General features: G+C 34.6%; 1 protein-coding gene across 1 annotated transcript; it reads left to right on the top strand.

Annotated features, from left to right (window-relative positions):
- The first annotated feature begins 1871 nt into the window (after positions 1–1871).
- LOC106143297 (furin-like protease 2) lies at positions 1872–33884 on the top strand. The gene is made up of 12 exons (XM_013345345.2): positions 1872–2065; positions 13710–13814; positions 17445–17576; positions 23022–23156; positions 23972–24279; positions 24347–26104; positions 26178–26293; positions 26366–26483; positions 26557–27111; positions 28931–29028; positions 31783–31970; positions 33177–33884. Exons 1-12 carry the CDS (start codon positions 1919–1921, stop codon positions 33339–33341), a joined length of 3825 nt encoding a protein of 1274 aa, XP_013200799.2. The 5' UTR covers positions 1872–1918; the 3' UTR covers positions 33342–33884.
- The last annotated feature ends 38205 nt before the right edge of the window (positions 33885–72089 follow it).

A 72089-nucleotide genomic window follows, 5' to 3' on the forward strand; every position in this document is an offset into this window, starting at 1 on the left:
AAACTTTGGAGTCTATGAAACCTTTCGATTCAAAAGCCGAGAATTCAAATGCTTTGCTTGTTTTAGAACTTCCAAACTTGAATATGCAGATCCAGTGTAGGTGCAGAAATAAAGATATTCTCGTATTTTATATTATTTACTAGTTTTTCGCAAATAAGACGGGAGCTTTAATTCTTAGCAGGTTTAAAAAGTAAATTAAGTTTCTCTCCAGACACTTAAATGTACGCAAAATTTCAAGAAGATCAGTTCAGTAGATAACTCGTGAAGAGAAAACAAACAAACATACTTCCGTATTTTTAACATTATTTTACATACATAAGTATGATCACGTCTTTATCCCGTTTGGTGTAGATAGAGCCAGAAGTCTTGAAAAGACTGAAAAGCCAAGCTTTGAGATTCAAATAGTGACAGGTTGCTAGTTCATCGCCTAAAAAAAATAATGTTTTTCATCGCTATCAGACCAGCGAGCGAGATTTTTACTTGATGAATGTACCTATACCCTTAATCGCCTTTTACGACATAGAGTGAGAGAGAGATGGAGTGGTCCAATTCTAATATGGCCTTTCCCTTGATTGCCTTATTAAAACAAGTATTAACTAATATATTTGCCTTTATCACGAAGTAATCATTATCGTACTGATAAACTATATAACTATTTGAATAATAAGAATTCTGTAGACTTAATATCTTTGCAGTCTGTAAACTACTGTGAAGCTTAACAAAGACCCTCGTAATAGCTTGTTCGAATGAAAATCTCATTTATATGAGTATAAGTTAAAAATTGTGCCTTATTATGAAGATCTATTTTTTTGTTTAAAAGAAATTAAAAATAATGTTTACTAATAGATGATGCCCAGGACTTTGTTCGCGTTGCTGAATAATAACTGTGAAGGTGTATTTGTTAATATTTCTTACAGTTACTTGGGGTCATTATGGTGCTGTATCAAGTATAACTAATCATTATCATTTATAGCCTTATTTACTTAGACATGGGCGCATGTAATACCTGCATTGTATGTATGTTACATGTACACCGATGAAGCCTATCATTTATGACATTATCTAATATACAACACTTTTAATTTTTCTTCGCGGCTAAGAATATTTAGCATGGATTGCAATTTTACTAGAATATTCGTTTCATAGATAAAACGAGGTTTTCAATTCAAACGAAGCGTTACTCGACCTTTTGTTGGAGTTCTAGAGCGACCTATAGAGAGGTGTTGCTAGACTCTCGCTCGCGACTTCGTATGTAAAATATATTTTTTATTATAAATTTATTTCGTAAAAATCACTAGTGATGCGCCCTGGCTTTGCACGGGTATCATTTATGTATGTAAACCTTCCTCTTCAAACACTCTATCTATTAAAAAACTGCATCAAAATCCGTCGTGTAGTTTTAAAGATCTAAGCATACATACAGATGGACGGCGGAAGCGACTTCGCTTTATACAATGTAGTGATATTGATGCTACTTATAATGCATCTGTCAGTTATCGAATCATACGTTTGTTAAAAATTGTATATAGATTATCAATAGCATTAACCTTTGTATCTGTCAATTCAACAACTCAATATTGGGATAACTTGATGCCACGTTATTACGAGATCATAGAAAAATAACAATAAGTAACGGACACGAGCCTTGATCCAATTAAGCATGCGAGTCAATTGACGCCTGACAATACTTTGATGGCAAAGTGGACAAGAAAGGGCGCGAAATTCCGCGCATGCGCGACTGAAAACAGTTGAAAGCACCAGTCACGAGGATTCAGTCTTCGCGTGTACCTCACACGGGCAGGACGCGCCACCTGCTCTACGAAATACGTAATACGATATTTGAAGAGAATATCGACGCGAGTGATTTTCGTATCAACCGACTGATGGTCCGGTCAGTTAGGGATGCAAGGTTTACGTGATGATACCTTTGGGTTTCATCGTGTTATTGACAGTGTTGGACTCCTGTGTTCCGTTCTATCATCACCAGTTCGCGGTACATGTGCCTGGTGGGACGTTGAAGGCGGACGAACTTGCTCACAGGCATGGCTTCGTCAACCATGGACAGGTAATGATGGAACCCACGCATATATAACCTACACACACATACAAATTTTGTACACTAGTTATGCGACACATTAAATTACAACTTCAATTATACGTGATGAATGATCACCTTTTTGTTCGTGTGAATCTTAGTACGATTTGGTTTCTGGTTGGAACATACATACATACATACATATGATCACGTCTTTATCCCTTACGGGGTAGACAGAGCCAACAGTCTTGAAAAGTACTGATAGGCCACGTTCAGCTGTTTGGCTTAATGATAGAATTGAGATTCAAATAGTGACGGGTTGCTAGCCCATCGCCTAAAAGAAGAATCCCAAGTTTATAAGCCTATCCCTTAGTCGCCTTTTACGACATCCATGGGAACGAGATGGAGTGGTCCTATTCTTTTTTTTTTTTTAGTGGTGCCGGGAACCACACTGTTGGAAGGCAGGCATTTTTGCAAGGTCGTATGATCGTTTGGACTTCACATCTACTTAATTGGTTGAGTGGTAACTAAAGTGGTCAATTAAGAATCAACTAATTTTTAAAACGACTAAGGGCGTGTGAATTTATAAGTACCTATTATATAATTACAAACAAAGAATTTGTAAAAATCGGTAACGTTATCGAATTGAACCTTAAATTTCGTATACAAATAGCATTTGAAATTAATTTCGGTATTAAAAATACATGTCAAAATCACACAAATCACAGCTAGCCCCAAATTTTGTGACCGATATAATGGGACAATCTTTTCCTCCTGGCTTTACTCCGGATTACATCCTCAACACTCTAGAGAGGAGCCCTGGATATGCCTTTGACCATGGATCCTGTATTAGGTGAGTTAGGTTTTTACACGATTCCCCTTTGACCTCCGCAACCTTTGCAGGCGAACCTAATCCGTATTGGATGGATCATGGCTATCCTTCCATTCCAGTTTCCTGAATGTGCAGGGTTCCTCGCGATGTTTTCTCTCTCCGAAGAGCATCGGTCTCGGTCGGAGTTGTGACATAATAACTTAATGATATTACCTATATTTTACAATAAAAACCTACAAAATCCATGCTAATCAGAAAAAAAGTATTTATAGGTCTTTGTAGGTCTTTTTCTATTCAGAGAAGAAAAATAGGTTTCTAATAAAATTAATGAGAGCAATTACTTAGTTGGCTTAGCAGTCAGCTGACCACAAAAAAAAAAATTCGGAAATTTCAAAACTGTTGTTTCTGCCTACCGTGTAAAGAGTAAAGACATGATCAGATCATAATACATATGTAATGTATGTATGACTAAAAAATCATTTTACAACAAAGCATCACTTAAATGTCTTAGGACTTTGAAACGAAAACTGATAAATTTAAAAAAAAGTAAGACATATAGAATACAAACATACATATAATCACGTCTATATTCCTTGCGGTAACAAAAACAACAGTACTGAAAAGACTGGTAGGCCACTTTCGAATGTATGGCGTTATGATGGAATTGAGATTCAAATAGTGACAGGCTGCTAACTTCTCGCCCACAAGAAGAATCCCAAGTTAATAGGCATATCCTTTAGTCATTTTAAACCGCTGAAAAATATATTTTTTTTATTTAAAACGTTGTTGAGTCATAAATATAGAACATGTAAACTTACATAACATAACATAAAATCACGCCTTTTTTCCGGAGGGGTAGGCAGAGATCCCCTTTTTTCTCTTGCCACGATCTTTGCATACTTCCTTCGCTTCATCCACATTCATAACTCTCTTCATGTAAACTTGATGCTAAAAAAGTTACAAAGTGGTAAATAATTAAGAAATCTCACATTTGGGATGTGAAAACAGAACAATCACAAAAAAAAACAATTAGAAAGTAAACGAACATTAAAATATTTTAAGGAATATCAATAATTATTATAAACAGAAACTTATTATAAATTTTCAATACAAAACGTAATTTCCATAAGTACTTAATTATAATTCCAATAACACAATATAATTACGGGGGAAAAAAATTAATTACAACGGTTTAAAAGAAATATTAATGCGTTAAAAATATCGTTCCGGGAAATTCGATAGAATCTTTAAAACTCCCAACGACATTATCATAATTGGTACAAGAAAATGTTTTCAGTGGAACAAGTTATGAAATTTGATTGCATCTTTCTTATAATCACGTGTTTATCCCTTACGGAGTGGACAGAGCCAACAGAGAAGTTTAATACCTATTGATTGTGATTCACGACAGGTTGCTAGTTTATTTGCCTAAAAATATTATCACAATTTTATTAGCTTTTCCCTTGGTAGACCCTTACGATCACGTCGAAAAGAGAAGTCATACACTATGTGTTTTTTTTTCTCTACGAGAACAGCTTCAAAGCTTGCACTAAATGTTTGTGCCTATTCTAGTCGCCATTTTTTGACATACATACATATAGTCACGTCTATATCCCTTGCGGGGTAGGCAGAATAAACAGACTCGAAAAGACTGAAAGGCGTTATTGTTTGTCTTTATGATGAAATTGAGATTCAAATAGTGACTTTATAAGTGAAATTTTTAATTTTGAAATTTATAAGTTTACCCCTAAGTCGCCTTTCACTACACCCATGGGAAAGACATGGAGTGGTTCTATTAGGTATATAGAAGGTAAAATCTAGTCATATTAGAAACTTGAAAATATATTTACTTGTCTGTCAAAACTATTAAACCAATTTTCATGAAATTTTTTCATTTATATTATTTCAAGAGTACGAAGTAGGGCACAGGGTATTTTATCAAGAAATTCCCACAAAAGCGATGCCCAAGGGCGCAGTTAGTATATTTATATAAGTGTGTGTGTGTGTGTGTATTAATGAAACTTCATACTAAGTTATTTAGTATAACTCCTAAGAGGCAATCTCAGCCCGAACTCACGCCAACAATATATGTAGGATATTTTGACCCACAAATTGCCTAGTCATAATTAGGATGGATAGGTTCCCTTAATGAAAGTAAGCGACTTAGGGTCCCCTCAATTTATCTTGGGAAATAAACTTACTTAGAACTTACAGGGTAAATAAGATAAGAATATCTTTTTTTGTAGTTTCTGGGTAAAAGAACGTTCATTGTAATTATTCATACTTTACTGGATCTTCAATATTGACATTTTATAAATCAAAGATGTGTCCATTTGTAACGCTATCACGGCTTAATCGTTGGACCTACATATTTTTAAGATTTTTTTTTTGGAAACTCGTGTCATTGCCTTCTGGTTCCTGGTACTTTAGAATAGGATCATTCCATCTCTTTTTCATGAATGTCGTTAAAGGCTAAGACTAAGGAATAGGATAATAAAGTTGGGATTCTAGCTTTAAGCTTTACTGCTGAACGTGGCCTTTCAGTGTTTGTGAGACCGTTGGCTCTGTCTATCCCGTAAGATATAAAGGTGGGATAACAATTTTGTGTAGGAAAAACTAAAGTTTAATCATTTACTAACTTTTGCACGGGATTTCAACTAGCGTTAAAATTTCGAAAAGTATAACAATTGAAAGTTTCAGCGCCAATTTTTATGACATGGTTAAAATATTATTTGATTATTGGTGATACAAGTCTTGTCCATTAATATAACTAAATGCTTATTAACTATCTGTATGCTAAATTTTAGCTCGATCGATTCAGTAATTTGGGATATCCGTTGCTAGTCAGTTAGTCATCTTTGCGTTACATATTAAATAAAAACTTCATACAATTCATTGTTTAGTTTTTACACCATGAGCTAGTCAGAAATCGAACCTGGGACAAAAGAGACTCTCAAATCCCTACTCTCTATTAATATTAAAAAATGAGAAAGAAACTCTGTTCTTCTGTCTATTACGTTTTCATGCCTAAACCATTGACCAGATTTTCATGAAATATATAGTACAGATAGAGTTTACCCTCAGGAAGAACATAGGCTTTTTATTGGGTAAAAAGAAACACGTGCAAAAGATAATAAAGCTTATATATACAATTATCGTGTCACAATGTTCGTTCCAAAACGGCTAGACCGATTCTCATGGAATTTTGTGAGCATATTGTAGGTCTGAGAATTGGCCAACATCTATTTTTCATGCCCCTTAGTCATAAGGGTTGTACACCCTTGAATTTTTTTTAGCTAGAAATTACTTAAAAAAATATTTATATGGCAAAAAAACGTTTGCCGGGATAGCTAGTAATAAATATAATAACATCAGAATTCTGTAAAAAAATTCAAGGAACAATCCCACACCCCAGCAGTTGGTATCGGAAAAGGCGAATTATATGTCGCTTTGAAACGGATTCGTGGTCTCATAATAAACAGGATAAAACCCGGATAAAAATATATTTTATAAGGAAAAAGACATTTCAAGAAAACTTGAAAGAGAAAATGATAAGATGAGCATCAAGCACTTTTCCTGATTAGATCTGCCTTACGAGATGTTTTTATAAAGATGTTTCTTAATATTCAGGATTAGCTTTATATATTTAATATCTTTTTATTTATTTTTGTAAAAAAAAATGTTCTTGCTAACCCATGTACTACAAGAATAATGCCAAGTTTGTTAGCCTATCCCTTAGTTGCCTGGGTTCGAATCCCGGTCAGAGTATGATGAGGAACGAACTTTCTCTGATTAGTCTGATTGATTAACTGATGAGATTATCTAAGTATTTATTATAAAATACGATATCGTTGAGTTAATATCTCGTAACACACGTTTCGAACTTACTTCGAGGCTAACTCAATCTGTGTAATTTGTCCCGTATATATTTATTTATTTTACGACGTCTATGGGAAAGTTCTGGTATGGGCTTATTCTAAAGTGCCACACGGTAACTACACGGCACAAAAAAAAGACATAGATATACTTCGAACGCATAAACCCAAAACGCGTTATTTAAAGGAAAACCCTTGCAATAGCTTCCATAAACGTTTAGAAGAATGCATTATAGCGTTACATTAAGACCTTATTCCGTTAGAATAGAATTCTTTATAGTGTGAAACTATATAGAGTTTCACTTGATGTGTTTCCCCTTCCTTAAACTTATTGATAGACCGTTAATACTGACTTACGATGGGTTGCAGTGACCTAATGTTATTGAACATACCCTTGCTAAGTTATAAATAATTTTTGAATAATAAGTATTTATAACATACATACATACATATCGTCACGTCTATATCCCTTGCGGGGTAGACAGAGCCTACAGTCTTGAAAGGACTCAAAAGCCACGTTCAGCTATTTGGCTTAATGATAGAATTGAGATTCAAATAGTGACAGGTTACTAGCCCATCGCCTAAAATAGAATCCCAAGTTTGTAAGCCTATCCCTTAGTCGCCTTTTACGACATCCATGGGAAAGAGATGGAGCGGTCCTATTCTTTTTAGGGGTGGTATTGGTGCCGGGAACCACACGGCACTACAAATAAGTAGTATTTATAAGAATACAAAAATTTAAGCAGTATTTATAAGAATACAAAAATTTACATAGGCACGTACTTATAATTTCTATAAGACTTGAAAAACACGTTCAGATTAAGATTCAGATAGTGACAGGTTGCTAACCTAACGCCTAATAGAATAATTCCAAGTTAATATACTTGATTGATTACATTTTTTTTTTACATCAAAAACTACATGACAAAAAAAAATACTTCAACTACATACAATTACAGTAGCCTGTCAAAAATAATCGTAAATTATTCTTCATAACTCGGATCTTTGATGGTCAGAACAGGATAGCAACGTTTTTGCTCGACAGTTAAAATAGGTTATATTAAAAAAAATTAAAATAATCTTACAGATACTTTGCACTAAGAAAACGAACCAATAAAAATGACTAAGTATGTCCATAAACATAGTCTGATTCTCTTCTTCATGACTTTAGTCCCGGTTGCATCCTCTGGAGAGGAGCTGGGGTAAGACCTTGAATTACACGAGCGACTACAATAATAAATAATAAATATATACGGGACAAATTACACTGATTGAGTTAGCCTCGAAGTAAGTTCGAAACTTGTGTTACGAGATACTAACTCAACGATACTATATTTTATAATAAATACTTATATAGATAAACATCCAAGACCCAGGACAATCAGAAAAAGTTCTTTTCTCATCATGCCTTGACCGGGATTCGAACCCGGGACCTCCGGTGTCACAGACAAGCGTACTACCGCTGAGCCACAGAGGCCGTCAGTCTGACCTCCGCAACCTTTGCAAGAGAACCTACCCCGTATTGGATCATATGGATGGTTACAAATCCACTTGTCTAAATGTAAGGTTTCTATACTATATTTTTCTTCACCGTTAGAGCATCGGTTAGTAATCAAACTAATGTACGTAACTTCAATAATAGTCATTGGGACATGGACGCGGTGGGATTCGAACCGGTGCCATTATGCGCAACACGCATTTCAACCGGGCACCTTACCTATTCGACCACCGACGCTTTCTCCTCTGCGTCTGATTTTAGGTATGCTTATTGATTTTTTAATAGTTATTACAGTCATTATATTACGTCCAGTACATGCCTGTTATATTAAATTAATGAAGTACTTATAATGGAAGAAATCAATAACAAAGATGGCATCGGTTTTGTTTCAAACAGTTATTAGCGTCTTTAATTAGGTACGGCTATTAGGATAAAATTTTCACAACCTTCTTTTGTTTATCCATAATTTGTAGATCTAATTAAGACTCATTATCAGTGGAAGTACAAATAAAATAATAAATTACATTCTTTTAATTAGTTCCGCATGTCTCTGTGAGTTATAGAATCTTGCACATCACTAGTATACAGTCAACAGCACGTGAAGTTACTCAAATTCAATGTAAACTAGCCTATATAACTACGCCATAAAGTTTATGAAGTAGATACTCTTTTTGTCTACTCAGCAATTTATTTACACTACATTATAAATACAAATAAACGAATATGATCACTATTACGTCTCTAAGAACCAACAATCTCTTAATGACCACATTAAACTGTATGACTTAATGATGAAATTGTGATTCAAATATTATAGTGACAGGTGGCTAGCCTATCCCAAGTTTTCAACTCACTATATACATATATATATATATGTAAAAAAATAGTTTTTTATCGTCGAACTCAGGTCTTTCTGATCAAGAGACAAGCATGTAACCACTACGCTTGTACGCCAGATATCTCAAGTCAATCAATAAAACCCTTCCACCACTAAGTGTCTGACGGTCAGACCACGCAATTCCAAAAATCCTTCGGGAACAGAAATTGAAGGTATTTTTCATTTTACGCGGACGCTCTTTAGTTGTTATGTAAATACATAATTCCCTTTTAAGAGAATAAACATTAAATTAGTTAAACATACCATTTTCTTAAAATTTCACAAGTATTTTTAAGATAAAAAGGTGGATGAGGAAAACTCGGTAATTTCGTCAAAGTGAGCAGGACTCTCGTGAATTGGGCAAGGAGTGAAAGAGATATAAAGAGCCAATATTTAACGTTACTTAGAAGGATGTGAAAGGGACAAACGAATGATGATTCGATTTAATTCGATGTCAATAGTGTGACACTCACAGTTTTCAGAACAGATAAGAAAGCGTAATGGATACAAAAATATGTATATGACTTTTATTTACTGTATTTAATTTTTTTTCCTCATTATGAATCTCAATTCCGTCATTAAAAAAATATAATAACCTGGCGAATTTCGCTCTTTAACTAAAAAATTAATAAATTTATTTCTACATATAAAAATTTATTAAATTTATGTATGTTAATACCTAATATGTGTGATTATATGTATGTATGTTTTTTGGGGAAAAAAATGCAAACTGTCATTTCCAGCATTTTCTCCCAGCCAGACGCCCTTAAGGTAGCCTTTTCAGACTGGAGTAGGCACTAGAAACTCTATGCCCTCAGTGTCACTATTCATCCACAGAATTGGCACTTAAACCCAGAAAAAAAAAAGGTTTATTTTCGAGATAAATATTAACCCGACACTCTTTTCAAGGTAATTTCAATCCCTGACTGTAGCATTCCGGTTGCATCCTCATCAGTCAGGAGAGGAGCCCGGGGTAAGCCTTTGACCATGGATCGGGTGAGGTCAGTTCAGGTTTTTACACGAAGCGACTCTCATCAGATCTCAGCAACCATTGCAGGGGAACCCAACCCGTATTGGATCATACGGTTACACATCCAGTTGCTTGAATGTGCAGGTTTCCTCACGATGTTTTTCCTCATGTCTGTAGCGTTTAATATCTTTTATAAGTAGATACTAACAAGAAATCACTTGACATATGGTGTAGGACAAGCGCGGAACAAACTTCACTACGGCATTTTCTACTACTTCTAAAGATAAAGATAATGCATACATAATACATATATCTATAAAGTTACGTTCATATCCCTTGCGGGGAAAATAAATGTAATCGGAGTAAAATCACGCCTCTTTCCCGGAGGCGTTAGCAGAAATCCACCTTCGAATCTGACCATAGAAATCGGAATTAACTTAGATATAACTTGTCTACCCCGTAACGGTATATGTTTTTCGAACATTAACATTTTCGGTTGCGTAAGACTCGAGCCCCCGCCCCGATCCGATTGTTTACGAAAACATTGTATTGCAATACAGAACGCCATTTTCCTTTTGACCAGCGCTCTTGACATTTTCCCCTACATCAATCTTCTTCGTCTATACTTTTTCTATATACGATGCTACTTTGAAGAACATTTATTGATGGATCGGAACGCTATATAGGCCCACGGGGAAAAAAGTGTTACTGTGTTATTTTAGCGAATAAACTGTATTTTATGACTTTTTGGTTTTATTTAGTGTTACCGATACATACATACAGTCACGTCTATATCCCATGCGGGGAAGACAGAGCCAATAGTCTTGAAAAGACTGAATGGCCACGTTCAATTATTTGGCTTAATGATAGAATTGAGATTCAAATAGGGACCTGTTGCTAGCCCATCGCCTAAAAAAGAATCCCAAGCTTATAAGCCTATCCCTTAGTCGCCTTTTACGACATCTGTGGGAAAGAGATGGAGTGGTCCTATTCATTATTTATTGTTACCGATACAATACTGATAATACTTTTAACCTTTGCGTTGCACGGGTTTTACAATGGATACAAACGGGAATCAACTTAAACATGCCGTGTGGTTCCCGGCACAATTTAAAAATAGATTAGGACCACTCAATTTCCTTCCAAAGGATGTCGTAAAAGGCGACTAAGGGATAGGCTTATAAACTTGGATTTATTCTTTTGAGCAATGGGCTAGCAACCTGTTATTATTTGGATCTCAATTCTATCATTGAGCTTAACAGCTGAGCGTGGGCTGTCAGTCTTACAAGACTGCTGGCTCTGCCTATCCCGCAAGGGACAAAGAGGCGACTGCTGCAGTGAACAAAACATAACGCAACAAAAAGAACGAAAGTTTATTCCGTCTCCATAATTTCGAGGGACAAGTCCGATGAAATAACCAGTAATATACTGTATTACAACCCAAATGAAAATTGGAGGGACCGAATTGGGCCCGCAAACTTCTAACCGAGTAGACTTAACTTACGACTTGGACGCCATCTGTGGGACTACTGTGCAACTACACTTCAATGAAGGGCAATTCAAATTTAAACGTATTTTTTTTGTTTTCGTCCGTTTACCAGCATTTTAGATAAATATATACGGGACAAATTACACTGATTGAGTTAGCCTCGAAGTAAGTTCGAAACTTGTGTTACGAGATACTAACTCAACGATACAATATTTTATAATAAATACTTATATAGATAAACATCCAAGACCCAGGACAATCAGAAAAAGTTCTTTTCTCATCATGCCTTGACCGGGATTCGAACCCGGGACTTCCGGTGTCACAGACAAGCGTACTACCGCTGAGCCACAGAGGCCGTCAACCGTCTTAGAATGGAACCACTCCATATTTTTACCTTGGATATCGTAAAAAGCGACTTGGGCTTATAAATTCGGGATTTCTCTTGTAGGCTACGGGCACTATTTGAATCTCAATTCCATCTTTAAGCCATAAGGCTAAACGTGGCCTTTCAGTCTTTATGGGACTGTTGGCTCTGTCTACCTCGTAAGGAATAAATACGTGATTATATGGATATCGTGAAAGCGACTTAGGCTTATAAACTTGGGATTTCTCTTGTAGGCGATGGGCAGTATTTGAATCTCAATTCCATCTTTTAGGCTAAACGTGGCCTTTTAGTCTTTATGAGACTGTTGGCTCTGTCTACCCGGTAAGGGATAAAGACGTGATTATATGTATGTATGTGTTACTAGTTCCGGGAATTGTCGTATACAAACAGACAGGTTATAAGGCAGGCGTGCTCTAGTGTAGGTATAAATACAGGAAATTCGTTCACTTTTGACATCGACCGACCCACGTAACCTACATACGATATCTCCATTTTTCCATATTAATTAAGAAGTCAACAGGGTTTTTAATTATCCATAGCCTTTGTTCCGCCCATTTCATCACTCTCATTGTTTATAGCTCCATGCGGTATATTTTTATCTGAGTATTATATAATCATCTTTTTCTTTTAACAACCAATTTGAACCTATGATTGTTTGAAAAATTATGTATACTTTATTGCACAGCTACAAGTTTAAATTTTAAGTATATAACTTATATTTATGATTAAGATTAAATCAATTATTATCGTGACAGAAGTAGCACTTCGGGATAAAGTTGGACAACTTGGGTAAAGTTTCTTAAATATTGTCAACATTGACGGAATAATCTAGAAGTTCTGAGCGCAGATCATGAAGCAGTAATTATAAGCATTGTTTATCGATAAGCGATTCTTCTTCCTCCTGGCTTTAGTCCCGGTTTCATCCTCACCTTTCTGGAGAGGAGCCCGGGGTATGCCTTTGACCATGGATACTGCATTTTGTGAGTCAGGTTTTTACACGAAGCGACTCCCACTTCCGCAACCTTTGCAGGTAAACTCTTACCCTAAATGTGCAGGTTTCCCTACGATGTTTCCCCTCACCGTAAGAGTACCGTATTAATATTCAAACTAATGTACATAACTTTTGAAAAGAGTCAACCGAGGTGGGATTTGAACCTGCACCTTACGGACTCGACCACTGACGCTGTTGAATTTACAGTGTTTTAAATTAAAAAAAGTATTTAATGAAATTCCGTTCAACCAACAAATTCACTTTAAACGTTTTACATTCCCCTCTTAATAATGAAGTTCGGATATTCTCTTTAACGGTCCAAAAAGAAAACCGAAGCATCCATTTTTACGGGTCAGTCGTTTTGAATGAGCACCCTATGTTCGCTTTTAATAGTAGTAAGTTACTAAGAATGGTTGAATTGGATATAAAAGTTAAGTAATTTACATAATATACTTATAAAAATAAATGCGTGTCTGTCTGTTTGTACCGCTCTCACTGAAAAACCGAAGAATTTGCATAATTGTTGTTTGAGAATAATGAATTATTAGAGGTTCAAATAATCGATACTTTTTCTTGAAAATTCCCGCGGGCAAAATGTTTGATAATAACACACCGCGTGGTTCCTAAAACTTACTTCATCTTCTTCTCGAAGATGTCATAATATAAGGTAACAAACATCTCCACCGAGTGTTCGATCTGTCGTTTTTACACGGCATAATTGTACACAATATACACTAAACCCTTTTTTTCTTTGCAGATTGGAACTCTAAAAGATTTCTTCCTACTGTCTCACCCACACATTAGCAAGAGATCGCCCAATGCAAGTATTGACCACGAAAACAGACTGAAAAACGACCCACAGGTAAATTTATTAAGAAACTGCTAGTATTATTATTAACATACAGTAAGTCACGTACTACCTTATGGGATAGATATAACCAATATTCATTTCACTCAAACATAAATAAATAATAAATATATACGGGACAAATTACACTAATTGAGTTAGCCTCGAAGTAAGCTCGAGACTTGTGTTACGAGATACTAACTCAAAAATACTATATTTTAAAATAAATACTTTTATAGATAAATAGCCAAGACCCAGGCCAATCAGAAAAAGTTATTTTCTCATCATGCACTGGCCGGGATTTGAACCCGGGACCTCCGATGTCACAGACAAGCGTATTACCGCTGCGCCATAGAGGCCGTCACTCAAAGGTTACGTTTATAGCTGCTGGTTTTAATGATGGAATGAAATGTGTTTATACCTAGTTTTGACTTTGTGTGAAAAGCTTATTTTGAACCAGCCGGTCGTTAGTTCTAGTCCCACGAGGCGCATATGTTTTACAATATGTTTTCAGACAGGTACCTACGTTCGCATTCTTCAGGTATAAATCACATTATCATCGAAAAAGAAAGAAAATGTTACGATGTTTAAGGTCTAATTTTAAAAGCTAAAATTATTCATGCAAGACAGTAAAATTGTTTTTAATAAAATCGTAATTTTGAAATGCTTTTAAAGTAATGAAAAGTTTAGGACGTATTTTAAAAATATATGCGTCTGAGATGCATTTTCATAAAATAACCAGTCATTTTGAGCTTTCGTTTCGGTCGTAAAAGTTTACTATGACATCACCACACTAAGTAAGAGAGGTGAGACGAATATTCTCGTAAACTTAATACACTCAGAGTACGCAATAAAAGTTTTTTAAAATTTCGTTTCATCTAAAAGTAAGACACTATGATGGATGAAATATATTAGCAGATTGGATTTCCACAAACAAGAATATATACGAGACACTCAAATCCCACAGAGCTACCTCCAGAGTGAGTTCAAGACTAATGTTAGTTACCAGTAGAACGATACAATATTTCATAATAAACTAGCGACCTGACCCGGCTGTTGAGACTTGTCTAAAAAGCAAAACATTATTAGTGCATCAAATATTACCAAATTGTTTAGGTATAAAGGTTCTATCTTAAATATTTTCCCTGGATTTCAGTATTTATATGACGTGACTCGTCTGATCTCTGCAACCTTTGTAGAGGAACATAATCATTTTGGATCATGTAAATATCACTTAGTAGTAGAAAGGGAAGACCAAGCCTTGATTAAATCGGCCACGTCCTGGCGTAAGAGTATCTATCTTAAACCAACGAGAGACGGTGGAAAGTATGAGAGAGCGTGGAAAGTGGGAAAATGTAGTCACTGCCTTTGCAAGGAAAAAGGAGGTGATATAACGTTTAAACTACCTTTTGAATAATTTATTTGACGTCAACCAATGCTGTGAAACTAAAAATATGACATTATTAGTGATGTAGAAATGTCCGATAATAATGAATACAAATTTTGAATCATACCTATATGTGTTTAAAGTTTCACTTACGTACAGTATAAAGGGTTATGTTAATCACAAGAACCATATATTATACAAAGACACATCAAAATTAACAATTCTTAATCCCAATAATAGTCTCCTAATCAAATCAGAATGTCAAACAAGATGGAAACAATGACACCGATCCTACACTAATTTATTTATGACGAACCTAAATCTTCGTGAATCAGAGGTCTAAGGTTACTTTGAATAATAGATTGAGACCAATATTGATGCTAGTGCTGTGAGGATTCAGGAGGGTATCTTTTGAGGCTACGTTATGTTTTCATGTTGGTAGGGAGGCAAATATTGTTTATTGTATTACCTATAACCATATCTTGCTTTATTATTAGTGAGTACCTGGGTGACCGAGCGGTGCGCGACGAACGTCAAAAAAAGCTTAAATAATGGTAAAATCAAGAAAAAAAAGTACCACAAATAGTAAAAACAAATATATAAAGATCCGTCACGAGTGATAGAACCCGTGTACTCCGATTTGAAAATCGATCGCGCGTCAACTGAGCCATCAAATAAACCGATTGTGGCGTCGAAATTATCGATCTCTAGCGACCATTTAATAGGGGAAAATGTGTTTTCGGTAAATAATTTCGAAAAGGCGTGTATAATTATATAAATAAACTAGCTTTCCGCCCGCGGCTTCGCCCACGTGTAATTCGGTTATATATAGCGTTTTTTAATGATCTCGACAGGGCTTTTTCTTCCACAGGCTGAAATCTTGTTACAACTGGAATTAAATATAGCCTGTGTTACTCAGGGATGATGTAGCTTTCTAATGGTGAATGTTTGAAATCGATTCAGTAGTTTCGGAGTTTATCGATTACATGTGTAAACAAACAAACATATAAAAAAAATAGATTGTTCCTCTTTATAATATTAGTATACATACAAATCTATATAGAAAAAGTAAAGCGAGACAAAATCATCGTCTCAAAAGAAAAAAAAAACAGGATTTATAGGACGAAGAGGCCTTACAGGATTTCCTTCTGTTTAAGTATTTGCGTCTGATAGTCATCATCCCATGTGAATGAGCTGATGATGGAAGGTACAACTCCTCAACGGTTAGGAGTTGAAAGAAAATTCTTACGAAGTTATACGTACATGTGAGGCTATTAGGTTGACCTGATAATAAAAAGTAAATCTCATTAACGTTAAGAATTTAGGTGAAAATGGATGCGGACAAATTTCGTCTCTTCACTTGTTTCCTTTTAGCTGTTTGTATGGGTAGTGTTAACACAAAATAGGGATTTAAAGGCGTGATGTTATTAATGTTATGCATGTATGTACATAATTATGTATGTTTATTATGTATGTTAAAGAGACGACTGAAAGTTGTCATACAAAGTCTTTTTTTTTTTAAGGATGGGAAATCATCAAATGACCTCTCCCGCTCTGGGTGGAACGGAAGGGAGTGTCAGACTTTTACTGACTAAAACCCACCTCGTTCCTTCAGTTGCCCTTTGCGTTCCGGGGCCACGGTATCTCGTTAGAACTTTCCCGCAGCCCCGGCTCAGTTTATCCCGTTTCCCCCCCTTGGGGGTTGACATTTCAAAAATCCCTTCTTAGTGCTCACTTATGTTACTAAAGGAACCTCTGTTCAAAATCTCAAACTCCTATACCGAGCGGTTTCGGCTGTGCGTTAATAAATCAGTCACCCAATCGCACCCCCTAAATCACGATTGGAGGGTAGTTTGAAAAAACTTATAATGTCAAACATATTTACTTGCCTATGTACGTGTTCATGCCAAGTTTCAAGTTTATAAACCCAAGGAATAAGATTTTTCATAGAAACGTTTTTACCCCTTTTCCCCCCCTTGGGGGTTGAATTTCCAAAAATCCTTAATTCTTAGTGCTCCCCTACATATCCCAAGGAACCTACATTCCAAATTTCAGCTGTCTACGACCAGTAGTTTCGACTGTGCGTTGTCTGTCAGTCAGTCACTCAGTAACGGAAGAGTTTTATATATATAGATATTTCTCGTTATATTTATGAGTAGTTTGTACTACCAAGGCTGTAAGACCTGGACAGAGCTTGAAAATACTATAACACATGTAATGTACGAGTATTTTTTTTACTAATTAATTTTTATTACCAGGTGCGATGGGTGATGCAACAGCGGGAGCTTCGGAGGACCAAACGGGACCATCGCTGGAGCCCCCGACACGCCATGAGGCAATCCAGTCCGCCATCCTTCCCAGACCCGCTGTTCAAGGAGCAGTGGTATTTGGTAAGTTTGTCGTTAAGTTTAAAATAAATCTAAATAAAACTAATAAAAGAAATCTAAAAGATAAATCAACAAATAAGCCTTTATATAAAACTAACACTTATGAAATTGGTAAAATTTAAAATGCGTATGCGTAAGTACGCGTTCAAAAATGTAAATATGAAATCAGTTTCAAATACGTGTCAAACGAAATTAAATTCCGAAAGATTTTAATCGCATACTCTCATAGAGTTGAATGTAATTTACAAGGAATTCTTTGAATAAATTTGCCCAGAAATCACCGTGAATTGCTTTGTCTGATCACTCGAATGCATTTCGTCTGCTTAGCGAGGGTTCATTCACTTGAAAATTCCTGTACTTTGTACCAGCTATTACTATGAACACGGTTCTTGTACAGAGTTATTGCTGGTACCAATAAAAAATAAGAGAAACATTTTGTTTCTATAAGACTGTTTTTTTTTCTTACTAAATTACGAAGCATTTAAAGTAATTTGAAGCACATAGTTTAATATTCCGGTACATAACGGATAAAGGGATTGTGAATGATAATGTTGGAGTAGGAAGAACGTACCTTGATCAAATCGGAGACGTTCTAGTTAAAGGTCAGGTCAAAAGTACTCGAAACCGAGGAGCTTGCATGAAGAGACTTATGAATGTGGATGAAGCGAAACAAGTATGGCGGGATCGGGACCCCTCCGGAAAAGAGGCGTGATTTATGTATGTACACAGCCGACAGATGACTCCTATTTCTTACAAATTGAAGTACATTATCATTTTTATTGACATTCAAAATTAAATTTTGTAACGCTAGTTTTAGTTATAAAACTAACTAATACTGCCATTAAATATTGATAGTTTACAAATATATGTATTTTTTAAATATATGTATTGTGTTCTGTTATTATTAGGACAAAACTATTCTATTAATACTCTGTCGTTACTTTTTTTTACATACTTGACTGAATTCACAGACCGGCCAAGATTTTCTAACTGAAGATCTAGTTTCTGAAAAATACTGAGAATATATATTTCTGTGACAGTTCACTTATACAGAACCTTACTTTCAACATGGGGGTTCAAGAACTGAAAATGTACAACAAAAGCAGAGCTTTCCTGAGCAGTCTCCGAGTATATTTCTAAGCATTTTATCGCGCAGTTTGTTAAGAGATCCAACTTAGTGCTCTAATATCAGGCTTTCAGTTTTACTTGCTTAGTTGCGGCACTAACAACTTTGTTTTAGGAAAATTGTTACGTTTGAGAACAAGTTCGCGAGTAAGAACAATATTATTATTGAGTTTGATTTTAAATAACTTGGAATTTAACTTTGTAGTGAGTAAAATTAAGTAGCGGGAAAAGTGAACTTTATAGATATAATTTTTTTCTTTGGATTTGTTAAGAAACCGTTAGAAAATTAACCAATTAGAGAGTTTGATACTAATTACTTAATAAGTAAATCTAAATGAACTTATTGTTTCTTATTTTTTTCTGTAAATTTCTTAAAATTCAAGTGAAACTTAGTGTTTAACTTAGATAATGCCTTCTTGGAACCAACCCGCTTCACTGCCACATCTGCTAAATGTATTGATAATGTTTTTAGTGAACAAAAACCAAATAATAAAAATGTATTTAGTAAATTACCCTCTGATCACTGCGGTCAATTAGTTACCTTTTCCACTAAACGTAGTACACGTGATGGATTAATTATGTGCAGACCTATCACAGCCCATAAAATCAATAAATTTACAAGTTCTTTAGAAAATAAAATTTGCGCAGTAACTTACACGGGCAGCGATCCTAATGGTCATTATAATAAGTTATTTACTACCATTTCAGACGCGTACTCTAAAACATTTATACAAAAGAAACGGAAATGCAATAATAACTTTAAATTCAATGAATGGGCTACTGTTGGCATCTACAAAAGTAGAAAGACTTTGTACGATTTATATGCCCAAAAACAGTATCGATTTGAAAGCGGCTTCGTAGACCATGTTAGGAATTATTCAAAAATTTTCAAAAAAGTATGTCTACATGCAAAATCTTTGTTCATTAAAAACAAAATAAGTAATGCTCCTAACAAAACAAAGGAAACCTGGAGTGTTATAAACAAGGAAACTGGTAGAAGTAATTTTAAAGAAAATATTAATGAAATTAAATTTAATGATAGGAAAATTACCTCTACAACAGAAATAGTAAATTTATTTGAACATTTTTTTACAAATATACCGTTGGAATTAACTTCTAATATTGACTCATGCCCTAATGAAGCTGAAATTCTACTTAAAAATAATGTCAGCATTTGCAGTTCCAAATTTAAATTCTTAAATATTGACCCTACTGACATTATTAATACCTTTAAAGAACTTAATCTGAAAAAGTCTGAGGATTATTGGGGTATGTCGGCTGTTGTGATATGTCATATTATAAATATTATAGCTGGGGACTTAGCTTATATATTCAATAATTGTGTTGACCAAGGGATATTTCCAAATTTAATGAAGTATAGTAAACTAATTCCATTATTCAAGAAAGGTGAAAAATCAGATCCTGGTAATTATAGACCAATCTCAATTTTACCAATTTTGAGCAAGGTGTTCGAGAGAATCATGCTTAATCAAATGCAGCGTTACTTTAAGTCTAATAAATTATTTCATAGTCAGCAATACGGCTTTACTGAGGGGAAATGTACAACAGATGCAGGTGTGGCTCTTGTCACTCATATTCTCAATGCATGGGAAGACTCACAGGATGCCATCGGAGTGTTTTGCGATCTGACCAAAGCATTTGATTGCGTAGATCATAGAACTCTTCTGCTCAAGCTCGCTCATTACGGGTTCGATACTGCTGCCGTTGAACTAATTAAATCATATCTTAGTGATAGATTACAGACGGTAGATTTAAATAATACAAAATCGAAAGGAGCGACGGTAAAAATTGGGGTACCGCAAGGTTCCATTTTGGGACCTTTTCTCTTTCTGATATATATCAACGACCTGCCTTGCATGATTGAGAAACAGACTGGCATCGTGTTGTTTGCAGATGATACGTCACTAATTTTTAAAATGAACCGCCGTAGCGAAATCTGTGATGATGTGAATAGCACTTTAGCCGCCATCTCTAACTGGTTTACAATCAATAACTTACTGTTAAATGCAAATAAGACCCAATGCATTAAGTTTACACTTCCCAATGTGCGGCAGGCAAATGTGGATATTAGTATAAGTAGTAAAAGATTAGATTTTGTTGATAGTACCTACTACTTTCTTAGGAATAACATTAGATTCAAATTTGAAATGGCATGCTCACATTTTAAAACTTTCTAAAAGGCTTAGTTCTGCAGCATACGCTATTCGTCGTATTAGGCATTTGACGGATGTGGCAACTGCTAAGCTAGTATATTTTAGTTATTTTCATAGTTTAATGTCATATGGTCTACTGCTTTGGGGATCAGCAGCAGACATACAAACTATTTTCATTTTACAAAAAAGGGCAATTCGATATATCTACGGTCTTAAACAAAGAGATTCCCTTAGAGATTTTTTCAAAAACCTAAATATTTTAACTTTGCCCTCCCAATACATATTCGATAACATCATGCATGTTAGGAAAAACTTAGACTCTTTCAAAAAAGTAGGTGAATGTACTAGTAGATCACTGCGGAACAATTACAAGTTGTCGATCCCAGCACATCGGCTGGCTAAGGTAGGGAAATCATTTCTTATTAATTGTATAAGATTTTATAATAAATTACCAAAAAGTGTTCTTGAAATGAATGATAGAAAATTCAAAAAGTATATTAAAGTTGAGCTTTGTAGGAAAGCCTATTACAGCACGGATGATTATATTAATGATAAACATGTGTGGCCCGAGCTGGACATAATGGCCTCTTAAATGCTTGTGTATTTTTGACATGATCTGGACATAATTTGTACAGTATGTACATATTTTATTTTATAATTATTTTATTTGACGAAATATTCGTATTGACATAATCAGTTCTACATTCATACATGTTTTTTAATGTAGACAATGTGCATTCGTCCACGATTTAGATTTAAGAGATCTATATTTGTAAATTGACGTCCTATGAAAATGCTGCAGTGTAGTTTGTTCCGCCGCTTCTTCTACACATGCGCTTTGGAAGCGGTAGTAGTTATAATTAGATTTAAGTTATGTGACGTCAATAAGTGATACCTTGTATCCAATTTTGAAAATAAATCTATTCTATTCTATTCTATTCTATTCTAAACAAATTTTGGACAAAGCGTCTATACAACAATACATTATTTAGTAATTTGATAGTAAGTAAAATGAGTATTCTGACTTAATACGAAGGTATTTAATTTTCCCTTTACCTAATACTGGGCGGGCGTACCTCTACAATAATAACCCAAATTATATTTTAATGACACGATTAGGTTTACGGGCATTCGTGCATTGTATCAAATCGATACTTCAACTCTTAAAAGAGTTTTAAAGCCATAACTTTCAATACAATACAACGAGTATTAAAGCTTGTATTGAACAATATAACGAGTATTAACGGTTGTACTGAAAGTTAGGATTCAAATCTTGGCATCTACAAGGCAATGACAAAAATACCATGAATGATAATTTTTAAGTAGTAAATACGTTAGGTACACATTAAATACTTTTAGATAACATATTAAATAAATTATGCCCATTCTTTTTCTTAAATTTAAGAGCTAGCTCTTGCCGGTGGAGTTAAATGGAGCTTCCTCCATTCATATCTTTTCCCTGTTATGTTTTAAATTTGTTGGTATGATGTAATTACGATCTACATCATCTCTTTCTCATGGATGTCGTAAAAGGCGACTAAGGGATAGGCTTTTAAACTTGGGATTTTTCTTGCTTGGAACCTGTCACTTTATATGAATCTCAATTCTATCAGTAACCCAGAAACAGTTCATCGTGCCCTATTAGTATTTTTAAGACTGTGGGCTCTGTCTACCCCGCAAGGGATATAGACGTGGTTATATGTATGTATGTCTGTATGTTTGTTTGAATGTGTGTATGTGTATGTATGTATATATGTATGTTTGTTTGTATGAATGTATGAAGTAATTACGACATTAATTATTAAAAATTAAAAATAGGTACCTTTATTTGCAATGAACAACCATTACAAACACGGTGGCTGTCAGCAGTTAGATTGGTAATTTCCAAAACTTTAATAGCCATTATCTAGCTTCGGACATTGCTGTTAAATACGTTGGTTTACTTCTTTACTTCTTTTGTCGGCTCTTACGTGATTGAAATGAATCACACGGAATATTCATCTGCCAATTTAGATCACAAAAATAAAATTTCATGTCTGTTAGATTAAAATTTATTGTGTAGAAGTCGTTTTTTAATCGAAATTCAAATCATGATGCCGTCGTAGAAGTGATATGAGAGAACGGCCTTAAATTCCGAGTTTATTTTCAGAATGGCGGCGCGGCCGACGGTTTGGACATGAACGTGGGTTTAGCCTGGAGAAAGGGGTTCACAGGGAAAGGGGTCGTCATTACCATCCTTGATGACGGCATACAGCCCAACCACCCTGACCTGTCACAGAATTATGTGAGTATTTTTCGGAGACGCATAATTTAAATAGAAAGGTATGAATACTAAAGTTTTTTTTTGACGCATTATTTAAATAGAAATGCGTTATTTTGGTTTCATACAACTTGATTTTGTATTCGAAGTTAATGATATAGTTTAATTCTTGTGGATTTTGATCTCCCAGGTGGATTTACTATTAGATGATTTCAGGACACAAAAATAAGGAATTGGATCACCCAGGTGATGACCCACGTAGCTAAAGTGGAATTCAACAATAAGTGATACTTGGATGTGAATTCAAATAGTGTCTAGAACAAGAATTTCAAATTTATTAAGCCTTACCAACTAACCATATAATTTGTCATTAATAAAATTTTACATTCTTCAAGTTAACTGCGATCTCTGTTCCTAAAAAAGTAATATAAATATAAGTAGAATATCAGGATAAAATTATATTCAATAGCAAAAATATTTAGGCACTTAAATCGAGAAATTTTCCATTCAAATCCCTCAAGTACAGATTTATTCCGTATTTGAAAGTAATTTTTCAATACAGATTGAGATTTCTAATAACTGGCATATCTCTAGAGATTTATGGTAATAACAAGGAAAAGTTAGAATTAACAGGAAAGAAAATTATTTGACGAAGCTTTTCTTACAATAATCTTTAGTTTTGTGATAGAAAACTCCAATAATAATAAAAAAATTTGTCAAAAAACTCAAAATTTGAGTTTATATTATTTTATAATATCCGATTAATTAAATCAGATAATTCATAATCAGAAAATAAACCGAGCGAGCGCAATTGTATTGAATAAAACCTCAATTTCTAGGACCCAGCCGCTTCGACGGACATAAATGGAAACGATACGGACCCCACTCCGCAGGACAATGGGGACAATAAACACGGCACCCGGTGCGCCGGAGAGGTCGCCGCGGTCGCCTACAATAGGTATTGTGGCGTCGGCATCGCATACAACGCCAGCATTGGAGGCGTCCGGATGCTAGACGGCCTCGTTAACGACGCAGTGGAAGCTGAAGCACTCGGATTCAACACCCATCACATTGACATCTATAGCGCCTCCTGGGGACCCGAGGACGACGGCAAAACCGTCGATGGGCCCGGCCCCTTGGCTAGAAGGTATTGTCTAATTGCGCACGATCGACCCACGGCTAGAGGCAGCTCATTAAAAAGTGTTTTGTTTCAGGGCATTCATAAACGGAGTCACTAATGGCAGGGGAGGAAAAGGTTCTATTTTTATATGGGCGTCAGGCAACGGCGGAAGGCACACAGACTCCTGCAATTGCGACGGTTACGCTAATAGCATATTCACTATATCTATTTCGAGCGCTACGCAAGGCGGATACAAACCTTGGTATTTAGAGGAGTGCTCGTCCACTTTAGCTTCGACGTACAGTTCGGGGACTCCAGGCCGAGACAAAAGCGTCGCCACTGTTGACATGGATGTTCTATTACGGCCTGATCACATATGCACAGTGGACCATACTGGCACTTCGGCGTCTGCCCCTTTAGCCGCAGGGATATGTGCGTTAGCTTTGGAAGCGAACCCTTTGTTAACTTGGAGAGACATTCAACATCTTGTGGTCATGACGTCACGATCCCAGCCTTTAGAAAAGGAGGAGGGATGGATCGTTAATGGCGTCAAAAGAAAAGTCAGTCACAAGTTCGGCTACGGACTAATGGATGCAGCTCAAATGGTCACATTAGCGGAACAATGGACGACTGTGCCACCCCAACATATTTGTAAGTCTCAGGAAATAAATGAAGACAAATCCATAGAGACGTCTTTTGGCTATACAATTTCTGTACATATGGACGTGAACGGTTGCAGCGGAACAATGAACGAGGTCAGATATTTGGAACATGTTCAATGTAAAATTTCACTGAGCTTTTTCCCAAGAGGTAATTTACGAATATTGCTTACTTCGCCGATGGGGACTACGTCCACCCTTTTATTCGAGAGAACGCATGACGCAACTAGTTCCAACTTCGACGACTGGCCATTTTTAAGCGTGCATTTTTGGGGTGAAAACGCCGAGGGCCGATGGACACTTCAGATAATAAACGCCGGGAATAATCACGTAACACAACCGGGAGTGTTAAAAAAGTGGCAGTTAATATTTTACGGTACGGCCACGAATCCCTTACGTTTACGCAATAAAGGCCATTTCAATAGCAATTCCTACCAAGAGGAAAAAACGTACCATATAAACGATGTTTATGATGCTTCTGAGTATTCGCAATTCCTGAACGAGATCGAGCTTGGAATTTCCGATCGACGGAGTTATCCGAAAAACATTCCCTCGGCGCAGCGAAAAAATGTATTGGCCGACGCGAACGATAAGCAAGTACAGAGATTGTGCGACCCGGAATGCGATTCTCAGGGCTGCTACGGGAAGGGTCCCACTCAATGTGTCGCTTGTAAGCATTATCGATTGGACAATTCTTGCGTCTCGAGATGTCCGCCTCGTAGTTTTGTTAACCAAGGAGGCGTGTGTTGGCCCTGCCATGAATCGTGCGAAACATGTGCCGGGGCAGGACAAGACTCATGTTTGACATGCGCTCCGGCGCATTTACTAGTCATTGACTTAGCTGTATGCCTTCAACAATGCCCCGACGGATATTACGAAGATCCCGATGCTAATGCCTGCTATCCATGTGAGGAACACTGCGATACGTGCTCCGAAAAAGCAGATATGTGTTCTTCATGCGCTCATAATTATGTACTGTATAATGGATCCTGTTTAGCCGCATGCCCGCCCGGCACATTCCAAAAAGATGATTTCGGTTGCATGCCTTGCGACGAAACATGCGAATCCTGTCACGGACCGAGCAAAACAGACTGTGTTTCATGTAAAATAGGGGCTTATGCTTTTAAAAACCGCTGTATTCCTAAATGCCCCGTGGGATACTACGCAGATGCACAAAGACGAGAATGCTTACCGTAAGTAAACTGCACATGAAATATCCACTTTTCCTTCCTGTAGAACAAATGGTAACACGTTATGTGTTTTTAGGTGTCCAATCGGTTGTTCAATTTGCACGTGTGCCGTGTGTTCCGTTTGTCAAGAGAAATGGATTCTAACTAAAGGAGGAAATTGTCTTCCGGATGGCAATGACAAATGTGACACCAGTGAGTAATCTTCAGTAAACAATGATTCCCTCATCGCTTTATTGAAATTCTCATTTCTTTTTTCCTTTTCAGGCGAGTATCACGAGGGAGGTCGTTGTAAGAATTGTCATTCGACTTGCGAGAAATGTAGCGGTCCAAATGAGTGGGACTGTTTGTCTTGTTCAAGCCCTTTGTTATTGCAAGGATCGAGGTAATGGCACTTTCACTCAATTTTTCCGGGCAAGTTAACAGTGAAGATATACTAATGAGATGTTTGTTTTTAGATGTGTCGCCGAGTGTGGACAAGGGTTTTACCAAACGGCGGGTAGATGTTCGCCGTGTTTGCAGACATGTTCTAGTTGCGTGTCGAGATTGAATTGCACATCTTGTGCTGGTGCCTTACGTCTGCAATCCGGGACATGTCGAGCCACGTGCGCGCCCGGCTACTACCCTGATGAAGGGACATGTTCGAAGTGCTATTTGTCATGTGAGACGTGTACTGGTCCGAGGAGGGACCAGTGCGCGTCCTGTCCTCCCGATTGGAGATTGGCCGCTGGGGAATGTAGACCGGAGTGTCCTCAAAACTTCTTCCCTTGGGGTGACAGTTGCCGCCGCTGCCACCATTACTGCCAAGACTGCCACGGTGCTGGACCGCAGCGGTGTACGTCGTGTCCACCACACTTCTCGTTGGAAGGTGGCCTGTGTGTGGAGTGCCTTAGTTCCCAGTATTATGAGCCCAGGACGAGGACGTGTCGACCGTGCCATGACTCCTGCAGGTCCTGTTCGGGACCTGGACCGACTAGTTGTGTCACATGTGCACATCCTCTTCGGTTAGATAGGTGAGTTGTTTTATTGTAATTTTGACAAGGATTATTATGAGAAAAATTTAATGTGCTAGCTATAGTATGAAACATTAACACAGAAGATAATAAAGAGGGTATAAGAAATAGTAACATAATTTTAATCTAGAATTTATAATTTTGTGGGCAACTTTCTTTTTGCTTTTTCCCGATATCACCTTGGTTTAGGGCATTTTTATCTCTTCATTGACCAGTTTTCAGAATAAACAAGTCTTTTTATTATCTATTGTAATTATTCTTTGTAAAAATGTCTTAATATTTTGTTTCTGATGGTTGATAAATTACAAATAAAAAACGAAATTCTGATAACCTAAAAACATTTTAAACTTTACTGCTGTTTCCGATTTCCGCCTTCTTAGGCTGTTAAATAAAAACGGGACACGTAATAGCTATAAATACGTTTATTAATAGACGTAAAATAAAATTAATGAGGGCTCTTAGATGCGATAAAGTCTGAGCTCGCAAAATAAGGATTTTAATGTCCATAAAGGAAGGTACCGATTGAAGCCATTTTTTTTTGATATAATTTCCCGATTAAAATGTGGTTTATCATTTGGATTATGGAAATCTAACTTGATAAGTAAAGACGTTATTGCCCGAATAAAAAGGAGTGAAAAACATAATCGGAGTTAAGTATATCCAATGACTCTTAGCCTTATAATGAGTGAACTGCATATTTAGGAAATTGGTTGGGTTACTATAATCTAAGATGTCACAATGTAAATATAATGTAATAATGTAAAATGTCTTCTTGTAAAAACCTCACTAACCTATAGGTACCAAATCCAAGATACATACATAGAGTCACTTAATGATAGAATTGAGATTCTATAAAAAATAATACTTTGGCATATTCTTGTACTTTCTTCTTTAATTAGGAGCTAACTCTTGTCGCTGGAGTTAAGTGGAGCATCCTTCATTCATGTCTTTTCTCTGTAACATTTATTCTTGTACTTTACATGCTTATAAAAACATAGATTCAATAAAACGTCGCCATCCTGAGCTCAGCCTAAAAACTGCCCATTTCAATATTGATTTATCATTAATCCTGAGCGTGTCTCGGGCTAATGTATGGACCGATTGGGTTGTTAATAAGCAATTTGATTACACGAACAGCGGTATTAGCCCATTTCAAGGACTTCGAACACGGCTGGTTGATTGATGAGATCGTTTTAAGAAAATAATTTTGAATTTATTTAAGAACTTACTCGTATTTCTGTTGCTATGAGTTAATTGTAAGTAATGAAATGCCTTTATTAACATTATAAAGTCGATAAGTAACAGTCTGAAATATAGAAAAGGGGGGGAAAAACTTGTTCAAAGAATGATGTAGACTAATTTATTATGTTTTCATCTTCCTCCACGCGTTAGTTTGTGATGTTTAGGTAAAACGTCGTAGGTAAGGGTCATGAGAGACAATTTAAAAAAATAAATACCTACAATAACGACAATCTTTATTGGTTTCGATCTTTATCACAAGTTCTGGATAGAACCTCACCCCTCTAGAGTGGAACCCTCTCTGACACGGTTTTGTAGTCTGTTAGGTAAAATAAAGTAACTATAAAAAAACTGAACAATGATTATTCTTGTACGTAATAAAAAATTTAATGTCTCGTAGTAAAAAAGTACCTTATTATGATGAAATCACATCTTATAAACCAATTTCAATTTATAATTACGAATTGTAAATTTCAGAATTAACCATATCGTAATTATGATAAAAACATATGTTATAAACTTAATGCAATTTATAATTACAAATTGTTAATTTCAGAATTAACAGAATCGTTATTTTCAGGGTGAATCACAAATGCTTGCCGTGCTGTACTGAAAGCATGGTGTCATTGTATTCCAGTGACAACCAAACTGACTGTTGTCATTGCGACAAAGACATTGGTAAGTTCTATCTATAATTCTAAAAATCTCAATTTTATTTACCTATCTCTAAGTCGCTTCTTACGACATACGTGGGGGAAAAATGGTGTGGTCCTACTCTTTTTCTTATTGGTGCCGGGACACACACGGCACGGCGTTTTAAAATATTAAGTTAATTCCCAGTAACTTTAACTTATTTTGATTTGAATACTGATTTGTTAATTTAATTCTGATTTTTATATATCCCCATCCCCAGTCCTCATATAACTTTAATATAATTGAACTTATTTCAATCAATGTTATTTTAAAACCATATTCAGAAGACAAAATAAAAATATTACATTGTTTATAATCAGAAACACAAATATTCACGCCAATAAAACTCTCAACCACAGTACGTTATTCGCAAAAGATCTTACTATATGAGCAAGACATGATATTCTCAAAATATCATATTCGTAATAGCAAGACATCATATTCGCAAAAAGTCAAACTTACAAATTCCTCGTTTTTGTCAGGGATCAATATATATCCTAATTAAAGAAATGAATACACCAAGGTTGTTCCCATGAGACAATTCAGTTTCGAAAGCCTTGAAGCCATATTGACAAATTATTGAATAGCTTATCGACAGACTGTTGAATAGTTTAAAAACAACTGACTATTCCGCGCACGCCTTTTTTAACACTTGGAACTATAATTTGCATGATAAATAACAGTTTTTATTTCTGTTAGGTACCTATCGGAAACATATATAGTAAGTATGGGAATATATGATACTAGATGTTTGAATTTAAATTTATTTTTAAATTTTCATTCAAATTCCCATGCCATTTTTAATATATATAAGATGTGAATGAAAATATAAATTATACTGAGGAAATCGATCTATTTGACTTACACAAACACGAGTTAGTTATTATTAGTTCAAGTGTATAATATATTGATAACGTGGCTAAATTATGTAGAAAATAGTCAATGTTTTTCTAATTAAAATATTATTGAATTAATCATGCTTAATGTATGCAATGCATATTTGTAAATAATGAGTCTGCTATTGAAAATCGATTAGTATAGCATATAACCAACCCATAATATACATATATAGCATTTATGATTAATTTCATACAAACTTTCATTTAGGTATTTATTTATTCTTATTTATTTATATATTTGTGTACCTACATCAAGGTTTAAGAATACAACTTAAACTAAAGAGGAACTAAGTTAAAGGGCTCTACTTATTTTTAAAGAAATTTCAAATTTCAGACAATTATTTTAGGTGGTAATTTAAAAAAAGTATCCTATGTTAGAGCGCGCCTTTTTAACTATTTGCATACCAAATTTCATTCGAATCGGTCCAGCGGTTTAGCTGTAAAAGGAAAACAGACAGAATTTCGCATTTGATATATGTACGAGTATAACTAATAAATTACTGAGCAGCTCACTTATTGGTTAAATGCTCGATTATTCAATTAGTTATAACTATCATAAGTTCCGAATAATAATTGTGGTTTTAATTCAGGTTTGGTTGTAAGCGGTATGGAAAATTATCTTTTTTGCGTTGAGTTTAAACTATATGTTTTATTTATTTAAACTTCATTGCACAAAATACAAATGTATAGCACAATTAGTGGACTTAATGCTAGAATCATTATCATCAGTCAACCATTGGGTCTGCTCTGTCAGACCCAATGGTTGATCTTTATATGGGGTATTGTTTTATCTAAAATAATATTATAAAGAGGAAATATTGTGTTTTTATTTGTTTGTAAGGTTTACAATAATAAATATAATAAGAATACCTAATGCTAACTGGCGTTCGCTCGGTTATATGAGAGTCTTTCAACAAATTTTAATACTATAGTATATACTTATCCCATATTCTACTTAGTATACATATTGATTAAGATTGGAATGAAACTCACAATAAATTTAGAATACAAATTTATTTTTCATCTATATTCAATTAATATAAAAAATAATTCCATTGAAAAAAATCTTTAATATTATTAGTATTTCGTTATTACAATTTCAATTACAATTCTCAATCTGTAATCTGAAGGAGCTCTTCGTTTGTTTTTTTAATATTTCAATTTGAATTCCTAAATTGATACCTAAATCATGGCTTACGTAAGTCATGTCGTTTCCAAAAATCCAGGATTATTTAGTATGCATTGGAATTATCGATGTACGATTTTTTACTTTCGTTTTTGATACCAATAGTAGGTTTTATATTACTTAGGTATTGTATTTGTATGTATGTAAATGTAATTTACATACCTATTGGGACAATATCGATATTTTGATTTGTAATTGAATTATTAACATGAGTAGGTACATATGTGAAATCGTGGCTAAAATTTTTCGTTAGGAATATTTGTTAATCATTTTTTTTATAGTGAAGCTTCATATGTTGTTCGGTTATTTTGCCATAAATTAGGTACACTAGTTTCCACTGGTTTCCGTGTGATTTCCGGCAACAATAGAAATAAGAATAGGACTACTCCATCTCTTTTCCAATGACGTCGTAAAAGGCGACTAAGGGATAGGCTTATAAACTTGGGATTCTTGAAAACCTGTCACTATTTGAATCTCAATTCTATCACTAACAGTTGTACGTGGCCTATCAGCCTTTTCAAGACTGTTGGCTCTGTCTCCGCAAGGGATGAAGACGTGATTATATGTATGTATGTATATGTAGTTTAAGCTGAATTGTCTGTCGGTCAGTGATAATAAATCAAATAAATTAAATTGATATTATTTTGTCCACAGGCGGGTGTCTCAATGGTTCTTCAGCCGGCAAGCGTAGGATAGCTGAAAACATACGAACACACATAACTGCCTCTTTCTTTGTAGACGATTCCAACACCGCTTCAAGCTCCCTTGATCGGAATTTGTTGGCTGTGTGGAGCGCAGGATCTACGTTGTTAGCTGTAATAGCAATTATTATTATTATAAAGGTCAGTTTTGTCAGTGTTACTACGATATATACGAGTATTTGTTAATTAGCAAGTTAACCAAAGTTTTTTTTACGCGTAGACTTCGTCATAACGTATATAAAACTATTTGCATAAAACAGAATTCGTCAAAATATTCATTTATTTAGTTGCTTCGTGGATTTATATTAAAATTTCTAAACTGTACTTATTTTTCTCACAATTCTCGCTACTTTTATACATACAAACATACGTATAGTCACGACTATACACCTTGCGTAAACAGAGCTGACAGTCTTGAAAAGACTGATAACCCACGTTCAGTTATATGGCTTTATGATAGAATTGAGATTCAAATACTGACAGGTTGCTAGCCCATTGCCTAAAAAAAAACAAATCCCAAGTTCATAAGCCTATCCCATAGTTGCCTTTTACGACATCCATGGGAAAAAGATGGAGTAGTCTTATTCATTTTTGTATTGGTGCCGGGAACAACACGGCACGGAAATTTTCGTTGCTTTTCATTGTTAAAAAGTAGCGAAAATAAGTAGAACTCTTTTGAGAGCTAACAAAATTACACTATTTTTTACGAATTACAAAACCAAAGTTACACGCTATTACGAAATTCCCCCTTATAATAATACGGCACTTATTTAGTCTCGCGTGCCTGAGCGTGATTCCCCTGCACCGAAATTCCAGCGTTTCGCTATGTTTAGGTAATTACACACAAAATGTGAATAATGGGTGTTTCACAAAACGATTCACTTCGTTGGCAAGCTGCATGCTACAAGTTATGTTGTTCTAAAGAAATATGACCTCAAGTTTTATGTCATTGCGCTATTTTCTCTCTTGATATATATACGAGTATTTAACGAAACGGATTTTTTTTAAACGGCTATTAACACAGATTGAGTTAGCCCCGAAGCAAGTTCGAAACTTGTGTTATGAGATACTAACTCAACGATACTATATTTTATAATAAATACTTATATAGATAAACAACCAATCAGAAAAAGTTCTTTTCTCATCATGCCCTGGCCGGGATTCGAACCCGGGACCTCTGGTGTCACAGACAAGCGTACTACCGCTGCGCCACAGAGGCCGTCAAAATTGGTAATTTTTGGAGCGTGATTGTACTAAATTACTATTTTATTAAAAGGAAGCAAAAAAGAAATTGTCACGTGACTTCGCTGTTGGAGGTTATGATTAACTATTAATATTTGTCCACAGTTAAAGACGAGACGTAACAAACATCACTCGTTGTTCCCAAGAACAGAGTACTCCCAGCTCACTACCATCGATGAGGATCTGGTAGCCTTAACATCATCAACCACTTTGAAGGCCAGTGAACAAACTAACATACAAACTATAAGTGCCGTTGAGGAACCGACATAGCGAAATATACGTCACTATCCACAGACATAGATCTAGTTAGATTCAGCGAGTGTATACTTTGTTTGTGTGTGACATGACGTAGAAAATAGATGTCCAAACGACACTGTTTTATTCGAGATCTGAAGTACTTACATTGTCAATCGAATTATAAAATAATATTTCTTTTTTATCTACAAAATGAAACAAAACAGTTGGACTTTATCTTCCATTGTTTTGAGGATCGCAATGTTTTTTAAAATACAATTTTACATGATTATATTTGCGACGCAATGATTCTCGAGTCGACATTATTATAAGAAATATTTTCGAGTTTATTGAACATCAAAATCGGGTCAGTATTTGTCAAGATATAATTGAAAACGTAGAAGATATGACCTGACTTTAGAAATTTCTTACAAGTCGTGGTTTGCGTTCAAAATAATTACAAGGTCTACGTTAATGGCGAACGGGAACGACTATTCATTTTGTGTTCGCAATAAGTTGAGAAAATAAGAACCCACTCGTTTTAAATAAGAATGAATTGGCGGTATCTAGCAAGATCCATGTCTGTGCCAATACCAGTAGAATAAAATTTACACTGCAGACTGATTTGTAGAAGTGTATACAGGATGTATATATTGGTATAACCGTTGGCGACCTGTATTTTACGAAAATATATAATATTGTAAGTAGGTATGATTGGTTAATAAATACTGTTTTGAGTGAAATGGTCCGTAAATAGGTAAATATTTCAAAATGTATCAAACTACTATATTATTTGCATTTCAGAATAATTTAATTTATTCTAGTCACAATTTTTTAACTAAGAATACGTTAGTTTTATACTTAATCGAGTGTTTCATAATTTCGAAAGTATAGTAAAAATTTCAAATGGAAATTAAGGTGCACATCATTACTGATGCGAATAGAATGAGATTTTCTGAACCAAAAAAAGAAGCAAACTATTAAAATCACATATAATTTCCATGCAACATAATAATGTTTTCTTTTTACAGTTAATTTGAAATGTTTGTCAATATATATATTACCCGTGCATACATACATACATACATAAAATCACGCCTCTTTCCCGGAGGGGTAGGCAGTGACTACCTCGTACTACAGTTATATCAGCGCGAATCGTATTTATAAGTAAACAGTGTCAAAACTTCAAGAAACTAACTACAAGACCCGAAAACCATCAACTTAACATGTAACAAAACAACTATTTTCCAATTCAAATGCGTGGTATCACACTCTACAGGGTGTTCCCACTTGTGTAATATCTTGCTGAATTGTAAAGAACAGATTTCACGCCGTAAAGTTAGTTTCGTTCCCTTTTATGTGGAAATAACGCAATTTCCTAAACATATAAGATTTACGATACGCATAGTTGATAAAGATCAAATGTATTTGTATATTTACGTATACAAATAATATGTGTTTATATATAAATTTGTTTTTTTTTTTACATCTCATCTTTGTAGTATCACCTAATCATGTAATCCGGTTTAGTAAATTTTAATGCTATAATTACAACGGCTTTTGGTATAATCACCATTACGCATAAATTGATAAGTATAAAAAGTCATGTAGGTACAAATTTATGCGAAACGACTATCATACCATAAAAAATTACATACATACATATAATTACGTCTATATCCTTTGCTGGGTAGACAGAGACAAAGAACAGTCTTATAAAAATTAATAGAAGCTTAACATTTATAGAAATAGTTGTGGACCCTAGTCCTCTCTTCAAAATTCTAAAGTTGATCAATAGCTTTGACCAGTGCCTACATTCCTACATACGAGTACAACAACATCATTTTGCAATCATTTTATGGTCGTCTGACCACCTATCCGACAAAACATAATTTTATAACGTTGTTAAAAATTAATGATTTTGTTTCCTGATTCAATTTCTTCCTACTCTACATTTTTTTTTAATTTTCCCAGTACATAATTCATGAATCACTCATGCGAAATGAATAAAATTCATTGGCATTTTATGCAAAACGCACGTCCAGTCACTCTCCTTCAATTAAATAGGAATTAATGTGATGAAATAATTTTATTCTTAATAACATGAAATGTAGGATTTCATTTCAAAATTTTAAGTACGAATGTAAAGGTAAACTTATATTATATTTAATAAAAAATTTACAATTTTTTATACTTTATACCAAAAAAGTTTATTAGTAGTAAATTATTTATTATAAACTTGTGAGCGGTGATAAGTTTTTAGTTATAATTTTAATTCAAAATGCGACTAATAAGATTTTATTAGTCTTGATCAATTCAGAACAAAGTTCACTTATATGTGGATTAAAAATCGTTTGATTTCATCATATCTTTATAGAAAATCAAAGATCATATTAAAAAAGTAAATCGCATAATAAAAATGCGATGATAGAAATACGTTTGTGTTAAAGCTCTATTATACAACTCGCATAATTGTTTTCAAAATAAACTACGTAAAGTGCGGTTATACGATAGTAAACAAAATATGTTACAAAATGTATGCTCATTTCATTAATTTTAAAATGTACCACGAGCAACGTACACAGAAATGAAAATTAATATTGAAATTGCGATTTTCAATTAATAAATACCACCATTAAAGATTAATTTTCAAAATATATTATTTATCAAAGCGTGTTAAAATTGTAAAACAAATTACGCAGTCGTTTTTATTGGACCAGAAAATCAAATTGTTTGCAAGGGACCTAAATATTTGCTTGATTTTCATACTTTACATTTGTTTAACTATAAATTATAGAGTTTAATATTAACATATCTAAATGTTTCACGAGTTATTATTGGTCTGTCATTCGAATTGATTTGAACAATGTAAATATGATATTGTAATCAATTACTGCTGTAAGTTAAGATTGTCATTTTGTATATATGTAAATATTTGACAAGTGTAAATATATTGATGGTTTTTATGACAGATAAAAATGGTTGTTTTATTTGTGAACAAAAATTTTCTAAGACTCGATCTAATCTTCAATAATACTCAAATGATTTTATCTCTAGCAGTCTATAAGTGACCACATGTTATAAAGGGTAGCATAATGAGAGTGAGATCATGCATATGGACAGACAGAGCCAACAGTCTTGAAAATACTTGAATGGTTGAAGCCTATCCCTTAGTCGCCTTTTATGAGATCCTTGAGAAATAGATGGAGTGGTCCTATTCTTTTTTGTATTGGTGCCGGGAACCACACGGCACTCTGGGCTCTTTTGAGGAACTAAATTGGAGCGAAAAAGATAAAGAAACACATACGATGTCTTATCAATATTTGTTAATAGCCCACTGGTATGTCCAGATATCATCCTAAAGCCGTTATACCCCGTTTCGTCCTCAAGGGCGGTCTTAGTTAAGAGCTTTAGTTACACATTCAATTGCTTGATTAAGGATTTCTAAGATACTTCCTTTTCGTGAGCCAATTGAATATCAGTCAAATTTATGTAACTCATAAATGTCAGTGGTAAATGCTGTGGTAGGTTTTGTACCTTAACCGTACGATCATCAAAGCTCATGGTATATCATACCTAAAATTACGCGTCTTTTCTGGAACGGTATGCAATGACTAATCTTTCCAATTGCCAGGATCTCGAAACAGTTCTTCCTAGCTTCATCCTCATTCTCTTCATGCAAGCTCGTCGGTTTCCGGTACACCCGAATTTTCGTCAGGATGTCTCCGATTTATCAACGTATGTCAGTCTAGGTCTTCTCTTGCCATATGTAGTAGGTATAAATTTCTAGTCAGTAGTTTGGTAAAATAGTTAATTTAATTATCTGAAATAGAACCTCCTGTATATAATCAGGGTACGAAGAGAATGTTTATCCTCAGCACTATTAATCTGGCTTCGGTCGGGTGAACCGTCTTTCTACACAAAGACATTAATAACGGTAGCCAGTATACGGACTAAATAATGGTTAGTTTGTTTTCGTTTAAAAATAAGTTGAAAAATATTTTCTATGCGATTATTATGATCTTCGTAAATATATCCTAGTACATACATAAATATTATCACGTCTATATCCCTTGCGGGGTAGACAGAGCTAATAGTCTTGAAAACTGACTAGAAGGCCATGTTCACCCATGCAAATAATGGAATGGTGTTTTAAATAGTGACAGGTTGCTAGCCCATCACCTACGAGAAGAATCCCAAATTTGTCAACCTTTCCCTTAGTCGCATTTAACGATATCCGTGGGTAAAATAAGAAGTGGTGTTACTGTTAAGCAAGCTAACCCATCGCTTACATCTTAGGCTCTGTCTAACCTAAGGGGTAAAGACGGGATGATGTGGTGGTTAAAAGGCTTTAAGGCTTAGTGAAAAACCTACATGCTTAATCCAGAATTAAGGCCCACCTCAGACCACCGGGATACGTCATCAGAGAAAGAAGATGTGACGGAAGAAATATCATCACGTCAGTAGGAGATAAATACGAATTAACGACCTCTAAACTGAGGATTTTTATCATCTAGGGCATTAAGTTCCGACTAAAAACATTAATTTCATAGGTGCTTCAAGAGCCAAGTAAGAAGTTCAAGATATATAAAGTGATCCTTAGCTGAAAGTAAGTAAAAATGATGCCATTAGTGAAGCTACAATAAAAATAGATTACGGACGCTGCTGGTGACAAAACGTAACTTATGATACACACAGCCGTTCAAAATGAGTTTATTTTTAGGGCACGTGCAGTATTGCGCTTGGAAATGCTGTGGATTCATATAATCCGCTGTCTATAACTACTGTAGCGGGAGCAATGATTCGGCTCGACCGCCACCAAAGGGAAGATCTTCCGCCAGGCTAGGTGTTATGCCTGGGGAACCGCGGCTCCGACGATGTTGTGTCGGAGGTTGTATATATAGTTCCAATCCGTGAAATCTCTGAAATCTCGTCTTAGATTCTTCGCTGCTATTGGTTGAGCGCGTCAATTTCTTCGCGATGATTGACAGTAGTTGTGAGATTGGATGTTGTGACGAGTGGCGTAGAGATGTCGCCACATTTACCTACCCCTCTTTCCCGGAAGGGACGGCAGAGACATAATCTTCCTTCTTGCCACGATCCCTGCATACTTCTTTCGCTGAATCCATATTCATAACTCTCTTTATAATGTTATCATTGAAAATAGAAGAAATGTATTTGTAAGTAATGTATTTTTGTGGCCTTTGCCTACTCATGCGAGAGAGAGGCGTGATTTATGTATGTTTCTATTTGATATAAAAGTAAAAAGGCTTTACCAGCGGGACCAGGAAGTTACATACATACATAAAATCAAATCTATGTCTCTTATGGGGTAGACAGAATCAATAGTCTCGTAAAAACTGACAGGCCACGTTCAGCTTAACATGACATTGAGATTCAAATACTGACAGACCTTTAATTTAACTAGTGGAATGTTAAGATTTTAAGCATATCCCTTAGTCGCCTTTTAGGACATCCATTTAAAAATAGGGAGTTCTATTATAAAGAGCCGGAAACAACACGGCACAAATTGTAAACAAAAAATAATCCTTACTTTTATCCTTATCCTGGTAATTCGTAGCCTGTCAGTCACTGAATTTCTAATTCAAGTCTTCCGTATGTCGCATGTAACTAACTCGAGAGATAAACAGTCTCGCATCCGAAATACATCTTCTGGAAGGGAACAAATGCCGTGAGAAAATAAGCCTTTATTTTCACAGTCGGCGGTGACACAAATTAAAAATATCGCGGACAGGTTTTATGCTTACGTTTACTTTATCGGCATAAAGTAAACGTAAGCCGTGTGGTTCCCGGCACTAATAAAAAAGAATTAGTACCACTCCTTCTATTTCACATGGATATCGTAAAAGGCAACTTAGATAAAGGTTTATAAGAGTGGGATTCTTCTTTTAGGCGATGAGCTAGCAGGCTGCCACTATTTGAATCGTAATTTTCTCATCAAGCCAAAAAGCTGACTGTTGCCTATGAGTATTTTTAAGATTGTTGATTTTGTCTTGTTGTCTTTTGTTATAACAAACATACTAAAAAACTTAAAAAAAAAACATGTTTTTTAGGTAATTTCATATTAGGAGGTAATAATGTACACGAGTTGTACTTCTGCACACTAAATATTTTGCACACTGAACAATGCGTTAAATGAGTATGCGATGTGAATCGCTATCTGAATGATGGACCGCGTGCTTAGTGCAGCGATAAAATAAACCTACATATATTTGCAGAGGAGACGCTTCGAAGCGTCAAACTGCTGGCTAGAATAACGCTTTTTAAAATTTAAATATTCGTTAGCAGTGCACAGAAAAATAATTACAGATGCATAAACATCAGTAAAAACTCTCAGTAGTCAAGATAGATAGACTCTTTATTGTACCATAAAAAAAGAAAAACAGAAAATAAATTAGGTGTAAAAAAAGTCAAGGTAAAGAAAAAAAAGGTGATACATTGTTGAATTTGTTGCGTTAATTCATTGATTGCTGATCAAAGGACACGCTTACCAAGCTAGCGGAGCCGCGGGCGAAAGTAAGTTTTTATCGTAATTGACTATGTGGACTAATGAGATAATTGAGGGTAAACGCTAACTAACGGGTATTATACTAAGTATACTACGTATAGTTAAATCATCATAATAAAACATCACAACCTTCCCATGGATTGGATCATGACGGATAACAATTGCTAATACATTTTGGATTCTTTTTGTAAGCGATGGGCTATCGACCTGTCACTATTCGAATTTCAGTTCTATCACAAAGCCATGCAGCTGAACGTTGCCTTTCAGTCTTGTCAAGTCTGTCGGCTCTGTCTACCCTGTGAGGGATATAGACGTGATTATATATATGTATGCATGCATGTAACACCATAACCTTTTCTTAAGGAGGTTTTCAATGTTTGTTTGTATATGCGAGTGGAAACAAATGAGGATTTGAAAAAGTTTCCAAATAAACATTCCTATGTAAATCTGAAAAAGAAACAAACAAAAATCAGAATGATTTATCCTAAGCGGCCTACAAATTAACTCTTAGGATGTTATTCCCTCAGATGACAGAGTCGAGGAGAGATGTGGTTGATATAAAATGATATAGATATAATTAGACATCTTCCTTGAAAACTAAAGCGTGTTTTCTTTAAGTTTTTTTAAACTTGAGATACTTATTCAACTTAATCTGTATGACACATAAACTTTTTGAATATTTCACAAGCTGGGACGAAAATTGTAGAACAAATATAACTATGTGGTTCCCAGCTCTAAAGAATAGGACCATCTATTTCTATCCTATGGATGTCATTAAAGACGACTAAGGGATAGGCTTATAAACATGGGATTCTTCTTTTAGGCGATGGGCTAGCAACCTGTCACTATTTGAATCATAATTCCATTATTAAGCTAAATAGCTGAACGTAGCCAATCAGTATTTTCGAGTGTATTAACTCTGTCTACACCGCAAGGGATATAGACCTATATGTATGTATATGTATATTAGTTGATCAAATACAATAAACCGGCGAACTTTCATGAACAGATTGACAAATGCATATGAAGCAATGGAAGTATACAGAGATGTGACAAGTGGGAAGATGTAGTCTCTGACCGTGCATATCTTTCTTTTTCTCACATCAAAATTCATTCCTTTTTATTATTTACCGCTCGAATTGTGCTCTCAGGGACTTTATGGGACTTTATTCAGGGTTTAAATGGGATCAAAATTACAACCCTATTTCGCTTAATAGTGTAAACAAATAGTGTAACGTATTAGTTAGTAATAGAATCTTGTGGAACTACGAATAGAATAAATTATTTTTTTAAAAATATTTTTAAGATTTTATTTTGTTTTAACTCATTTTCTTTAAAGTTATCCAAGGAGTAAATATTATTTGAATACTCTATGAGATTAAAATTCTCTGACGTAGGTTATAATCATTTAGGAAAAACCAGGATATTATATATATCTACGAATCTATCCAAAGGTCACAAGCGAACCCCAGGGGCTCCAAATAAGTGAGAACCTAATCGTAACTGACACCAGGTGAATGATGAATTACGATTAATGAACACATAACTACACAGAAAGTATAATATTATAGCTAATATTATTATTATAGCTAATATTATACTTTCTGTGTAGTTATGTGTCGACGTCGTAGGTTACTTTTTTTAATGCTAATCAGCTATGATTAGCATTAAAAAAAGTAACCTACGACGTCTGTTTCAGCACTGCGTGTAATTTGAATTGTGAAGATGTTATAAACAAACTTATAAAAGAATTACACGCGACCAAAATACTGGCCTGTACTTTGCCTTATAATTAGTATGGCGATTCAATTTAGAAGGTCGTTAGACATTTAATGTTTACGAATATGTCCAATACGTACATACATATAGTCATGTCTATATCCCTTGCGGAGTAGACAGAGCCAACAGTCTTTAAAAGACTGAAAGGCCACGTACAATTAGATCTATATTAAAGATATCATTTGTAGTTTATTATTGTTCCTAGCTTATATTGTTTAAAAAATTTACAAACACACCTACTTTTTTATTTATAGTATTGTGATTAAAACGTACAAACCTTTGTTTACCAAATTTCCACATTAATTCTCCGAAACGCAATAATATTCATTATCTACCTCAATGAAATGCTATCTTGTAGGCCCTTTTTACGGTCGTTTTTACGATTATTTATATATAAAATTACTACCCTTTTTACGACGTGGAAATATTTTTCCGTAATTAAAATTTTACTCGCAACGGCATAACCGAAGAGTGAAAAATAAAATAAGATAGGTTATTTGGTCAATGCCATCATTTGACATGTGAAATTTCAGGCCTAAATTACCTACTGAAAAAAATTATATCCTTTTATAAGTAATTAAGGTAATTATAATCTCACTAATGTAAGTGTACATGTATTCAAAATTTCAAACGATCAATAATTTTAACAAATGTTCAGTTTCACATTTATTAATCGAATGTACTCGTTAATTAGTTCGTCGTGATAAAGTCGTATCTACACATTTGTTTTCATCTCGGTAAAAAATATCGCTCGAGCAGTCTTAAGATAAGACGCCATTTTAAATATTTTTTTCGTAAGCGCCATAAATAAAACAGCAGTTTAACGTTGTACCGCAAAATAAAATTTATTGAGAAACTTTGCCATCTCTTTGAAGTTTTCGGAAATAACCCATTATAGAGTTTGGAACCAGGCATATTATCCACTTTTAGACTTGAGAAAAATGTGATTTTTTAAATAAATACTCTCATTACAGCCAAATTGGTTTTATGTAAGTAAATTAGTTTATCAATCACGATTATTTGATTCAGTCAAGTACTTAGCTTAGTGGGGCTTAATAACGTTAGTTTTGCGTACCTATATAATGTTATTTCCATACGTTATGTTTTGGGCTGATAGACTTAATAGTTTATTTACGACACTACATACCTATTTTAGACTCACTTTTATGACATAATGATGGAACTGAGATGACTTTGATGGACTGGAATGAATAAGGAGAATGGATGAGGACAGACTAACGAAAGATAATTATAAGACAGAGTAATGCAAAAGTGGGACAGAGCCGGCCTCGTCAAACTTTCAAGGGCCATATTTTGTATGTCTTAAAAAGGGAAGTTGTAAGGAGTACCCTAATTTGTCGAATATTCATGAAAAGAGTAATGAGTTTAGAGGAAGCGTAAGAGGTCTGTAAGGATCGTAGCTAGGGAAAATCCATAGCCTCTGCCTACCCCGATGGGAGACAGGCGTGATGGTATATTGATGGAATCTTACAATTTTGAAAAAGTAGCTTTTACACACTTTGTTTTTCTGTCACCATCAGTATCGATTTAACCGGTTACTATATAACGGTTTGGAAAAGATTTTCCGGTATACTTATCACCCCCCTCTCTCTTACTCAATATTACGCATTCTTACAATTGTATTGGTTAACAGCTGTTCCGGCAAACGTTTTTTGCCATATAAATAATTTTTAAGTATTTTCTAGTTCAATAGAAAGTTAAGGATAGACAACCCTTTTTATTTGTAATGTGTTCCTTTAGTGAACAATAAAACATTTATTACTTACCCTTATAACTAAGGGGTATGAAAAATAGATGTTGGCCGATTCTCAGACCTAGTCAATATGCTTACAAAATTTCATGAGAATCGGTCAAGCCGTTTCGGAGGAAAACGGGAACGAACATTGTGACACAAGATTTTATATATAAGAATATAATATATTTTTTATATCAAAATTTAACCCAGATTACATTTTACGCTTCTAAGTCTAACTAACACGTCCACCGCCGCTGTATCGTGTGAAACATCTGTTTTATCACCAAGTTTTATGTTAGATTTATTTTAGTATACCAAAAACGATACAAAAGTTAGCTGCGACACAAAAGCTAGCCTTCCAAAAATAACAATGAGGGCTGTGTATTGGGGAATAAAAAATAGTCTGTCACTGTATCCTATACCTGATAGAAATAAAAAAATCCAGGCTTTCATCCCTTTCAGGAGTTAAATAATTGATTTGCTCTGTGGGAGAAACAATTTGACTTTACGCCTATGACCTTGTCGTAAATATCTTAGACACTTTTATCGTCTGGGTCTATTTTTATACTATTATACATACATACATCTAATCACGTCTATATCCCTTGCGGGGTAGATAGAGCCAACGGTTTTGAAAAGACTGATAGGCCACGTTGAACCGTTGTTTGGCTTAGTGATAGAATTAAGATTCAAATAGTGACAGGTTGCTAGACTAAAATATGAATCCCAAGTTTGCGAGCATATCCCTTAGTCGCCTTTTGGGACATCCATGGAAAAGAGATGGAAAGGTCGTAAAAAGCGACTAAGAGATAGGCTTATAAGCTTTGGATTCTTCTTCGCGATCGACTGGCAACTAGCTATTTTAATCTCAATTGGATAGAATTGAGATTGAGAATCAATGATAATTAAGCCAAACAAATATGATGAAGCAAAAATAGTATCTTGAAAAGATATATTCTGTTTATTTCCTTGAGGCGTGATTATGTATGTTTCTCACAATCGTCTCACCAAGCACCGGTAAGTGAATAACTTACCTATGTACATAACATCAAGTTGTCTACATGCAAATAACTTCATAGAAAACACCAAATATCTAACCAAAATTGAAGAAAACATCATAGCAATATTGGTTATATAACCTTATGGACATATATGCCAGTAACGCCACATACAACACTATACTATCAAATGAATAAAGGACATATACATACATACCATCGTTGAGATGATAATGCGGATCGCTACCTTTGAATACATTCATAATTTACGCCCTCGGTCCCATCGCAAATTCACTATTTATTTCCAAATAACATCGTTTGGACTTTCCTTTTGACAAGGGTCGAATATATCTTTCGTTCCATATTTTCGAACGTTTTTTTTGTCGACTCGACAGCCCTATGGCCTCCATACATTACCCAACGGGTTGAGTTGCATAATGAAGACGAGTAACCATAGATAGAAGATATGAGGAGATGAAGTTTAATTTAAAGTTATTATTATGAAAAATTCCGTTCGGTTTGTAAAAGTTTACCGAGGTAAAGGCTAATAAATTATTTTCAAGGCGATGGGTTAATCTATACTATTTCAATCGCAATTCCATCATTAATATATGCTTCTGAATGTGGCCTTTCGGTCTTTTCGAGAGTGTTAGCTCTGACTAAGGGATAGAAATGTTATTATATGGTTGTTTGAACGTTACAGGCAGACGCAGTTAAAATATTTAATTAAATTAAAAGAACTTTAGAGTAAATTTGAACAATTTGAATATTGCTCCCCCCAACCTAGTTTATATAACATAATTGATATATGAAAATGAATATGTTTTCTTTAAAAATAAATTTAAAAACTTTGAAAATAAAAAAAAGGTTGCAGATTTTTCACATCTTGCAAAACAAATTTATGTTCATGAAACAATTGTATAATATTTATATAAAAATATTTTTTTTCTTTAATGATCGTATTATGTGAAACTTATTAATAAAATTGCTTTGAAGAAGAACATTGTTTCTCGGTAGTCAAGTTGAACATATCGCCTGTATTCTTTTATCATTCCCAGTAACAGATACAGTAATGGTCATAAATATGTATTCTGGAACAGAAGGGAGCACCTTATTAGCAAAGAACTTTTAAAACACATACACGGTTTTTAACCTACTTTTTTATTTGTTGTATTTTACCATAGATATCTGGCAAATGTTAGACGATAGAAGTGTTAAGTACTGGTAAATGTTATTTATAGCTATTGATGATTGTAACATCTCGTGCGTACATTGTAACGTTACATTTCAGTATGATCCAAAAATTCGACTGGCATATAATGCCTTATATCACCTGTTGCACATATTTCGTGTATTAAGTTAAAATAAATTAACGTTTTCATATATTTAAATCTGAGATGTATTTGACAGCTGAGTAGTAAAATGGCGTGCGATATACAATAATATCATTTTTATTATACATATATACATGCATACAAACGCGTCTTTATCCCTTACGGAGTAGACAGAGTCAACACTTATGAAAAGACTAAGTTCATGATCAGGCTTGATTATGGAATTTCTACTGTATTTTTCCTTTTTTAATGTAATTTATTTCATGGTAAAATAAACTCAACAATTATTATACATCCTTCATACATTAGATAAAGTATAAAACGTTAGTAAAATAATCCGCAGCCATTACTCAGAACCGACAGGAGGCAGCCTCGCCGAATCAGGGAGAAACTTCGACCAAACGACAATAAAGACTGTCGTTACAATCTTTATATTAATTACCGGCATAAAAATGATTAATGATGGAATTCTGGAAACAATGCGGAGGATCCCGTATTTATTGGACGGCGGGCATTAGTCACTGGGACAAATGACCCGATGTTTGTCCCATGATTTTTAATCTTTCGGATGCAATTACTACGCTTTTTCACTCGGTCTTTTCTTTGGGAACTTGGCTAATAGGATAATTAGGAGTCCATTTTATTTTATCGTTATTTGGGAGTTTCTCGTGTTCCTTAATGTCTCTTAGATACTAAAAAAGGTCGTTAATAGCCATCTAGCAATATCAGTTCGGCCGAGCGGCTGTGATCGAACGGTTAAGGTACCGAATAAAATTAGAGTTCATAGGTTCAAATCCTATAGCGGCTCTTTTTTGAGTTGTTTAAATATTTTATTTTTTATTGTTTTTTAGGTGAGGAAAAACATTTAAATTAAACCTTGCACATTGAGGCAAATGTTACTTTGACCGAATATGTTTTAATGGCCTCTGTGGCGCTTGTCTGTGACACCGGAGGTCCTGGGTTCGAATCCTGGCCAGGGCATGATGAGGAAATAACTTTCTCTGATTGGCCTGGGTCTTGGATGTTTATCTACATAAGTATTAATTATAAAATATAGTATCGTTGAGTTAGCATCTCGTAACACAAGTTTCGAACTTACTTCAAGGCTAACTCAATGTGTGTAATTTGTCCTGTATATATACTATATATAGATATTAATAGAAAAAAAAAATTGTTGCCATTAATAATCAATATTATCATAACCTATCTCTTACTAATCAGTAATCATACGAAAATCCTTTGATCGGAATAAGCAATGAATGGAACAAATTACATAATTAATACGCATGTATTTAAATCTATGTTCACTTTGTGCGAGCAAATGGTGCGAGTACTTATATAAAATAACTTTATATCTTTTCCTTGTAACTGGGCATGCCGTTTCTAACATTTCTTTTTTTTATTGATTTTTAATTAATAATTAGAGGAGACTTATTTTTATAATCTATTTTTAACAATAATTTAACTAATATTGAAGTATTCTGTTAATGATAAAATTCCAGTATCGTAATATAATTTTAAAGTTTCTTTAAAAAATCTGTAAGTAAATATTTTTCTTCAATAGATGTCATAAGAGCCTCATATAATATCCACCTAAGATGTATACTTACAGATTAGAAAAAGATACAGACATGACAATTAATTAATAAAATTAATTTTAACTTTTGAATTTAATAATGCGTGGCGCGCGAATTGCTTGACTTGACGGGGCAGCTTTTTTCTCTAAGTATAGTTCATTAACCATGTCAATTCTAGATGAATTGACATGGTTAATGAACTATACTTAGACTAGACTTAGTCTAGGTGGACCCCGGGTTCTAAATCAACGCAAAGGATGCAACTTGGAATACACTTATAGATGATGATTAAAGGCATCGTTAACACGTCTATTAAAATAGAATAGAAAAGATATTGTTTTAAAATTGGTTACAAGGTATTACTTATTGGTGTCACATCACTTAAGTCTAATTATAACTACTACCACTTCCAAAGCGCATGTGTAAAAGAAACGGCGGAACAAACTACACTGCAGTATATTAATAAAGTTTGCGTAAGTATTATCCTTTGCTTACTTTTTACGTACCATACGTACTTACGTAACTCCTGTGCCCTTAGATTTGCCAAATGTGAAACACAGGAACTTGTATATAATATACATTACTCGCTGAATCGACATCAAAGGGATCAATTAAACTTAAACAGTTTTCATGTGAATATATATGGTAAACTTTACATACATATGCGCATAAAATCCCTTTCCAGGAATGGTAGGCAGAGACTACATTCTTTTACTTGCTACAATCCCTACATTCTTTTTCGGCTATTTTCACATCCGTCATTGTCCTTGCGAGTTTAACCGTTAAGGATATTCTTGACCTTCTTGAAAGGTCATTCAACATGACGTCCCATTTTGACCAAGATACGATCGTCTTGTTGATTCCTATTCGCCTTGAATTTTTGTAAGAAAGTAAAGTTTTATATTAAAAAAGGAAACTCTCTTTAAAAAAAAAATCCTTCCTTGTTTGACACACATACAAAGGTAATGTAATTGAATTTACCATTGTGAGAACAAATCCATTAATTTATGAATGTTTATTTTTATTTAATGTATTTTTTCTTGTATAACCTTGCTTATAATAAACGTGGTTTCTTATTAAAGTATGCGTATACTAACATTTATTCACATCTTTATCCCGTGCGGAGTAAACAGAGCCTGCGGAGTAACTAGTCTTGAAATGACTGAAAGGCCACGTTCAGCTGTATGGCTTTCAAAGCATTAAAGTGTATGATTTTTTTTATTTACCTTTGCGTGAAAGTGAATTGTTTTTTTAATTCCGAGTTAAAAATTTAGAGTAAAAGAATGTTCCTATCAGATTTTATTTTAAATAATTAGGTTACAACAGTAAATAAGTTTGAGCGAGGTAATGGAATTCAAAGGAATCTTTGCGAACGAAACTGGTAACCACCCAATTTGTCGCGTCAAATTATGAAATAGAAATTGTGGAATTTGCAACGAATAAACTCCCGTAAGTTAGCATTGCCGCTCGATCGGGATGAAATTCATTTTCACTTTATAATGGGCGCGGTGCTAGTTTTAGCGTTTTATCTCTCCTTAGTTTATCTCAATCTCAACTAAATATATAATTGCGAAAGTGAGTTTGTTTGTTTGTTTGCTATATCTTCAGGGATCGGTGCAAATTGTTTTATTGTAATTTTTTATACTATGATTTTCAATTCTATCATTAAGCCAAATAGCTGAACGTGGCCATTCAGTCTTTGCAAGACTGTTGGCTCTGTCTACCCCGCAAGGGATATAGACGTGACCATATATATATATATATATGTATGTATGTATGATTTGAGTGCGTTTGACCTTAGTCCGCCTAGTGGTAAGCAAGCTCAGTTATTGCATTCACACTTGCCTTAAAAATCCCCAAGTTGTATGTATCGGGGAAGCGAGACGAGTTTTTGTTTTATTTTTTATAAAAAGTACTCTATTATTGTCAGTATTTCTACGTCCAAATAAAAGGATTAGTCACTAACTTGAAATTTATTTAACTTCATTCGTAATCAACCTAAAATCACATAATCCTGAAGAAAAATGCTATGTATATTTCGTTTAAAAAATCCAGTCCGGTTCCTCGATATTAATTGAACGTAAACAAAAAAAAAGTTATTTCCTGCATATGTTGACTTTGCCGCGCGTCGCCTATACCCTGCCCCCTTGGCAAAGCGTACAGTCAACCGCACATTAAGTTACTCTGTATTGAAATCTTTGACGTAATAATAATAATGTCACTGACAAGCGCACTACCGCTGCACCATAGATGGCGCTCTACATACATGTAATCACGTGATTAGCCCTTTAAGTGGTAGACATCAGGGGTAGACAAAGCTTATAGTCTCAAAAAGACTTAAAAAGACTATGAGATTCAAATAGTCACAGGTTGCTAGCTTATCGTCTTAAATTAGAATCTCAAGTTTATCAGCATTTATGTTAATTGACTTTTTCAATCTGAAAAAAGGAAAAAATATAGTGTGTGGTCACACACTTTCTTTATTCTTAGCTAGCAGACCAGCATGGAAGCAAGGCCGTATATATAAAAGTAATAGAGGCAAATGATCAGTGATTTTGTATAGGTTGATAAGCTGCTGACTGTACCTCTGAGATAATAAAATTTAAAAGGGCAAACTTCGCAGCGGCCGACGGAATGAAAAGTGATTTGCCTAATCCACTTCTCAATTTTCCAACCCACTGGGCCACCGGATTTGAAGTCACTATCGAATCTTCCTAGTCGCTACTGTTTGACCCTTTCTCATTTAATTTATGTCGTAAAGTTGGTGAAACACGGTTGTTTTTATGTGTGTGTGTGTAGAAATTTTAGTAAATTTGTCGAAGTATCTTGACGTTTTAAACATGATTTAGCATGAACTATATAATAGAAATAAAGTAAGTTTAATAACTATACTAACCAGCTGTTTTTAACTACTGAGGTCAAATACATTAAAATTGCCAAATAAAAAAATACGGTCGAATTGAGAACCTCCTATTTTGAAATCGCTTATTAAATCAAACAAATGTATGTGTAGACAGTTTTATTAATTAGTTTAGATTAACTAGAGCACACATTAAAAAAAAAATAGAAACAAAATCTTTATTAACTTAACTAGCTTTTGCCTGCGGCTACCCTTCTGTACATTGCCATTCAACACAAATATAATAGACTATAATGCCGCGCAAATTTAGGGCCACTTACAAAAGAATACAGGTTTTTTTTAACAAATCCCACTGCAAAAACAGTTTTTAACGGGATAAAAAGTGACCTATGTCCTTATCCAGACTCTTAATTATATATACGTAAAATTTCAAGAAGATTCGTTCAGCATATCTTCTGAAGAGAGTTAATTTGAGAATTCTCGTCAAACGACAACAAACAAACTTACTATAGAATTTATAATATTATTTTATGCATTTTTATTTATTTATTAAGGTACACATACAGACAGATTACAGAATTGCATTATTATCCTTAGGAAATGTATATATAATTAACAAGTAAAATGTCAATTAGTCAAAATTTAGGTCAATTTTCCAATTAGGAAAAAAAATACTTTTCGGTAACATAACAGTCCACTCGAAGATTATTGACTGCATTTGTGTATACGATATTCGTGTCATACTACAATAAGCGTGGGTCGACGTCGTAAACATCGGGTAAGGGAGTAATAAAGATATAGAGGGCAGCCAACCCACTTAACTCATTTGTAGAAACGCCTGAGAGGGTTCTGGTGAAAATATATGAGTTTGATAAGGTATATAAGATAACATACATTTATATATGTGTTTACTAGCTTTTGCCAGCAATACTCGTAATTACTGTAGCCGCAAACATTTCTAGGTTTAAAATATATTTTTCCTTGGTTAACTGTTTATGTTCACAAAAAATATATCTATTAAGGTACAGTAGTTAAGCCTTAAATAATGTTTGTATGAACTATGGATGATCTATGCCTCTTTTCCGGTAAGGTGATCATGTTTTCAATTGCAACGATATTATCATATAAATTCGTTAGTAAAAGATACTCTTGACCTGACTTTTTATCAGAACCTCCCCGATTCGACCAAGGTACGTTCTAGACGTCCTTCATTTTCCAACATTACTTTCCCTCAAAATGCATATATTTTTTATTATACTCTATGATTGCTCTGCTACGCTGTGGTGTAGCTACATTATCGTAGCCACCCGTAGACGTGCTACGACCTTGTTACGGTGCTACGCCTTTTCGTAGATTAGCTTCGGTTTTGAATTATAACTTAGATAATCTCTGCTTAAGAAAAAAAAATGAAATTTGTTAATCAAAGAAAGAGAAAGAGGAAGTTAGGTGTATGATTATTATTTACCTAACTTCCTCTTTCTACTGTATAGAACCACTGGTCTGATTTTGATGAAATTTAAAAGGTACGCTCTGTCAATAGTATTTTCAAGTTTATGGGGCAAAAAAACAGTTAAATCGATTAAATTTTGTAAAAATATGTCTCCTTCAGATCTAAGTTTGAGCACAACAAGTAAGTAGGTATGTACTTTGAAAAATCTACCTACAGTAACTTTGTACAATTTCTCTCCCTTGCTTCATACAATGTTCCTTTGTGATTATTTGATGGACTGAAAAGTTTGCGTTTGTGAGAGCCATAAATCACGCTTTACGTGGATGAAATGAAACTTTAAGTGCGCGAAGATTACATCAGGCTTTAGACTTAGGAATATATTACTAACTGGAAAATATGCTTCAATTATTTTTTTGCCGTGCCGTGTGCCGTGTGGCTCCCGGCACCAATACAAAAAAGAATAGGAGCACTCCATCTCTTTCCCATGGATGTCGTAAAAGGCGACTAAGGCTTACAATCTTGGGATTCTTTTTTTATTCGATGGGCTAGCAACCTGTCACTATTTGAATCTTAATTCTATTATTAAGCCAAAAAGCTGAACGTGGCCATTCAGTCTTTTCAAGACTGTTGGTTCTGTCTACCCTGCAAGGGATATAGACGTGACCATATGTATGTATGTATTATATTTTTGTTCAAAAATTCATTTGCTCAATGTGAAAATGCTAAATGGTATAAATATATTTAAGCGATTTATTAGTAATAAAATTAATTTAGTTACATTTTATATTGAAATTGGAAAATTACTGATTTCCAACATATGTATTTTTCAATGCAATATTTGTCGTGTAAACACACCACTGCAAATAATATAATATTGTGAGAATTCCTTCTGATAATAGTACTTTGATTTAAAATGACATATATCGCATCAATCTTTTTAACACGTTAAAGATTTTGTTGCATACATACATGTAAATAATAATTTTAAGTTTTTTTTGTTGCATGTATGCAACAAAAAAAACTTAAAATGCAACAAAAAAAAATATATGTATATATAATCACGTCTTTTTCCCTTACGGGTTTAGAGCCTTTAGTCTCAAAATGTCTGAAAAGCCACGTTAAGCTAAGCCACTGAAAGCATTTTGATGCATTGATGTAACAAATTGACGAATATGAAGGCAAAGATTGCTGTTATATCAAACGATATCAAATATGAACCTAATACCACATATGTTTTGATTGACTAATTTTTGACTGAAAAGGTTAACTGGAAGAGATTGCAATACCGTTAAGTCCGCCTTTGCACCATCTCTATCTGTTTTGTGCTATTTTGTATATTTTACTCTTATGGTGCAATCAAGAATTTTATCTATTAATCTAAATTTCATACCGCAATCTTCACTAAATCAAAAGCGCGGGTAGATGGAATTTCGAATACAAACTGGTATGGTGACTCAAGCGCACATTGTACTTCTCTCTAAACGTTTAACATGTGATTGTCAATGACAGACAGAGCTGGCATGCAGATTTCAATTAAGATGAACGGATCCCAGAGGCTCAAACGCGACCAAAACATGGAGGGCGAAGAGGTGGCGCTATCTGCAATTCATAATGCTTCAATTTATTCACTCATACATTCATATAGTCACGTCTATATCCCTTGCGGGGAAGACAGAGCCAAAAGTCTTCAAAACACTGATAGGCCACGTTCAGATTTTCGGCTTGATGATAGAATTAAGATTCAAATAGTGATACATTGCTAGCCAATCGCCTAAAAGAAAAATCCCAAGTGTATAAGTCTATATCGTAGTAGCCTTTTACGAGATCCATGGAAAAGAGGATGAGTGGTCCTATTCTTTTTTTTTGGTGCCTCAATTCGTGATGAAATCAATTTTCAATTTTCCATTTATTTATTGCATTTCTGTTTTAACAACTACAATAGTCACTGTTTGAATAATAGGTAGGTACAAGATGAACCTCGTAGGGTATAGCAAAATTAAGATTGGAACACCAAATGGTTTTGTCAATTTGATTTATTATTATTCGATTTTATTCAATTCAATTTGTTCATTTCATTTAATTCAAACGAGTAATTATTTAAACAGATATTTATAAAACGACTTGCCCTGATTTGCCGTGTGGTTCCCGGCACCAATACAAAAAAGAATAGGACCACTCCATCTCTTTCCCATGGATGTCGTAAAAGGCGACTAAGGGATAGGCTTACAAACTTGAGATTCTTTTTTTAGGCGATAGGCTAGCAACTTGTCACTATTCGAATCTCAATTCTATCTTAAAGCCAAATAGCTGAACGTGGCCTATCAGTCCGCTCAGGACTGTTGGCTCTGTCTACCCCGTAAGGGATATAGACGTGATTATATGTATGTATGTATGTATGTATGACTTGCCCTGACTTGCACGGCGTAACATTTATAGATATAAAGTTTCCTCAGAAAAACATCTCTTTTCAACATTTCACTCAGGCACATAATCCGTCCACAACATTCTTTATTTTGAGAAAATGACGACTTAACTTTATAATACTCGTAAGTAGTGATGAAAGCCAGCGGCTCCGTCCGAGTAAAAGCGAAATTCTTATTATTTCCATTCCTGTGGAAATTTCTGGAACATTCTCTCTTACTGAACTTCCCTGTGTAGAACTTACCAACCAAATTCAACATATAGTGGTTTTATTTTCTAGAATCTCCTATGAGAGCAAAGCTTAAGGTAATAAAAATAAAACACATAAAGTATTCTTGGTTATAAGTAAGTGATAGGAAGCATATATCTGTACTTTCCATAATTTATACCGAAGGTTTCAATCGAGATATAATGCCTTTGTCAGAATTTCATTCAGAATCAATTGGTATACCTGATGCTTACATTTGGAAAAGATTTTGGATAACTTTTGAAATAATTCGATTTTACTCATGAATATCACTTAATAGAATTACTTATTGAAAATAATTTTGTATGAATGAATATATTTTAAAAAAGGTCAGTTGTTTTTTTTTATATAGATACATAAGGTTTGATAAAAAATAAAAGTATATTAGCTATTTATTTCGTCTTTTGTAAATTGACAAAAATGCTGTGCACTGATTTGTTGGTTTTCAAACAGATAAAAATCTTTATTTTATCTTTATTATCACTGCGCCACAGAGACCGTCAGTAATTAAAATATTTCAATATTTTTCTATCAAACTTACGAACAAGGTTCTATACCTACAGTCTATTTATATTAATTTGTGATTAAAGTGACCGAAACAATAAAATGACAAATTAATATGTAAGGACCTAATATTAATAAGCACTGAGGGGTGGAGTAGGTAGGCCAATTGCGTAATAAATCTTGGATTCATCTCCAAATCCAAGCGTCAAGCCTATCATTTCAGAATTTATTAAGAGTCATCAGATGGAAACTTGCGGAACTTTAAAAGCTGCCTTTTGATGTTGAGAAATGAATAATCCTTTCCATTTGCCTCGGCACTCCAAGACAATAGACTTCATCAAGAATAACGATGGTTTTAAACAAAACAGGCCATTTCAAAGTCGCTATTCCCGTTGCAAGGAATCGTACTGTTTTACATAGATGTTCGTTGGTGTAATAGGTAGATGGACAATAAGCCTTCAATATAAATAATTCTTAATTCTGTAGAGTTAGTGGTCCAGTTAATTCATGAATGTATCAACTGTATCACTGCTTTTAGGCGATGGGCTAGCACCAGTCACTATTTGAATCTCAATTCTGTCATCAAGCCAAACAGCTAAACGTGGCCTATCAGTCTTTTCACGACTGTTAGCTCTGTCCACTCCGCTAGGGATACAGACTGTATGTATGTAGGTATGTATATACATATAATATTTAGTACCGATATCTTCGAAAATATGAACAGAATCAATTTATTGCGGTCGGGTAAAAGAAGCGAAACCTCATGTTGTTTCCAAAAAAAGATTATTAATAACAAAACAGTGAAAAAGTGATTGTCCAAAAACTTACTTCGGCCAGGTCCTGACTCGGCAGTTCTGAAGGACAATGGTAGCCGTCGAATTTTTGAGGGTAGCCCTCTTCCAGTGATTAATGGGCGAATTCCTTAGGGATTCAGCGTTAGGCTACAAAATAATGAAAGAACAGAAGATTATCTCTATTGGTAGTTCCCGAGATATGTAGTTTCTATAAAAGGCTGGAAATTCAAATGGAGATATGTATGTTGTAAGACATGTGTTTCTCTGATACTTAAGACATCCTCCTTCCAATGAATGTCGTTAAAGGCCGCTTAGACCAAAATAAAGGTATAAATCAAAGCAACATATTGTAAATACGAATGTCTTTGTATATGCCACACTCATATATGTAAATATAAAGGTATATACATGTCTGTTATGCTTTTATGTTAAATATCTCTGATTGGTCTGATCTTGGATGTTTATACATACATACATATAGTCACGTCTATATCCCTTGTGGGCTAGACAGAACCAACAGTCTTGAAAAGACTGAATGGCCACCTTCAGCTATTTTGATTAATGATAGAATTGAGATTCAAATAGTGATTGCTAGCCCAATGCCTAAAAAGAATGCCAAGTTTGTAAGCCTATCCCTTAGTCGCCTTTTACGACATCCATGGGAAAGAGATGGAGTGGTCCTATTCTTTTTTGTATTGGTGCCGGGAACCACACGGCTGTTTGTCTATGTAAAGTATTTATTATAAAATAAAGTATCGTTTAATCTCGTAACACAAGTCTCGAACTTACTTCAAAACTAACTCGATCTGTGTTATTTGTCCCGTATATATTTATTTTATTTATGTTAAATATAACTGGCTATATTTTTTATTCGAAATTAAAAAAACGTAACCACAGTTTGTCCAGTAATATTTAACATAAAAGGGTAACAGACATGTACGTGCATCGACGAAAAACGCCCAACGACATTGCGGGCTAAAGCTAGTTGCATAAAAAAAAACATAATGTTGGACGTTTTTCATAATACAGCAGTAACTTTAAACCCCCAAAATATATCAGTACTGTTACCACCATCAAGAATTGAATTTCCCAACGCGCTTGACTGAAAGGCTACCCCTTTCAGCGACTGAAGAACAAAGACTATAAAACAATAGCTCAACAAGCCTCCATTGTCCGGACATCTTGAAATGAACCTTCGCTTGGCCATAACTAGCGAAATTCCTTTACAAATAAACCTACAAATGACCATTTATTAGCTACATTAAGAACCCGAAATGTAAATGCATTTGAATAAGCCTGTGCCTGTAAGACTTTAAAGAGTTTGTTATTTCATTAAATTTTATGATATTTTTTTGTCTATTGAACTTGTTCTTTTAGACAATCGACTAGCAATGTGACACAATCTCAATTAAATTTTCATTATGAAGCCATGTGGTCAACATACATACATATAATCACGTCTATATCCATTGGGGGTTTGATAGAGCCAACAGTCTTGAAAATACTGATAGGCCACGTTCAACTGTTTGGCTTACTGATAGAATTGAGATTCATATAAAATCACATAGAAGAATCTCAACTTTATAAGCCTATTCCTTAGTCGCTTTTAACGACATCCATGAAAAAAGAGATGGAGTGGCCCTATTCTGTTTTCTATTGGTACCGGGAACCACACGGCACTATTTATTTGGTCAAAGAAGTTTTATTTTAATGTACGGTAAAAAATGGACAGGAAAATTAATACTGCTCAAATCTGTAACCCATGCAAGTCAACTCTCGCTCTAAAATAACTATGAATGAAAAAAAAATGCGTGGCACTAACCCAGCCTGGCACTAACGGTTATTGGTTCGGCATTAAACCAATCGTTCCCAATCGCAGTCGTATTTATTACAACTCATTAAACGTGCACAAATAACGCAAACCATTTTACGACAATCGAATGTATTGCACACAGACATAGAATTAGCTAGAGCCACACACACTAGAGTGTGGTATCTGGCATAATTGAAAAATAAACTCCCAAAATTGTGACGTTTAGGTAAAACATTATCGCAGGTAAGAGTGATGAGGGATAATTTAAAAATCCATAGAAGTAATCACAATCTTTATGAGGACTAGTTTTACAATTTTAAGAGGGCTTGGGCTTAGCTATAGACACGAAATCAAGCAAGTAGCCGGCTGAGTAGAGTGAGTGAGCTGCCTTGCTTAGTGAGCGCTGAATTAGACCAATGGAGACCAGGCCAGGAGAATGATTATGATGATGGATATAGCTTAATTAAAAAGATTGGATGTAGTGGAGAGAATGCAAACCTTGACTGAAATAGCTAGCTAGATTTTAAAGAAAGCAGGAATGAAAATGCAAGCTTAATTTTTTTTAATACAGATGGGTGAATTTGCGGTATCTATTTACATTTATGTCTGTGGAACTGCACGAACACGTTGTTGATAATTGGTTGTATTGTATTGGTATTTTTGACGAAATTGTTATTTAGCAATTGCAACGTTTTCACTGAAATGTTACCTTTTTTATTAATATACATATATGCTTACAAACGGAGAAATATTTCAGCAACCGCCATTTATTCCACCTGCTTCTTATCACGTTTTTATCCTTTACAGGGTAGACAGAGCCACTAGGCTCAAGTTTGAAAAGACTACGTTCATCTAAATGGCTTTACGATTACAAATAAAAATATGTTGATTGACATATTATGCAATCGATGGATCTACATTCAAGGCTAGTGACATAGTACCATATAATATCATCTTAACTAAGATTCCCAAAAAGCCTTACCCTTGAATGATTTGACGGCCTCTGTGGCGCAGCGGTAATACGCTTGTCTGTGACACCGGAGGTCCCGGGTTCGAATCTCGGTCAGGGCATGATGAGAAAAAGAACTTTCTCTGATTGGCCTGGGTCTTGGATGTTTATCTATCTAAGTATTTATTATAAAATATAGTATCATTGAGTTAGTATCTCGTAACACAAGTCTCGAACTTACTTCGAGGCTTACTTAATCTGTGTAATTTGTCCCGTATATATTTATTTATTTATTTTATCTCTACTTGCTATATACTTATTATATACCTATACCTGCGTATTCCCAGTTGTATCTCCCACTGATATATTTATTGGTCCAGAGTCGGCTTTCCAAAATTTCTCACTCCACCAACTTCAAAGTGAAAAATTAAATCCACATACACATATATAATTTAAAAATAAATTATAAATCCACAAATTAAACTTGGCGTGTGAATAGCAGTCAAACAGGCCGGATTGCACCACAAAAGTTAAGTCGAAGTTAACCCGCGGTTTATTGTGATCGCACGGCACTGCGCTACACAATCGAAACTTATCCAAAGAGTATAAACTCTTAACAATATGCAATGGCCGCTTAACGCTTCGCAGCATTTTATGTTGATACTTTGAAATTGTGGGCAATTATGCGCCAATGTTTATTGCGGAGTTTAACAAAATTTTTGCACTTTGTCGAGTAAAATTCTGGGTTTTGCATAGTTTATGTTATTGAAATAAAACATAAGTTTAGAAATTTACAAGTGGTTGTTAAATTAACGTGTTTTTGTCCATCTTGTAGGTATAATGTTTAGTCAAAACTTTCAGCTTTTAACGATAGGGTGTGTAACAAAATAACTCTTTAAGGTAACAAGAACTATTTTTTTTTTATCTTATTATGAATCTAATATCATTGTAATTAGATTTTGAGCGAGTTACCTCAGTAACGAATACAAAATTGTATGGAAATACTTTAAAAAATAACCATGCTTAGAATATAATTTTGTCTTCTGTGTCGTTCCAGTCTTGGCAGAGAGGTCGTGGTCACAACGAGGTCAACGTTTTCCTCAAGAGAATTAGAGTACTGAATCAGTTATTAATTTTTATGTTTGATTTGAGACGTTAAGTAATTTCTTTGTAATTCAAATCAATTACAAAGTGCCGTGTGGTTCCCGGCACTTAAGAGTTGGACTCTCAATCTCTTCTCATGGATGTCTTAAAGGCGACTAAGGGGCTAATAAACTTGGGATTCTTCTCATAGGCGATAGGGTAGCAACATGTCACTATTTGAATCTTAATTCCATCATTATGCTTTATAGCGGAACGCCTTTCAGTCTATTCGAGACCGTTGGCTCTATGCATAAAGTTTTTTTTCATTTGTCAAGTAAATACTGAAATAAGAGGTTGCAAGAAAAGAATTTTAATTTAATGTTATCTTTACAAAAACGTAAGCGCCGTTTAAACTTGAAACAAAAAGCTAACAAAGCACTGGCGAATCGCCAACTATGCAAATATGAGAAAAGTGATAAAGAAGAAGTAAGAAGTTAACGACTGTAAGTTATTATTGACCTAGAAAAAAAATCTACGATTAATATTTTGCAAATAACAAAAGCTTTGCTCTAGGGCTAAATGAGCACCTCTATTCAGTAAAAAGAAATATATATATTTAAAAAATATCGCAGACATTGCAAAAATATATATATATATATATGTATATATTTAACAAAACGTTTATACGGTGGCATGTGCCGCTGATAAAATGACAAAAGAATCAGCATGTGTGTGTAATATTTACAGTGTTACCATGTGAGTTACCGACTAAACTTTAATTTTATATTTTTTACTCTCTTACGCGAAACCGATTATTAGAATATTAAATGTCACAATTTATTTTATTACGCGAAATTATCAATCTATATGCAAATCCTTATTTATTTTATCATTTACTAGCTTTCCGCCCGCGGCTTCGCCCACGTGTAATTCGGTTATATATAGCGTTTTTTAATGATCTCGACAGGGCTTTTTCTTCCACAGGCTGAAATCTTGTTACAACTGGAATTAAATATAGCCTGTGTTACTCAGGGATGATGTAGCTTTCTAATGGTGAATGTTTGAAATCGATTCAGTAGTTTCGGAGTTTATCGATTACATGTGTAAACAAACAAACATATAAAAAAATAGATTGTTCCTCTTTATAATATTAGTAGAAAGTTGTCATACAAAGTCTTTTTTTTTTAAGGATGGGAAATCATCAAATGACCTCTCCCGCTCTGGGTGGAACGGAAGGGAGTGTCAGACTTTTACTGACTAAAACCCACCTCGTTCCTTCAGTTGCCCTTTGCGTTCCGGGGCCACGGTATCTCGTTAGAACTTTCCCGCAGCCCCGGCTCAGTTTATCCCGTTTCCCCCCCCTTGGGGGTTGACATTTCAAAAATCCCTTCTTAGTGCTCACTTATGTTACTAAAGGAACCTCTGTTCAAAATCTCAGACTCCTATACCGAGCGGTTTCGGCTGTGCGTTAATAAATCAGTCACCCAATCGCACCACCTAAATCACGATTGGAGGGTAGTTTGAAAAAACTTATAATGTCAAACATATTTACTTGCCTATGTACGTGTTCATGCCAAGTTTCAAGTTTATAAACCCAAGGAATAAGATTTTTCATAGAAAAGTTTTTACCCCTTTTCCCCCCCTTGGGGGTTGAATTTCCAAAAATCCTTTCTTAGTGCTCCCCTACATATCCCAAGGAACCTACATTCCAAATTTCAGCTGTCTACGGCCAGTAGTTTCGACTGTGCGTTGTCTGTCAGTCAGTCACTCAGTAACGGAAGAGTTTTATATATATAGATAAATTAAAGCATACTATGTCCTATAAAAAAATTTGCCTTGCTCCACTTGGAAGCTCTTGAACCTCTTGTTTACTGATGCTATATAGTTTAAAATAGTTCAAAAAATGTAACAGTAATTTTCTATCTAAAAACGAAGCTAAGATAAAAGAATTTAGGTAGTGTAGTTCGTGCTTCGCCAGAATTAACGTAAAAATGTGAAAATTGACAAAAGTTAGATTAAACAACTTCCCCGTCCAGTAGTTGCCTGTAACACGATACCGAAACTTTAAAACATTGTATTTTAATTTAAAATTTTCTGACGCTAACCAAAACTGGGCCGTATAAGTGAAACAAAATGGCTGCCAGAAATTTGCACAATATTCTTTTTCATATTATTATGCTCATTGTTCTTTAAGTCTTTTAGTTTTTTGTCAAAATAGAAACGATCTACTTTATACCTTTATAATTTTGTAGAAGATGACTTAAGGATAGAGGTATCTATTAAATAACTGTATAGAAAAGAAGTTAGTCTGGTCCTGCACGTAATATGAAGAAATTTAATTTCGGGCAGGCGACTGCAAGATTGAAAATGTTGGTACCCATAATAATAACTAAATAAATAAATAATTTTACTCTTTTCACACGCTTACTCCAAACAAAAAAAAAAAACATTCAATTACCAACACGAAAACATTTACCCACAAACATTGCGATATTTTTATTGTAAAGTTACGGAGGATGTGGGGAAAAAATTCTATTGGATCAGCAGATAGATTTCCCCGGAGAGGCTGACCGGCGGGCGGTGGAACGGAAAAAAATCCGCGACTTTTTAACGCTTGCACGCTGGCGACTGCAGTTATCAATAGAAATTTTACACACATATTTTGTTCAATTCAAAAAATTCAAATTCGAAATTTTTATTCATTATTATAGGATACTATATATCGCTTAATAATTGTCGTATGGTTTAACAACATTGGTTGACGTCAAATAAATTACTTAAAAACTAAGTTTACTGCCGCTTCCAAGGCGTCAGTGCAGAAGAAGCGGTAACAAACTCCTTTTCCCAAAGGACATGGATTAGCATTAGACATAGGGAGAACATTTTTTTCTTATTTTTCCTTGATGTACCTACATAAATATATATTAAAAAAAATAAACATGCCACATAGCTTCCAAAATATCTATTACGTCGCATTTTCAAAGCTTGAGTAAGAGATGTGACAATGCTTTTGTTTTCGCACAGAAAGACTGTAAGCTGAGTTCTGCAACTCAAAGATTAGACAAGAATTAAGCTCATATTTATATAGATTTATTTTGCTTGTTCTGCTTAATATTATAAAAGTATGTAAAGAAATACACGTGCTTTTCATTAATTTTTTTAAGTAGGTATAATGCATTTTAATATGAAAACAAGTTTATATTAATCGAGTTTTTCGACTAATCGAAGTCGCGGACCATAGTCAGTATACAATATGTGGCTTCTAAGGACATTTACCTGGCAAGCGAGTAGATCTCTTTGAATCGGCGTATTCTGAGCTGGAGGACTTCGCAACAGGTTATATACAAAAATTTATACAGATTAATTCATAGAACCACTCTATATCATTCCCATGGATGTCGTAAAGGAAACTAATGGAGGTCAGATGGGAGTCACTTCGTGTAAAAATCTGACTCACCCAATCTAGGATCCATTGTTAAAGTCATACTCTGGACTTCTCTCAAACAAAAACAAAGCGTCAAAGCCTATAACGATAATAACACCCTATTAATTTTTAAGTTATTGTGAGTAGGTATATTGACATGTTTTCAATAATGAAAAGAAAAAAAATATATGAACATCCAATCGAAACCACTTTAAATGTCAGACTCCGTACTTTACGCCCGCATTAACACGATTCCAATTTAACGAACTAATTATTTTATTGGCTACTTCGAATGCCGCATCCAATAAAATATAATTATTTTTTAAAACATCTTCTTTTTTTGTTTTTTTAAAAAAACCAACCAGAATTTTAACTAAAAAAAAAATATTTTCAATGATGATTTTCTTCATTATTCCAAGTTTAAAATACCCGACACAGAATTTAGACATTAGATCATTATAGCAGAAATCTAGGCCGGCTGCCATACTTCATTTTATTAACAGCATACAAATATATATAATATCTATATTTTCTTATTTGTTATATAAAAAAAGGTAAAGATTAGACCACATGCTTTCACTAATTTCATTTTCCACATGCATAAATTACATTTTTATAAATAATACAGGTATTCAACATGCACGTAAATACCTTCATTTTATATCGGACGTTTCGAATAATGTCGCTGGGTGACACAGATCATTGTAACATGATACAAAACGTCTGAGGTAAAGAAAGTTACGTTACGTATGCGTTTAATACCTGTTTACCCTTTCTCTTAATTTCAGTAGCGTAAATTGGAATTTAGATAAAAATGTGTATGGAAAAAGAATAAACATTAACATGTTAAAATAATATTACCTTCCCAAGTTTTCACCGGCAAAAATAAATTAGATTCCAAGGAGATATTTCTTCTACAATTTTATACCTCTATTTTTAGATCGGGTTAATCCAGAGGCAAGTCAATGCCATTTCGCAAGCTAACACTTCCCCAAGGTATCATTACTTCGGAGTCTTTGAAAAGAAACCATATGTTACGAGTAAAATGTCTATAGAGTGCGGAGATAAATTTAATTCTAGTTTTGTTATGTAATGTTCCTTTTAGAGTCAGTAGGATTTCTCTGACCGTAAGAGCTTCGGTTAGCACTTAAACTAATGTAGGTACATAACCTCTTCATTTCTCCTCCTAACGTAAATCCTAATTACATCTTCAACTATCTGGAGAGGAGTAAGGGATTGAACACTATTTTGGTTACTAATAACGTAAGTTAGTTTTTACACGAAAATACTCCTGCATGACCTCAATAAGCTTTGCAGGAGAATTTAACCCATATTGGATGATGGTAGAAGTTGCACTAAATAAATCTGCCTTTTTACTTAGTCGACATTTACGGCATCCCTGGGAAAGAGATGGAGTGGTGCTAAACCAAAGTCTAAGCACACAGCACGTATCGTTGATAAGATTAATACATACATACATATAGTCACCTCTATATCCCATGCGAGGTAGACAGAACCAAAAATCTTGATAAAACTGAAAGACCACGCTCAGCTGTATGGCTAAACGATGGGATTGAGATTCAAATTATGACAGGTTGCTAGCCCATCGTCTACAAGAAGAATCCCAAGTTAATATTAATGTTTTAAAGTATTTTCTGGGTTGGCAAGCCATATGTATTTATTTTATCGGTACGGTATGGCCGCAAAGCACCATAACTAATCCACTTTATGTTTTTTTATTTTTCTTGCATGCTAATGGCGTCTGCAGACTGTGGCTGCCAAATTGCATGAGTTAACGTGGGAGTCCAAGACCTATTATAGAAAAAGCGTCGTATATATCAGCATGAACGTGAAATTTAAATAGAAATACTAATAGATAGGTACTATTTATAAATACTAAAGTTATTAAACCCGCACGTATCGTAAATAGTGATATAATGTTAGCTTGCAAGAAAAAATCCAAGTTTTTTGACATTTTCCTCAGTCGCCTTTTACTACATCCATTGAGAAATATATGGAGTGGTCCAATTCTATAATACCAGGAATCACGTCACTTTCACCTTTCATTCATTCATTCATACAATCACGTCTATATCCCTAGCGGGGTAGACAGAGCCAGCAGACTTGAAAGACTGACAGGCCACGTTCAGCGTTAGACTTAATGATGGAATTGAGATTCAAATATTGACAGGTTGCTAGCCGATCGCCCAAAAGAAGAATCCCAAGTTGATAAGCCTATCCCTTAGTCGCCCCTTACGACATTTATGGGAAAGAGATGGAGTGTTCCTATTCTCTATAATATATCTAAAATCTATATCTAAAAGATTATATTACGGTTATTTTCACCTAGTGTACTAAAATACCCATCTTCCGATGACAAATAGTGCTCACACAATTAAGTTTGATAGACAAGCAGGAGCCTTCGTCGCTGGACATCATGATTGATGAAGTTGTATGACGGCACGCTCCAAGGTTTACATGCTTTAATTTTATAGCAAGACATCCAACAGATTTAACGGTAGGTCGTTATATTTTATTTAGCTACCATACATACATATATTCACGCCTTTTTCCCAAAGGGGTAAGCTAAGACAACATCTTTTTACTTGCCACGATCTCTGCATACTTCTTTCGCTTCGTCCACATTCATAACTCTTTTATGCAAGCTCGGCGGTTCAGCTTCCTTGCTGTAAGCAGCAAATAAAATACATAATGTGCAACATAATGTTCTCTTTCCATGCACATTGTAAAAGCCAATTAAGGGTGAGAATAACAAATTTGGGATTGTTCTTTACTTCACTATCGCAATCTTTATTACATCAATATGTATGCCATTCAGCTCAACGTAGCCTATCAGTCTTTTCGAGACGATTGACTCAGTCTACCCTGTGAGGGAAAAGACGTGTAAATGTATTTATTCATAATTATTTGTATTAATTACTCAAAAATTATGCATTGATTTTATTTTTTAAAAATTGGTGGCTATACATGTCCCGATAAATAAATTTTTATCAAAACACTTCAGAAATACCAAGAGTATTTCAAAAAATGAATGAGAACCAACAGAAGTACATTCATTAATTCGATCTGATTCGACTTCAGTAATTAAAAATGCACAGACGAGCGAACTCGGATCAAAAATATTGTCTATTTCATTATTTACGACAGAACTTCAGAGATATTTTTAAAATATTTTTTTTTATTCTAGCCTTGGGATACGTTGCTACATGACAAAAATTTAAAAAAAGAAGCATTGTTAGTGTTGGGTTTAAAATTAGTGTAGAGTATAAAAATACTTGCCGGATTTATATATTTTTCATGCAAAATTAACTTGAATTATCTACATGATATCAAAACTAACAAAGCGGGAACTTTTACAATGGACAAAACGCGTGTTATTTATTTATACAAAAATAACACGAAAAATAGTCCTAGTACATAATAAATTTACATGCCAACTTATAACGAACGATATTTTCCTTACTGTAAGGATAACGGTTATCAATGAAACTAATCTAACTTACGTACTTAAATAATCTAAATTCTTAATCACAAGCGTACTGCGTAAAAATGTAATGCACGTTCTTTCTGGTTTTATTACGCATTCCCAGTTCAAGTTATCTAAGAATAAAGTTCTCAAGTCACATTCTATCTTAATGAAAAGGTCCCAACCCTTGGCTCATAAATAACAAACAAGTTTCGCAATATCTAATAGAAGAACCTTTTGTGTCTATTTACAAAGGTTTAATCCTATCGAACTGAAATTAAGGAACTTCTATTGTATCTTACCAGTACCAAGTTTCGGAGAATCGAGGATGTAAAAATTAGAGATGGGCCGAGTACTAGGTATATTAGACGAGTATTTGAGTACCAAGTAAAATTCAGCGCGAAAACGAGTCAAATAGATTTACATACATACACAAAATCACGCCTTATTCCCGGAGGGGTAGGCAGAGACTGCAGTGTAGTTTGTTCCGTCGCTTCTTCTACGCATGCGCTTTGGAAGCGGTAGTAATTATAATTACATTAAAGTGATGTGACGTCAATAAGCCATGTATCCAATTTTGAAAAGAAATCTATTCTATTCTTCACTACCTATATTTAGATATCATATATTAGACATCATAAAGTAATCTATTCCAAAACTTGTCAGTAGAACCGAGTCATTCGTACGAGTACTGAAATAGGTGCGGAGTATGCCGAGTATCGAGTAACAACCAAGTCCGACCCATCTCTAGTATAAAAGTTATACATTTTGTGAGAGTTTTGAAAATAGAATTGGGAATGTTTGTGAGTTTTGTGTGAAAGTAGACTTTTATTAAGAAAGTTATTATTTTATTTTCTACATGCTCGCGAAATGATTATCATATTTAAATGTGAAATCACTTGCCATTTGGCGAATGATTTGAGCTTAATATCGAAGGATGAATTTTGTTCATAATTAAGTATGTCTTATTTAAGTATTATTTAAGTATACAAAAAGAGTCATGCAAGAAATGAAAAACCCTGGTTAACATGCCGGGACTAACAGAAGACTGGTCTGATCTGACTGGTCAATAGGTACATATATATATATGTATATATACGGGACAAATTACACAGATTGAGTTAGCCTCGAAGTAAGTTCGAAACTTGTGTGACGAGATACTAACTCAACGATACGATATTTTATAATAAATACTTATATAGATAAACATTCAAGATCCAGGCCAATCAGAAAAAGTTCTTTTCTCATCATGCCCTGGCCGGGATTCGAACCCGGAACCTCCGGTGTCGCAGACAAGCGTACAACCGCTGCGCCACAGAGGCCGTCATAGGTATGTTATATAAACAAAGCTATATTTATAGATATTATTTAAGAATTTTCTCGCGTGGATGGTCATATCATCACGCTAATAACAGGTTAAAGCATCACATTCCCATAAGCAGGTGGACCAATTTCTGGAGTTGACTTATAAAAATAAAGGTTTTCGATCAACCAAGTTTTTACATAACAAACATAAAGACCAATCCTCTTGAAAACTAATCAAAAATATAAGAAAAGAAATTTATAAGGCCGCAAAAGAATACAATCATTTCTCTGCGAGATTACTTGGATAAAGAAAAAAAACTCAAACTTATAACACCGAATCCAATAAAACGTTGAAGGAATTCCGTTGTTTTGGTAAAACAAGCGATTTGTTTTACACAAGTCTCGACCAATCGGCGGTCACGATAGATATGTGAAAAACTTTGATAGTCGAATAAAAGCAATAAAAGTTACCACAACCGGCTCCGAAGCGGACATTGAGTAAAGTTTTTTCCATTTGTTTTCGATACAAAAGGTATCTTTTGTAAAAGAAATTGAAGCTTGAATCGTGACATACCTATATCTAGTTTTTTTTTTATTCTTAATTTTAATTTAGTAAACATTTTTCATTGTAACATGAACCGAAACGTCCGAGATTAAATAAATGTACGTTATGTACGTTCGCGTTTAGTATCTGTATTATTAAACATACATACATCACGTCTATATTCCTTGTGGGGTAGACAGAGCCAACAGTCTTGAAAAGACTGATAGGCCACGCTCAGCTATTTGGTTTTATGATAGAATTGAGATTCAAATAGTGACAGGTTACTAGCCCAGCGCCTAAAAAAAGAATCCCAAGTTTGTAAGCCTATCCCTTAGTCACCTTTTACGACATCCATAGGAAAGAGACGGAGTGGTCCTATTCTTATTTGTACTGGTGCCGGGAACGGCACTATATGTATTATCAAATGAAGGCTGTATTATTAAAAAATTGTTAAATATAATGTTTGTTTCATTCATAATTTTAATCTTAGCGTTAGTACTAGTTGCATCCTCTACTCTAACTCTCCATCTTGGATACCGAGTCGGCATTTTACACAAAGCGACTCGTCCACCGCAATCGACTGTACTTTATCTACTCGTTTATATTATTCTCACATGTAAGCGAAATGTTAGTGTATAAATCCGTTTTAGATATATTATTCTTACCTTTTAATAAATCTTTTATAGGCCAGGCTAAGAGTACCCGAAACCGCCGAGCTTGCATGAAGACAGCTTTGAATGTAGCAAATGGAAAGATATAGCATCTGTCTACCCCTCGGGAAAAGAGGTGTGATCTATATTACATATATCAGTGGGCAACTACGTCTGATACGCTCCTAGTCGCTCTGCGTTCAAACATGCTGTGAAGGGGTTCTTTCTTCGGCAGATTAATGATGGTTCATCCTAATTATATAATTATATATTTTATGTATGTATATGTATTTATAGTGTATATTATGTATCTTGTATGTATTTACGCATTTTTTTTTGGAATGTATCTATTTTGAAAGTATGCATGTGCACTTTATCGCACCACCAACTTAAAGTTTTTTCTGTTTGGTCAGCTGGTTGACTGGTAGAGAATGACAAACGGCATTAAGTCCGCCTTTTGTACATTTTTGTTTTTGTGCAATAAAGTTTAAATAAATAAATAAATAAATACGTCTTAGTTCATTCTTATTCCCTCTCTAAGTTTATTCAACACCAGGCACTCATCAGTAAATGACTCCCTCACAACTAGGTCATTGAATCTCCCGTGGTAAATAACCTTATTTCCATAAAGACTTGACTAAAAATCTCAGTATGATAAAAGACCACACATAAATCCTTCAGAGTAATTTAGGTTGTTCTTTTAAGCTCTCTCTCTTTCTCTCTCTGTCATCATCTCATCTCTCTCATACATATGGTCACGTCTATATCTCTTGAGGGGTAGACAGAGCCAACAGTCTTGAAAAGACTGAATGGCCATGTTCAGCTATTTGGCTTAATGATAGAATTGAGATTCAAATAGTGACAGGTTGCTAGCCCATCGCCTAAAAAAGAATCCCAAGTTTGTAAGCCACTTATTGACGTCACATCACTTAAATCTAATTATAACTACTACCGCTTCCAAAGCGCAGGTGTAGAAGAAGCGGCGGAACAAACTACACTGCAGATGAGCCTGGAGTGGCATATTATAATTCCATGTAGTTACTTTAAGACGCATGCTTATCTTAACTGTACTTTAAGTTAAAGAGACATAAAATCACGAAGTACCTTTGTTCAAAATAAACAGTCATTATGGATGTATAATTAATTAGTAGTAATTACAATGATCACGGCAAAGAGCGGGATTATCAGACCGAAATTGGATCAATACCGCAAATTGAGACTAAGATCATTAATTATGCGCTTTAAATACTTAATACCCGTTAATCCTGTTCCATTGAGATCAGTCTAAGAAGAAATACTGGCGAGCGTTTTCTGTGCCCTCTATATTTTGTATACTAAGTTAGTTACCTTTGAATATTTTATCGTACAATTTCTTTATTTATAAAATTTTGTTTGCACACTTCATACATATTGAATTCATAATAGTCATCTTTGTGATAAATTGGTTGATATTGTCAGTTTTTTAAATGTGTAAAAACGTTTAATAAAATTTATAAGCAAATTATTACTTTTTGCGTGTTGCGTTTAGTTATGGAGATACAAATATTCTAATTCTTCTTCATGGTTACGTTAATCAAAGAGATTCTTACGAGTTTTGATGGGTTAGAGTTATGGAGAAATAGGCTCTATAACTCTAACCCATCAAAACTACAACCAAAATAAATTATTTACTTTATTCAGTACTTAAAATCCAAAAAAAAAAAAAAAATAACAGCCAAAATAAATCGGTATATAATTTCAATGTTTTCCCTACCGACAAAACAAACCCCGTAATTTAGAAGCGAAACTGCACCTTACAAGTCTACAATAAATTAATCAACTGTCTTCCTGTTTCAAAATATTCATCAAAAGTGATTAAATTGATGGTGTTACATCCACATAGCACGATACTGTCTGTAATTACAGGTAATTACATGTAATTATGGGTAATTTCTGTGGTCCAATATTTATTGTTTGAAACTTTACGCCGCCATTAGTCTAAATAAGGCTCACGCTCACTGTGCGTGCATAAAGCTGAATTCACACTCCATTTATGTTAACAGGATTTTATATCAAAACTAGCTTTTACCCGCAGCTTCGCCCGCGTTGCATCCGGAAACAGTTTTTTCTCCATATTAGAATGAGATTGGAATAATTTGTTATGAGAGTATAAAATTGGTTGTTCCGTGTGGTTCCCGGCACCAATACAAAAAAGAATAGGACCACTCCATCTCTTTCCTATGGATGTGTGTAAAAGGTGACTAAGGGATAGGTTTATAAACTTGGGATTCTTTTTTAGGCGATGGGCTAGCAACTTGACACTATTTGAATCTCAATTCTATCATTAAGCTAAATAGCTGAACGTGGCCATTCAATCTTTTCAAGACTATTGGCTCTGTCTACCTCGCAAGGGATATAGGCGTGACCATATGTACCTATGTACGATGTATGTATGTAAATTGAGAATTATTTTAGTACGCTGCTATACACAACATTGTTTGTTCTTCCATTTGGTGCCAAAATAAACAAATTTTGTGAATTGATACACGCGAACAGGCGACATATACATGGGCAGCCATGGGAAAAACATGGCTTTTCCAGATGCACTCCCGCAACTTGCAATGTATGCCCTTGCGCTTTGTTAATTGTTATGGCAAAACTTAGGTTTATGGAAAACTGTACCCATTTAAATTGAAAAGTAAAATCAGTGGGGATTATTGGAATTCGAGGTATCATTACACTTTCCCCTTTACCTGCACCTGTTAAAATACATGGCGCCAATTATATTTTACCCTAATTGAATTACCCTAAGCCTAGTTGCATTGCATAAACGGGGAGCATCTAAATTTCGCATCAGCATGATAGGTACACCTACTTTTAAATTTATCTTATGCGATGGAACACCTGAAAGTTCAAGCGAGTTCAAAAACTCAGCTGGGTACGAAGTGCTCTGTTCTGGTTCGATGACTGTGTCAATGGACAAATATAGTTTTGATTCACTTTGAATCTCATTTAAAATATTGACATTGACTATGTTCACAGTGTCGTAAATTCTGTTGCAGATCCGGATAAACTTTGACAATGAGCTCCTCCACATTTTATACCAAATTGCAGAAATCCTGAGTGAGCGAAATGTAACCTTTACTGTCTGTGTTTGTATGCATGAGTCCATCGCCAATTTTTATTAGATTACCTGCATAATGCCTCGCATCTGCGTCATTATAAAGGTGTATCTCATATTCGTTGTAAGACTAAATTTTTAACTGCTGGCCATAATCTGGACGATTTTAGATAGGCTTTG

This window comes from Amyelois transitella, chromosome 16, assembly GCF_032362555.1.
Source record: "Amyelois transitella isolate CPQ chromosome 16, ilAmyTran1.1, whole genome shotgun sequence".
NCBI classification, from domain to species: domain Eukaryota; kingdom Metazoa; phylum Arthropoda; class Insecta; order Lepidoptera; family Pyralidae; genus Amyelois; species Amyelois transitella.

What these genes read in the sequence shown, in the direction of transcription:
- LOC106143297 (XM_013345345.2), top strand. Translation starts at nt 1,919, where the DNA reads ATGATACCTTTGGGTTTCATCGTGTTATTGACAGTGTTGGACTCCTGT. An exon ending in CAAAGACGAGAATGCTTACC is followed by an intron (nt 26,105 to 26,177) that starts GTAAGTAAACTG and finishes ATGTGTTTTTAG; the next exon opens with GTGTCCAATCGGTTGTTCAA. An exon ending in TTGTTATTGCAAGGATCGAG is followed by an intron (nt 26,484 to 26,556) that starts GTAATGGCACTT and finishes GTTTGTTTTTAG; the next exon opens with ATGTGTCGCCGAGTGTGGAC.